Source organism: Phyllobates terribilis, unplaced genomic scaffold, assembly GCF_046119375.1.
Source record: "Phyllobates terribilis strain yellow unplaced genomic scaffold, ASM4611937v1 Scaffold_9__5_contigs__length_417890890, whole genome shotgun sequence".
NCBI lineage: Eukaryota > Metazoa > Chordata > Amphibia > Anura > Dendrobatidae > Phyllobates > Phyllobates terribilis.
The window spans coordinates 174,973,810-175,045,898 of record NW_027362769.1 but is presented as its reverse complement, the minus strand read 5'-3'; the positions used below and the strand labels follow the sequence as shown (position 1 = coordinate 175,045,898).

The 72,089-nt window shown below is 44.4% G+C and overlaps 1 protein-coding gene across 2 annotated transcripts; it reads right to left on the bottom strand.

The window, feature by feature from the left end:
* Positions 1 to 32,484: 32,484 nt before the first annotated feature.
* GPBAR1 (G protein-coupled bile acid receptor 1) lies at positions 32,485 to 71,198 on the bottom strand. 2 transcript variants are annotated; one of them, XM_073645708.1, is made up of 2 exons: positions 70,974 to 71,198; positions 32,485 to 35,792 (listed from the first exon to the last, which is right to left on the bottom strand). In XM_073645708.1, exon 2 carries the CDS (start codon positions 35,682 to 35,684, stop codon positions 34,671 to 34,673), a length of 1,014 nt encoding a protein of 337 aa, XP_073501809.1. In that variant the 5' UTR covers positions 35,685 to 35,792; positions 70,974 to 71,198; the 3' UTR covers positions 32,485 to 34,670. The 2 variants fall into 2 exon arrangements, with proteins under 2 accessions (XP_073501809.1, XP_073501810.1); XM_073645709.1 differs by lacking the exon at positions 70,974 to 71,198 and adding an exon at positions 58,032 to 58,220.
* Positions 71,199 to 72,089: the final 891 nt, after the last annotated feature.

Genomic DNA, 72,089 nt, shown 5'->3' with positions numbered 1-72,089 from the left:
TAGTTATATTCTTGTACATAGGAGGCAGTATTATAGTAGTTATATTCTTGTACATAGGGGGCAGTATTATAGTAGTTATATTCTTGTACATAGGGGCAGTATTATAGTAGTTATATTCTTGTACATAGGAGCAGTGTTATAGTAGTTATATTCTTGTACATAGGGGGCAGTATTATAGTAGTTATATTCTTGTACATAGGGGTCAGTATTATAGTAGTTATATTCTTGTACATAGGGCAGTATTATAGTAGTTATATTCTTGTACATAGGGGGCAGTATTATAGTAGTTATATTCTCGTACATAGGGGGCAGTATTATAGTAGTTATATTCTTGTACATAGGAGCAGTATTAGAGTAGTTATATGCTTGTACATAGGAGGCAGTATTATAGTAGTTATATTCTTGTACATAGGGGGCAGTATTATAGTAGTTATATTCTTGTACATAGGGGCAGTATTATAGTAGTTATATTCTTGTACATAGGGGCAGTATTATAGTAGTTATATTCTTGTACATAGGGGGCAGTATTATAGTAGTTATATTCTTGTACATAGGAGCAGTATTATAGTAGTTATATTCTTATGCATAGGAGCAGTATTATAGTAGTTATATTCTTGTACATAGGAGCAGTATTATAGTAGTTATATTCTTGTACATAGTGGGCAGTATTATAGTAGTTATATTCTTGTACATAGGAGGCAGTATTATAGTAGTTATATTCTTGTACATAGGGGGCAGTATTATAGTAGTTATATTCTTGTACATAGGGGCAGTATTATAGTAGTTATATTCTTGTACATAGGAGCAGTGTTATAGTAGTTATATTCTTGTACATAGGGGGCAGTATTATAGTAGTTATATTCTTGTACATAGGGCAGTATTATAGTAGTTATATTCTTGTACATAGGGGGCAGTATTATAGTAGTTATATTCTCGTACATAGGGGGCAGTATTATAGTAGTTATATTCTTGTACATAGGAGCAGTATTATAGTAGTTATATTCTTGTACATAGGAGGCAGTATTATAGTAGTTATATTCTTGTACATAGGGGGCAGTATTATAGTAGTTATATTCTTGTACATAGGAGCAGTATTATAGTAGTTATATTCTTGTACATAGTGGGCAGTATTATAGTAGTTATTTTCTTGTACATAGGAGGCAGTATTATAGTAGTTATATTCTTGTACATAGGGGGCAGTTTTATAATAGTTATATTCTTGTACATAGTGGGCAGTATTATAGTAGTTATATTCTTGTACATAGGAGGCAGTATTATAGTAGTTATATTCTTGTACATAGGGGGCAGTATTATAGTAGTTATATTCTTGTACATAGGAGCAGTATTATAGTAGTTATATTCTTATACATAGGTGCAGTATTATAGTAGTTATATTCTTGTACATATGGGCAGTATTATAGTAGTTATATTCTTGTACATAGGGGCAGTATTATAGTAGTTATATTCTTGTACATAGGGGCAGTATTATAGTAGCTATATTCTTGTACATAAGGAGCAGTATTATAGTAGTTACATTCTTGTACATAGGGGCAGTATTATAGTAGTTATATTCTTGTACATAGGGGCAGTATTATAGTAGCTATATTCTTGTACATAAGGAGCAATATTATAGTAGTTATATTCTTGTACATAGGAGGCAGTATTATAGTAGTTATATTCTTGTACATAGGGGCAGTAATATAGTAGTTATATTCTTGTACATAGGGGCAGTATTATAGTAGCTATATTCTTGTACATAAGGAGCAGTATTATAGTAGTTATATTCTTGTACATAGGAGCAGTATTATAGTAGTTATATTCTTGTACATAGGAGGCAGTATTATAGTAGTTATATTCTTGTACATAGGGGCAGTATTATAGTAGTTATATTCTTGTACATAGGGGCAGTATTATAGTAGCTATATTCTTGTACATAAGGAGCAGTATTATAGTAGTTATATTCTTGTACATAGGAGCAGTATTATAGTAGTTATATTCTTGTACATAGGAGGCAGTATTATAGTAGTTATATTCTTGTACATAGGGGCAGTAATATAGTAGTTATATTCTTGTACATAGGGGCAGTATTATAGTAGTTATATTCTTGTACATAGGGGGCAGTATTATAGTAGTTATATTCTTGTACATATGAGCAGTATTATAGTAGCTATATTCTTATACATAGTATTATTGCAGTTATCTTTGTGTCCACTTGGGGGCAGTATTATAGCAGTCAAAGCTTGATGATATCCAGATCTGTTTACCAGGGAGTACAATTGATCAGAACAGTTGTATATTGTCGGGTTGGGATGTATCTGTACATCAGATTATACTAAGTTGAGTTGCATTAAATTCATGAATTTCCATTTTCCTTACTTTAATTTTATTCTGGACAATTCTCTATGTATGTTGCCCCACTAATCCTCACTCTCCTTTACTATCCCCAAACTCCAGCATCCTCTAACCAAAGCATCATCTCTCCTTCCCTCTTACCTCCCCACCTGACCTCATCTACAGACCTGCTCCTCAACCTCAGATCTATCCTACCAAAACATAACACAAGCCGGACACTCTCCTTCTCCCACCTGCTCCCTCTCTCTGCTTCTCCTCACTGCTGGAGACATATCTCACAATCCTGGAACCCCACCGCTTGCACCTTCCACCAATTCCCTCACCTATCGCTTCAAACCAACTGCAAACTACCACAACCTCTCTTACGCAAAACCGGTCCCCCTGACGCCCTCCCCGCTGCTCCCTGTCTCTTGGGCACTCTGGAATGCCCGCTCTGTCTGCAACAAGCTCCATTTTGTCCACGACCTCTTTACCTCTCGTCATCTCTCCTTCCTGGGCATCACAGAGATATGGCTGACACCCTCCGACACTGCCTCCCCTGCTGCGCTGTGTTACGGTGGCCTCCACTTCACCCACACTCCTCGCCCTGGTAACAGACATGGTGAAGGAATGGGTCTTCTCCTTTCTACCAACTGCACCTTTAGCCCTACTCCTCCTCTTCCCTCCCTTATTCTCCCTTCTTTTGAAGTCCACTCTGTCCGCATCTACTCTTCCTCTAACCTCCAAATGGCTGTCATATACCGACCTCTGGGCCCAGTCACTGCCTTTATTGACCAAATATCCACCTGGCTTTTCCACTCTCTCTCTGCTGACATTCCCACAATCATCATGGGTGATTTCAACAACATCCCCACTGACACTCGCCAGTCAGCAGCATCCAAACTCCTGTCGCTTACTTCATCCTTTGGACTTTCTCAGTGGTCCTCCTCAGCCACCCACACAGACGGACACACACTAGACCTCATTTTCACTGGACTCTGCTCCCTATCTAACCTCACAACCTCCCCCCTACCCCTATCTGACCACCATCTCACTTTCTCCTCCCTGTCCTCCTCACCTGTCACCCATATCCAGCAACTAGCACCCCCCCTGAAGAAACCTTGCACATCTAGACACTCACACACTCTCTGACTCTATTCTACCACTGACATCCATATCTTCACTTCATAACACTGACAGCACCACTGCCTTCTACAATGCCACTCTCGCATCAGCTATTGACTCGGTCGCCCCTCTTATGCATGGCAGAGCATGACGAGTCAATAGGCAACCCTGGCACAACAACCTCACTAAACAGCTTCGACAAGCGTCCAGGGTTGTGGAGCGGCGTGGGAAGAAAACACATACTCAAGATGACTTCACTGCATTCAAACAAGCAACACTCGCATTCAAATCAGCCCTCACCTCTGCTAAACAGGCCTACTTCACAACCCTCATATCCTCCCTATCCTACAACCCCAAACAGCTATTCAACACTTTTAACTCTCTCCTCCACCCTCCACTGCCCCCTCCGACCTCCCTCATCTCCGCCGAGGAGTTTGCCACACACTTCAAAAACAAGATTGACCAAACACAGCAAGTCTTTACTGTCCAACCACCACAACCCCTTTGTTTTTCACACCATTGCCCTTCCCCCATAACCTCCCTTCCCAACATCACGGAAAGAAACCTTACTCGTCTCCTCTCCAAATCACACCTCACAACATGTGCACTCGATCCCATCCCACCTCCTCCCCAACCTCACCCCCACACTTATCCCATCCCTAACTCATCCCTTCAACCTATCACTATCTTCTGGTACCTTCCCCGCTGTCTTCAAACATGACACAATCACGCCCATCCTCAAAAAGCCATCCCTCGACCCAATCGCCTTGTCCAGCTACCGCCCCATATCGCTGCTCCCATTTGCCTCCAAATTCCTTGAGCAACACCTTCACACTGAACTTTCCTTCCACTTCTCATCTCTCTCTTCGACAACCGACAATCCGGCTTCCGCCCCCACCATTCCACCGAAACTGCCCTTACCAAAATCACCAATGACTTACAGCCACAGCTAACAGACAATTCTCTGTACTCCTTCTACTTGACCTGTCCTCTGCTTTCGATACAGTTGACCATTGCCTCCAACTACAGATCCTCTCTTCCTTTGGCGTCAAAGACCTTGCCCTATCCTGGATCTCCTCATACCTTTCTAACCGCACATTTAGCATCTCCCACTCCCACACTACCTCCTCACCCCGCTCCCTCTCTGTTGGAGTCCCTCAAGGCTCTATCCTAGGACCCCTACTCTTCTCAATCTATACCCTTGGCCTGGGACAGCTCATAAAATCCCATGGCTTCCAGTACCATCTGTACGCTGATGACACCCAGATCTACCTCTCTGGCCCAGATGTCACCTCTCTGCTGTCCAGAATCCCAGCATGTCTAGCAGTCATATCCTCCTTCTTCTCCTCCCGCTTCCTCAAGTCAATGTGGACAAAACTGAACTCATCATCTTTCCCCCATCTTGTATATCTTCCCCACCTGATCTTTCTATCACAATAAATGACATCACTCTTTCCCCTTTACCGACAATCCGCTGCCTCGGAGTAACCCTTGACTCTGCCCTGTCCTTCAAACCCCACATCCAAGCTCTCGCCACCTCCTGTCGCCTCCAGCTCAAAAATATTTCCAGAATCCGTCCTTTCCTCAACCCTCAATCTACTAAACTGCTTGTGCATGCCCTCATCATCTCCCGCCTCGACTACTGCAACATCCTCCTCTGTGGCCTTCCTGCTATCACTCTCGCACCCCTCCAGTCCATCCTCAACTCTGCTGCGCGACTGGTCCATCTCTCGCCTCGCTACTCCTCTGCTAAGCCCCTTTGCAAATCCCTTCACTGGCTCCCATTCCCCCAGCGTATCCAGTTCAAGCTACTAACACTGACCTACAAAGCCGTCCATAACCTCTCTCCTCCGTACATCTCTGAACTAATCTCCCGATACATTCCCTCACGTAACCTCCGGTCCTCCCAAGACCTCCTCTCCTCCACACTTATTCGTTCCTCACGCAATCGCCTCCAAGATTTCTCCCGAATATCCCCCATCCTCTGGAATTCTGTGCCTCAACACGTCCGATTATCCACCACACCTGGATCCTTCAGGCGGAACCTGAAAACCCATCTCTTCAAACAAGCTACAGCCTGCCATGACCCCGCTAACTCCTAACCACCACCGGAGCTACTGCAGCCCCCCAACCTACTGTCTCCTTCCCCATCCTGTAGAATGTAAGCCCCCCAAGGGCAGGGTCCTCCTCCCTCTGTACCAGTCTATCATTGTTAGTTTGTTTACTATAAGTGATATCTGTATCTGGTATGTAACCCCTTATGTACAGCGCCATGGAATCAATGGCGCTATATATATAAATAAATAATAATAATGTATTTTATGTTATTTGCTGTCATTATTATATCCTGTATCCCTATTATTGTTGTAATTATTTATTTATTATTAACACATCTTATAATGTTGCAACCCGACATCTGTAAATGACGGAACAATCAGAGTCACGCAATGTTCATGGTTCTGGTAATTCAATAATAACGTCAGTCGTATCCTCGTCTCTCGTACAGAAGGTTCTGGGAAATCAGATAAACATGTTGATTTGTGTCGTCTAAGATCTGTGAGATTCTGCTGGGCTTTGGTCTCCGGTCTCCATCTCCAGCAGATGTCTTCTGCTCACCTCAAGGAATAGGGGTCCATCATCTGCATATTGTGCTCTCCGAAGCTCCACATTTACAGTTTTTTTACATTTTATTTTTCTGAATTCTGCATTTTTATTTTCTTTATTTCTTTCCTGACACTTTGATCTCTTCGGGCTCATTCTATATTGCTATAGACCAACTACAGGGAGGTTGGATGGAGTTTGTGGTCATAGAGCACCTGGTGCAAGTGGGGGTTCAATGGCCGCTCTGGTCCATAGGAGCATAGCCCCTCTCTCACTGTCAGAGTTGGAGGGTCCCGTTGCAAATTTTGCATTGGGGGCCCTGGAGCTTCTGATACTGTAACAATGTAATTATTATTTGATTATAGTTGTTTTATATTATATCATTTTGCTTCTTTGCATAATATTATTCCTAAAAATCTATTTTATTTGCTTTTCTCTATTGCATCTGCAGAGTTCTGGGGGGAAAAAAAATGAGATTTTACTATTAATATATAATATATAGGATAGTTAATATTATGTACAGCGAATATCTGTCAGCATTTTTAGAAATCTCCACCTTTCAGCACTAGGTCCCTTTAGGCACTGATTAATATCTTTATGGCAATCGGACTCCATTTTTCTGACAGAGAGCTCCAAATCCCCTGCAGAGCCTTAGTGATATGTAAAATTCTGCATGTCACCACTAGGGGGAGCTCCCTGTAGACTGGTTTATAATTGAGTTCAATGGTAACAATGGTTCAGGGGTTTTTCACAATATCCGGGAATCCCCCTCCAGCACAAATAGCTAGAGCAACCGTGAATGAAGGATCATCCTCCGCTTTTCACCTTTCCCCTCTGCAGTGTCATGACTTTCACTCATGTCTTCAGTGTCGCGCCCCGGAGCATTGCTAATGTCTTCATTTCACGGAAATTCATGGTTTTACTGCGGGTGCTGGAAACGAGCCAGAGGAATATAAACACTGTCCTGGATATAAGAACATAACAAATAGAGGAAGCACTTAACAAGCTTAAAAAAAGACAAAGAGGCCGGAGGGGGAGCGAGGAGAGGAAAGTGGGGTGACGGCAGAGCTGGGCAGGAATGCAACCATATTGTAGAGAAGAGCAGATCTACGTAATGTGCCGCACACAGAGGACGACACATACACACCATAGTGAAAAGCCGAGAACAGGGAAGAGAAGAGAGATCTCTGACATGTCCAACTCACTGTGTACATCCATTACATTACTGATCCTGAGCTACATCCTGTATTATACTCCAGAGCTGCACTCACTATTCTGCTGGTGCAGTCACTGTGTACATACATTACATTACTGACCCTGTACTGATCCTGAGTTACATCCTGTATTATACTCCAGAGCTGCACTCACTATTCTGCTGGTGCAGTCACTGTGTACATACATTACATTACTGATCCTGAGTTACATCCTGTATTATACTCCAGAGCTGCACTCACTATTCTGCTGGTGCAGTCACTGTGTACATACATTACATTACTGATCCTGAGTTACATCCTGTATTATACTCCAGAGCTGCACTCACTATTCTGCTGGTGCAGTCACTGTGTACATACATTACATTACTGATCCTGAGTTACATCCTGTATTATACTCCAGAGCTGCACTCACTATTCTGCTGGTGCAGTCACTGTGTACATACATTACATTACTGATCCTGAGTTACATCCTGTATTATACTCCAGAGCTGCACTCACTATTCTGCTGGTGCAGTCACTGTGTACATACATTACATTACTGATCCTGAGCTACATCCTGTATTATACTCCAGAGCTGCACTCACTATTCTGCTGGTTCAGTCACTGTGTACATACATTACATTACTGATCCTGAGTTACATCCTGTATTATACTCCGGAGCTGCACTCACTATTCTGCTGGTGCAGTCACTGTGTACATACATTACATTACTGATCCTGTACTGATCCTGTATTATACCCCAGAGCTGCACTCACTATTCTGCTGGTGCAGTCACTGTGCACATACATTACATTACTGATCCTGAGTTACATCCTGTATTATACTCTGGAGCTGCACTCACTATTCTGCTGGTGCAGTCACTGTGTACATACATTACATTACTGATCCTGAGTTACATCCTGTATTATACTCCGGAGCTGCACTCACTATTCTGCTGGTGCAGTCACTGTGTACATACATTACATTACTGATCCTGAGTTACATCCTGTATTATACTCCAGAGCTGCACTCACTATTCTGCTGGTGCAGTCACTGTGTACATACATTACATTACTGATCCTGAGTTACATCCTGTATTATACTCCGGAGCTGCACTCACTATTCTGCTGGTGCAGTCACTGTGTACATACATTACATTACTGATCCTGAGCTACATCCTGTATTATACTCCAGAGCTGCACTCACTATTCTGCTGGTGCAGTCACTGTGTACATACATTACATTACTGATCCTGAGTTACATCCTGTATTATACTCCAGAGCTGCACTCACTATTCTGCTGGTGCAGTCACTGTGTACATACATTACATTACTGATCCTGAGTTACATCCTGTATTATACTCCAGAGCTGCACTCACTATTCTGCTGGTGCAGTCACTGTGTACATACATTACATTACTGATCCTGAGTTACATCCTGTATTATACTCCAGAGCTGCACTCACTATTCTGCTGGTGCAGTCACTGTGTACATACATTACATTACTGATCCTGAGTTACATCCTGTATTATACTCCAGAGCTGCACTCACTATTCTGCTGGTGCAGTCACTGTGTACATACATTACATTACTGATCCTGAGCTACATCCTGTATTATACTCCAGAGCTGCACTCACTATTCTGCTGGTTCAGTCACTGTGTACATACATTACATTACTGATCCTGAGTTACATCCTGTATTATACTCCAGAGCTGCACTCACTATTCTGCTGGTGCAGTCACTGTGTACATACATTACATTACTGATCCTGTACTGATCCTGTATTATACCCCAGAGCTGCACTCACTATTCTGCTGGTGCAGTCACTGTGCACATACATTACATTACTGATCCTGAGCTACATCCTGTATTATACTCCAGAGCTGCACTCACTATTCTGCTGGTGCAGTCACTGTGTACATACATTACATTACTGATCCTGAGTTACATCCTGTATTATACTCCGGAGCTGCACTCACTATTCTGCTGGTGCAGTCACTGTGTACATACATTACATTACTGATCCTGAGCTACATCCTGTATTATACTCCAGAGCTGCACTCACTATTCTGCTGGTGCAGTCACTGTGTACATACATTACATTACTGATCCTGAGCTACATCCTGTATTATACTCCAGAGCTGCACTCACTATTCTGCTGGTGCAGTCACTGTGTACATACATTACTGATCCTGAGTTACATCCTGTATTATTCTCCAGAGCTACACTCACTATTCTGCTGGTGCAGTCACTGTGTACATACATTACATTACTGATCCTGAGTTACATCCTGTATTATACTCCAGAGCTGCACTCACTATTCTGCTGGTGCAGTCACTGTGTACATACATTACATTACTGATCCTGTACTGATCCTGAATTTCATCCTGTATTATACTCCAGAGCTGCACTCGCTATCCCAGCATTCTTGCTGCTTTTAGTGATGACAACTAACAGAATTGGGATTCCAGGGCTGGAGCACAATGTTGACATACCCTTTTTCTCGCCCTTTCACACCTGCATTTCCTTTCTCTGTTTATTAGGCTTCTGGGTGAGGTTCCTCTTAACGCCCTAATGGCACTTGTTGCGGGGGCTCAGCGCGTCCGGACATCTGTACCCAGTAATGGAGGGACGGGTGAGCAGGCTGCTACTTAACGTGACTGTTTACCTGTATGAATAAGTCCTTACAGCAAACACATTAATCCACCGGTGTGACAGGGCGAGATCCGGCGCTGGCAGACGCCATCGCTCGAGTCAAACATCGTAAAGTTCTCATTGTGCACCGGCCGGGACCACGTTTACTGCCAGTCTTGTGTTTCCATGACTCTCCATAATGGAGCCGATTATATGGACCATAACAAAGCCCAGAAAGCGCGGAACCTTCCCGAAAAATGAAATACAGTGAATATCAACGGAAATTTCATGATGCTTCTGTAAAGGGTCATAGTGGCCTCTTACTGCTACAAAACTAAAAGAGGGCGATTCATTAAGGTGCTGGCGCCAATAATCTGACGTAAACACCAAAATAAGTCACATTCTTTAAGATTGGCGTAGTGCACTTAATTAATTGCCCCCAAAACTGTCTGAATTCTCTTTACACATCTGAAGAGAGTTAATAAAATTGTGGCTGCCTTTGGTGAACACTAGGTGGAGCTCACTGCATATAGATTGAACTCAATGGGAGCTATACCTGAATCTCTATGTAGTGAGCTCCTCCTAGTGGTGGCTATATAAATCTGTATGTAGTGAGCTCCCCCTAGTGATGGCTATATAAATCTGTATGTAGTGAGCTCCCCCTAGTGGTGGCTGTATAAATCTGTATGTAGTGAGCTCCCCTTAGTGGTGGCTATATAAATCTATATGTAGTGAACTCCCCCTAGTGGTGGCTATATAAATCTGTATATAGTGAGCTTCTCCTAGTGGTGGCTGTATAAATCTGTATGTAGTGAGCTCCCCTTAGTGGTGGCTATATAAATCTATATGTAGTGAACTCCCCCTAGTGGTGGCTGTATAAATCTATATGTAGTGAGCTCCCTCTAGTGGTGGCTGTATAAATCTGTATGTGGTGAGCTCCCCCTAGTGGTGGCTGTATAAATCTGTATGTAGTGAGCTCTCTCTAGTGGTGGCTGTATAAATCTGTATGTAGTGAGCTCCCCCTAGTGGTGGCTGTATAAATCTGTATGTAGTGAGCTCCCCCTAGTGGTGGCTGTATAAATCTGTATGTAGTGAGCTCTCCCTAGTGATGGCTATATAAATCTTTATGTAGTGAGCTCCCCCAAGAGGTGGCTGTATAAATCTGTATGTAGTGAGCTCCCTCTAGTGGTGACTCTATAAATCTGTATGTAGCGAGCTCCCCTAGTGGTGGCTGTATAAATCTGTATGTAGTGAGCTCCCTCTAGTGGTGGCTGTATAAATCTGTATGTAGTGCGCTCCCCCTAGTGGTGGCTGTATAATCTGTATGTAGTGAGCTCCCTCTAGTGGTGGCTGTATAATCTGTATGTAGTGAGCTCCCTCTAGTGGTGGCTCTATAGACCTGTATGTAGTGAGCTCCTCCTAGTGGTGGCTGTATAATCTGTATGTAGTGAGGTCGTTCTAGTCGTGGCTGTGAAAATCTGTATTTAGTGAGCTCCCTCTAGTGGTGGCTGTATAAATCTGTATGTAGTGAGCTCCCTCTAGTGGTGGCTGTATAGATATGTATGTAGTCAGCTCCCTCTAGTGCTGACTGCATAAATCTGTATGTAGTGAGCTCCCCCTAGCGGTGGCTGTATAAATCTGTCTGTAGTGAGCTCCCTCTAGTGGTGGCTCTATAGACCTGTATGTAGTGAGCTCCTCCTAGTGGTGGCTGTATAATCTGTATGTAGTGAGGTCGTTCTAGTCGTGGCTGTGAAAATCTGTATTTAGTGAGCTCCCTCTAGTGGTGGCTGTATAAATCTGTATGTAGTGAGCTCCCTCTAGTGGTGGCTGTATAGATATGTATGTAGTCAGCTCCCTCTAGTGGTGACTGCATAAATCTGTATGTAGTGAGCTCCCCCTAGCGGTGGCTGTATAAATCTGTATGTAGTGAGCTCCCCCTAGCGGTGGCTGTATAAATCTGTATGTAGTGAGCTCCTCCTGGTGGTGGCTGTATAATCTGTATGTAGTGAGCTCGTTCTAGTCGTGGTTGTGAAAATCTGTATGTAGCGAGCTCCCTCTAGTGGTGGCTATATAGAACTGTATGTAGGGATCTCCCCCTAGTGGTGGCTGTGAAAATCTGCATGCAGTGAGCTCCCCCTAGTGGTGACTCTATAAATCTGTATGTAGTGAGCTCCCTCTAGTGGCTGTATAAATCTGTATGTAGTGAGCTCCCTCTAGTGGCTGTATAGACCTTTATGTAGTGAGCTCCCCCTAGTGGTGGCTGAATAGATCAGTTTGTAGTGAGCTCTCCCTAGGGGTGGCTGTATACATCTGTATGTGGTGAGCTCTCTCTAGTGGTGTCTGTATAAATCTGTATGTAGTGAGCTCCCTCTAGTGGTGGCTGTATAAACCTGTATGTAGTGAGCTCTCTCTAGTGGTGGCTGTATAGACCTGTATGTAGTGAGCTCCTCCTAGTGGTGGCTGTATAGACCTGTATGTAGTGAGCTCCTCCTAGTGGTGGCTGTATAAATCTGTATGTAGTGAGCTCCTCCTAGTGGTGGCTGTATAGATCAGTATGTAGTGAGCTCCCTCTAGTGATGGCTGTATAGATCAGTATGTAGTGCACTCCCCCTAGTGGTGGCTGTATAAATCTGTATGTAGTGAGCTCCTCCTAGTGGTGGCTGTATAGATCAGTATGTAGTGAGCTCCCCTAGTGGTGGCTGTATAGATCAGTATGTGGTGAGCTCTCTCTAGTGGTGGCTGTATACATATGTATGTGGTGAGCTCTCTCTAGTGGTGGCTGTATACATCTGTATGTGGTGAGCTCTCTCTAGTGGTGGCTGTATAGACCTGTATGCAGTGAGCTCCCCCTAGTGGTGACTCTATAAATCTGTATGTAGTGAGCTCCTCCTAGTGGTGGCTATATACATCTGTATGTAGTGAGCTCTCTCTAGTGGTGGCTGTATAATCTGTATGTAGTGAGCTCCCCCTATTGGTGGCTGTATAGACCTGTATGCAGTGAGCTCCCCCTAGTGGTGACTCTATAAATCTGTATGTAGTGAGCTCCGTCTAGTGGTGGCTGTATAGACCTGTATGTAGTGAGCTCCCCCTAGTGGTGGCTGTATAAATCTGTATGTAGTGAGCTCCCCCTAGTGGTGGCTGTATAGATCGGTATGTAGTGAGCTCTCCCTAGTGGTGGGTGTATAAATCTGTATGTAGTGAGCTCTCTCTAGTGGTGGCTGCATAGACCTGTATGCAGTGAGCTCCCCCTAGTGGTGACTCTATAAATCTGTATGTAGTGAGCTCCGTCTAGTGGTGGCTGTATAGACCTGTATGTAGTGAGCTCCCCCTAGTGGTGGCTGTATAGACCTGTATGTAGTGAGCTCCCCCTAGTGGTGGCTGTATAGACCTGTATGCAGTGAGCTCCCCCTAGTGGTGACTCTATAAATCTGTATGTATTGAGCTCCGTCTAGTGGTGGCTGTATAGACCTGTATGTAGTGAGCTCCCCCTAGTGGTGGCTGTATAAATCTGTATGTAGTGAGCTCCCCCTAGTGGTGGCTGTATAGATCGGTATGTAGTGAGCTCCCCCTAGTGGTGGCTGTATAAATCTGTATGTAGTGAGCTCCTCCTAGTGGTGGCTATATACATCTGTATGTAGTAAGCTCTCTCTAGTGGTGGCTGTATAATCTGTATGTAGTGAGCTCCCCCTATTGGTGGCTGTATAGACCTGTATGCAGTGAGCTCCCCCTAGTGGTGACTCTATAAATCTGTATGTAGTGAGCTCCCCCTAGTGGTGGCTGTATAGACCTGTATGTAGTGAGCTCCCCCTAGTGGTGGCTGTATAAATCTGTATGTAGTGAGCTCCCCCTAGTGGTGGCTGTATAGATCGGTATGTCGTGAGCTCCCCCTAGTGGTGGCTGCATAAATCTGTATGTAGTGAGCCGTCCCTAGTGGTGGCTGTATAAATCTGTATGTAGTGAGCTCCGTCTAGTGGTGGCTGTATACATCTGTATGTAGTGAGCTCTCTCTAGTGGTGGCTGTATAGACCTGTATGCAGTGAGCTCCCCCTAGTGGTGACTCTATAAATCTGTATGTAGTAAGCTCCCCCTAGTGGTGGCTGTATAGATCGGTATGTAGTGAGCTCTCCCTAGTGGTGGCTGTATAGACCTGTATGTAGTGAGCTCCCCCTAGTGGTGGCTGTATAGATCGGTATGTAGTGAGCTCTCCCTAGTGGTGGCTATATACATCTGTATGTAGTAAACTTCACCTACTGGTGGCTGGATGCAATTACTATGACCTTGTTAGAAGGAGCATTTACAACCCCCATAGCTGTGCCCTGGTCTTCTTGTATGACTGGCACATCACTGCTCTAAACTGATTCATTAAGAATAATGTTGTGTACACCAGTCTTAATGAAGATCTCGCTGTAGTGCGATAGGTATTGAACTCAGAACATCTTCTCAGTGGCGTGTGCCTCGGTTCACTTCACCACTAATGCTACTCCAGTTGGGGACTGGAGTAGCATTTCTGGCTTAAGATAAGGTGGCACTTTTCCTGAGTTTGAGGGGCGGCATCCAAATATCCTACCAGAGCAATTACCCCAAACCCCTTCACCATTGCAGAAAAATGAAAGTTCCTTTTTTTTCTTCCAAAGACCTCTGCTCCACTTATTGAATTGCATTGACACAAGCGGCCCGGGACAGTGGGACAGAGATGAGCCCTGCTCCTCCCTGGTGCTTCCTGTACGTGGCGTCCGGGCGTTCTGCTCCTGTCTGAGACTTTATTCTGGGCACCAAGAAACTGATGAAGGAGCCAGAAAGTCTTCACTGACGATGATGAAGATGATGACTCCGATGTTCCTGGTTTCACATCAGCAGAACAGTGATCAGATCAGATGCAAAAGTGTCTGTATATGCGGGGATGTAGCAGAGCCGGATGGGTTCATAATGTGGATGATTCTGGCAGTCCCATGTAAAACTGCTAACATCAGAGTGAAAACCTGATAGGATTAGATACACGGCTCAGCAGACAGTATCACACAGGATAGGATTAGATACAGCTCAGCAGACAGTATCACACAGGATAGGATTAGATACATGGCTCAGCAGACAGTATCACACAGGATAGGATTAGATACACGGCTCTGCAGACAGTATCACACGGGAGAGGATTAGATACACAGCTCAGCAGACGGTATCACACAGGATAGGATTAGATACAGGGCTCAGCAGACAGTATCACAGGATAGGATTAGATACACGGCTCAGCAGACAGTATCACACAGGATAGGATTAGATACACGGCTCAGCAGACAGTGTTACACAGGATAGGATTAGATACACGGCTCAGCAGACAGTATCACACAGGAGAGGATTAGATACACGGCTCAGCAGACAGTATCACACAGGATAGGATTAGATACAGCTCAGCAGACAGTATCACACAGGATAGGATTAGATACACGGCTCTGCAGACAGTATCACACGGGAGAGGATTAGATACACGGCTCAGCAGACAGTATCACACGGGAGAGGATTAGATACACGGCTCAGCAGACAGTATCACACGGGAGAGGATTAGATACACGGCTCAGTAGACAGTATCACACAGGATAGGATTAGATACACGGCTCAGCAGACAGTATCACACGGGAGAGGATTAGATACACAGCTCAGCAGACAGTATCACACAGGATAGGATTAGATACACGGCTCAGCAGACAGTATCACACAGTATAGGATTAGATACACGGCTCAGCAGACAGTATCACACAGGATAGGATTAGATACACAGCTCAGCAGACAGTATCACACAGGATAGGATTAGATACACAGCTCAGCAGACAGTATCACACAGGATAGGATTAGATACACGGCTCAGCAGACAGTATCACACAGGATAGGATTAGATACACGGCTCAGCAGACAGTATCACACAGGATAGGATTAGATACACGGCTCAGCAGACAGTGTCACACAGGATAGGATTAGATACACAGCTCAGCAGACAGTATCACACAGGATAGGATTAGATACACAGCTCAGCAGACAGTGTCACACAGGATAGGATTAGATACACAGCTCAGCAGACAGTATCACACATGATAGGATTAGATACACAGCTCAGCAGACAGTATCACACAGGATAGGATTAGATACACAGCTCAGCAGACAGTATCACACAGGATAGGATTAGATACACAGCTCAGCAGACAGTATCACACAGGATAGGATTAGATACACAGCTCAGCAGACTGTATCACACAGGATAGGATTAGATACACAGCTCAGCAGACAGTATCACACAGGATAGGATTAGATACACGGCTCAGCAGACAGTATCACACAGGATAGGATTAGATACACTGCTCAGCAGACAGTATCACACAGGATAGGATTAGATACACTGCTCAGCAGACAGTATCAGACAGGATAGGATTAGATACACGGCTCAGCAGACAGTATCACACAGGATAGGATTAGATACACAGCTCAGCAGACAGTATCACACAGGATAGGATTAGATACACAGCTCAGCAGACAGTATCACACAGGATAGGATTAGATACACAGCTCAGCAGACAGTATCACACAGGATAGGATTAGATACACAGCTCAGCAGACTGTATCACACAGGATAGGATTAGATACACAGCTCAGCAGACAGTATCACACAGGATAGGATTAGATACACGGCTCAGCAGACAGTATCACACAGGATAGGATTAGATACACTGCTCAGCAGACAGTATCACACAGGATAGGATTAGATACACTGCTCAGCAGACAGTATCAGACAGGATAGGATTAGATACACGGCTCAGCAGACAGTATCACACAGGATAGGATTAGATACACAGCTCAGCAGACAGTATCACACAGGAGAGGATTAGATACACGGCTCAGCAGACAGATTCTATCTCCTTTCATCTCTTCCTCCATCATGCTGGATCTCTTCTGATTTATGGATGGTCTCTGGTGGATCCCCCCGTGTTCCATCTTACATTGTCATATCAGAGAGATAAAAATAAAACTTTTTACTTGGACAAAGTTATACAGAGAGAAAAAAACGGTTTCCAGTGAAATTTTACTGAAAACAAAATCTTACAGTAATTCCCTTGTAGGATGCAGGAATAGTGGAGCTCTTCTCTGGGGTCCTCACACTTCTATCTTGGAAGTATGTAATGTATGTAATGTATGGAGCCATTTCAGCCTTTACTGAGTGATCAGTGTCACAGAGTCACCTGCAGCCTCTAACAGCAGCGATCTGAGCTGCTCCTATCACGGCTGTTCATCCCATTAAATGCTGCTGGAAGTTCACTTCATCCAGTAATGCTAATGTCTTACAGTATAGAGTACGAGGTTCAAAAAAAAGGTAGTTAAAAAATGTTTCAATTATCTGCAACATAAGGTATTTAAAAAAGTCTTAGGGGCCCCGGGGGGATACATTGGGGGGCAGGGGTGTAATATAAAGTAGGGGACAACCCCTTTAAAAGAAACAAAAAAAAGCACACCCATACACAGCTCCATCGATGGGAAATGACAGGTCTTGGAAAATGGGGACATGTTTATATATTTTTAAAAAAAAATCAGAATTTTTTTATCCACTAAAATCTATACAGTAGTGTTCAAAATACTAGCAGTCCAATATAAGTAACCAGATCAATCACTGTTTTTGGTATAAATTATATCACCACATGTCAGACAATTTACCAGTCGGTGCAGTAGATTCTAAAAAAAAAAACAGATCTGCAGGTTTCTGAGTCTGTGTATGTGAATAATTAATTGTAAGGGGGGTGTTCAATATAATAGCAGTGTGGAGGTGAATTAGTGCGGTCAATCATTCTGTGAAGAAACAGGTGTGAATCAGGAGGCCCTTATTTAAGGGTGAAGCCAGCACATGTTGTACCTGCATTTCTCCTTGAAAGCCTGAGAAATATAGGTCGGTCCAGACATTGTTCAGAAGAACAGAGTACTTTGATTAAACAGTTGATTGGAGAGGGTAAAACTTATAAAGAAGTGCAGACAATGATCGACTGTTCAGATAAAATGATCTCCAATGCTTTATAATGGAAAGCAAAACCAGAGAGACGTGGAAGAAAACAGAAGACTACCATTCGAATGGATGGAAGAATAGCCAGAATGGCAACGCTCAGGCAATGATCAGCTCCAGGATGATCACAGACAGTCTCCAGTTACCTGTGAGGACTGTGACAGTGAGAAGACGCCTGTGTGAAGCTAATCTCTGAGCAAGAAGTCCCCGCAAAGTCCCACTGTTAAAAAAAAGACATGTACTGAAGCGGATACAATTTGTCAAAGAACACATCAACTGGCCTAAAGAGAAATGGATAAACATTTTGTGGACTGATGGAAGTAAAATTGTTCTTTCTGGGTCCAAGGGCCGCAGACAGTTCATCAGACGACCCCAAAACTCTGCATTCAGCCACAGTACACCCTGCAGACAGTGAAGCATGGTGGAAGCATCATGATATGAGCATGTTTCTCTTACTATGGTGCCGAACCTATTTACCGCACACCAAGGATCATGGACCAGTTTGCAGATATTAAAATACTTGAAGAGGTCATGTTGCCTTACGTTGAAGAGGATATGCCCTTGACATTGGTGTTTCAACAAGACAATGACCCTAAACACACCAGTAAACGAGCAAAATCTTTGTTCCAGTCCAACAAAATTGAGGTTGTAGAGCGGCCAGCCCGATACTCGGACTTTAATCTGATAGGACACTTGTGGGGTGACATCAAAAATTTTGTTTCTGAAGCAAAGCCAACAAATGCCAAATGACAGAGGCCAGGGGCTGATTGACTCTATGCAACTTATAGAGATGTAGACAGGGGAAAAAAAAGAAGAGGAGAAAAAAAAAATGAAAATGCAAAATTGAAAATTGTCTGCGGCAGGAGGTCTAAGGGAGGGACTACTCCTCCTGGCAGAGGCCGCTATCTGGCATAGGGACACATACTGTAGGTCAGGCAAAAAATACAATGTGCAAATGAGTTCTCCCACAGGAGGAAGAAAGCCAGCACCTGTATCTGCAGCAACCGCTACAAAAATACATAGGAAATATAGGTCTGGATGTAGAACTGTGCAGGAGGCCATGGATGGGGCAGGAGCGCAGGGGCCATGCATCTCTAGGTATCTTGGGTGGCTCTGTGACAATATAGCTACAACCCAGAACCGGTCCAAAGAGGAAGAAGAGGTCAGATAAGTCTTGAGCACAGTAAATCTGAAGCTCACTGCCCGTCACTACGATGACTCACAGAGGACTGAATGGGACATGAATCAAAGCTTATGACAAATGCACATATGGAAGAGAACGATCGGAGCACACAACCATATGTTCCCAGCAGCCAGGGAGCCTAATGGCAATCACTGATAACACAGGAGAGATAAGATGTCAATCATTGATAAGATTGCAAAGATAAAAAGGTGAATCTCATATATGAGTCTCATCTCTACGTATCCAGGACCGACCAACCACCTCCACCGCCCCGACCCGCAGCACAGGTCACTGCACAACTCATACCAATGGCTACATATACATCACATGATTCATAGAAAGGAATCATCAACAATAATCATAACTCATAACCTGCAACAAATGACATCCATCTTCATATCTGGGTGTGGACTGACAAGAAACATTTTTTCAGCAGATTTCTAGTACTTTCGCAGAGGGAGCAGTATTATAGTAGTTATATTCTTGTACATAGGAGCAGTATTATAGTAGTTATATTCTTGTACATAGGGAGCAGTATTATAGTAGGTATATTCTTGTACATAGGGGGCAGTATTATAGTAGTTATATTCTTGTACATAGGGGCAGTATTATAGTAGTTATATTCTTGTACATAGGGGCATTATTATAGTAGTTATATTCTTGTACATAGGAGTAGTATTATAGTAGTTATATTCTTGTACATAGGGGCAGTATTATAGTAGTTATATTCTTGTACATAGGGGCAGTATTATAGTAGTTATATTCTTGAACATATGAGTAGTATTATAGTAGTTATAGTCTTGTATATAGGAGCAGTATTATAGTAGTTATATTCTTGTACATAGGGGGCAGTATTATAGTAGTTATATTCTTGTACATAGGGAGCAGTATTATAGAAGTTATATTCTTGTACATAGGAGCAGTATTATAGTAGTTATATTCTTGTACATAGGAGTAGTATTATAGTAGTTATATTCTTGTACATAGGGGCAGTATTATAGTAGTTATATTCTTGTACATAGGGGGCAGTATTATAGTAGTTATATTCTTATACATAGGGGCAGTATTATAGTAGTTATATTCTTGTACATAGGGGCAGTATTATAGTAGTTATATTCTTGTACATAGGAGCAGTATTATAGTAGTTATATTCTTGTACATAGGGGCAGTATTATAGTAGTTATATTTTTGTACATAGGGAGCAGTATTATAGTAGTTATATTCTTGTACATAGGGGCATTATTATAGTAGTTATATTCTTGTACATAGGGGGCAGTATTATAGTAGTTATATTCTTATACATAGGGGCAGTATTATAGTAGTTATATTCTTGTACATAGGGGCATTATTATAGTAGTTATATTCTTGTACATAGGAGTAGTATTATAGTAGTTATATTCTTGTACATAGGGGCAGTATTATAGTAGTTATATTCTTGTACATAGGGAGCAGTATTATAGTAGTTATATTCTTGTACATAGGGGCATTATTATAGTAGTTATATTCTTGTACATAGGGGGCAGTATTATAGTAGTTATATTCTTATACATAGGGGCAGTATTATAGTAGTTATATTCTTGTACATAGGGGCATTATTATAGTAGTTATATTCTTGTACATAGGAGCAGTATTATAGTAGTTATATTCTTGTACATAGGAGCAGTATTATAGTAGTTATATTCTTGTACATAGGAGCAGTATTATAGTAGTTATATTCTTGTACATAGGGGCAGTATTATAGTAGTTATATTCTTGAACATAGGGGGCAGTATTATAGTAGTTATATTCTTGTACATAGGGAGCAGTATTATAGAAGTTATATTCTTGTACATAGGAGCAGTATTATAGTAGTTATATTCTTGTACATAGGAGTAGTATTATAGTAGTTATATTCTTGTACATAGGGGCAGTATTATAGTAGTTATATTCTTGTACATAGGGGCAGTATTATAGTAGTTATATTCTTATACATAGGGGCAGTATTATAGTAGTTATATTCTTGTACATAGGAGCAGTATTATAGTAGTTATATTCTTCTACATAGGGGGCAGTATTATAGTAGTTATATTCTTATACATAGGGGCAGTATTATAGTAGTTATATTCTTGTACATAGGGAGCAGTATTATAGTAGTTATATTCTTGTACATAGGGTGCAGTATTATGGTAGTTATATTCTTGTACATAGGGGACAGTATTATAGTAGTTATATTCTTGTACATAGGAGCAGTATTATAGTAGTTATATTCTTGTACATAGGGGGCAGTATTATAGTAGATATATTCTTGTACATAGGAGTAGTATTATAGTAGTTATATTCTTGTACATAGGGGAAAGTATTATAGTAGTTATATTCTTGTACATAGGAGCAGTATTATAGTAGTTATATTCTTCTACATAGAAGCAGTATTATAGTAGTTATATTCTTGTACATAGGAGCAGTATTATAGTAGTTATATTCTTGTACATAGGAGCAGTATTATAGAAGATATATTCTTGTACATAGGAGCAGTATTATAGTAGTTATATTCTTGTACATAGCAGCAGTATTATAGTAGTTATATTCTTGTACATAGGAGCAGTATTATAGTAGTTATATTCTTGTACATAGGAGCAGTATTATAGAAGATATATTCTTGTACATAGGAGCAGTATTATAGTAGTTATATTCTTGTACATAGCAGCAGTATTATAGTAGTTATATTCTTGTACATAGGAGCAGTATTATAGTAGTTATATTCTTGTACATAGGAGCAGTATTATAGTAGTTATATTCTTGTACACAGGGTGCAGTATTATAGTAGTTATATTCTTGTACATAGGGGACAGTATTATAGTAGTTATATTCTTGTACATAGGAGCAGTATTATAGTAGTTATATTCTTGTACATAGGGGGCAGTATTATAGTAGATATATTCTTGTACATAGGAGTAGTATTATAGTAGTTATATTCTTGTACATAGGGGAAAGTATTATAGTAGTTATATTCTTGTACATAGGAGCAGTATTATAGTAGTTATATTCTTCTACATAGAAGCAGTATTATAGTAGTTATATTCTTGTACATAGGAGCAGTATTATAGTAGTTATATTCTTGTACATAGGAGCAGTATTATAGAAGATATATTCTTGTACATAGGAGCAGTATTATAGTAGTTATATTCTTGTACATAGCAGCAGTATTATAGTAGTTATATTCTTGTACATAGGAGCAGTATTATAGTAGTTATATTCTTGTACATAGGAGCAGTATTATAGAAGATATATTCTTGTACATAGGAGCAGTATTATAGTAGTTATATTCTTGTACATAGCAGCAGTATTATAGTAGTTATATTCTTGTACATAGGAGTAGTATTATAGTAGTTATATTCTTGTACATAGGAGCAGTATTATAGAAGATATATTCTTGTACATAGGAGCAGTATTATAGTAGTTATATTCTTGTACATAGTAGTAGTATTATAGTAGTTATATTCTTGTACATAGAAGCAGTATTATAGTAGTTATATTCTTGCACATAGGAGCAGTATTATAGTAGTTATATTCTTGTACATAGGAGCAGTATTATAGTAGTTATATTCTTGTACATAGGGGGCAGTATTATAGCAGATATATTCTTGTACATAGGGGGCAGTATTATAGTAGTTATAGTCTTGTACATAGAGGGCAGTATCATAGTAGTTATATTCTTGTACATAGGGGGCAGTATTATAGTAGTTATATTCTTGTACATAGGAGCAGTATTATAGTAATTATATTCTTGTACATAGGAGCAGTATTATAGTAGTTATATTCCTGTACATAGGGGCAGTATTATAGTAGTTATATTCTTGTACATAGGAGCAGTATTATAGTAGTTATATTCTTGTATATAGGAGCAGTATTATAGTAGTTATATTCTTGTACATAGGGGCAGTATTATAGTAGTTACTAGATGGTGGCCCGATTCTAACGCATCGGGTATTCTAGAATATCTATGTGGCCGACCGGGCACAATCAGCAGAACGTTGTTTAAATTTGGCGCCAAAATCGCTGATTGGTCGCGGCCGGCAACCGCGACTAATCAGCAAAATGGTGTTTAAATTTGGCGGCAATATCGGTGATTGGTCACGGGTGGCGGCCGCGACCAATCAGCGAACTGTGTTAGTGAGGACCGGAGAGCTTGTTTAAATTTGGCGGCAATCTCGCTGATTGGTCTCGACCGGCCGGCGGCCGGGACCAATGAGCAGAGCGGTGTTTAAATTTGGCGCCAAAATCGCTGATTGGTAGCGGTCGCCGGCGGCCGCGACCAATCAGCAGAGCATTGTTTAAGTTTGGCGCCAGTCTCGGTGATTGGTCACGGCTGGCGGCCGTGACCAATCAGCACAGCGGTGTTTATATTTTGCGCCAATCTTGCTGATTGGTCGCGGTCGGCCACCGTGACCAATGAGCAGAGCGGCGTTTAAATTTGCCGCCGATATCGCTGATTGGTCGCGGTGGCCGGCCGAGACCAATCAGCAGAGCGGCGTTTAAATTTGCCGCCCATCTCGCTGATTGGTCGCGGTGGCCGGCCGCGATTAACCAGCAGAGCGGCGTTTAAATTTGCTGGACATCTCGCTGATTAGTCGCGGTGGCCGGCCGCGACCAATCAGCCGAGCGGCGTTTAAATTTGCCGCCCATCTCGCTGATTGGTCGCGGCCGGCCACCGCGACCAATCAGCACAGCGGCGTTTAAATTTGCCGCCTATCTCGCTGATTGGTAGCGGTGGCCGGCAGCGATTAGTCAGCAGAGCGGCGTTTAAATTTGCCGGCCATCTCGCTGATTGGTCGCGGTGGCCGGCTGCGACCTATCAGCACAGCGGCGTTTAAATTTGCTGCCCATCTCGCTGATTGGTCGCGGCCGGCCACCGCGACCAATCAGCAGAGCGGCTTTTAAATTTGCCGCCCATCTCGCTCATTGGTCGCGGTGGCTGGCCGCGACCAATCAGCACAGCGGCGTTTAAATTTGCCGCCCATCTTGCTCATTGGTCGCGGTGGCTGGCCGCGATTAATCAGCAGAGCGGCGTTTAAATTTGCCGCCCATCTCGCTGATTGGTCGCGGCCGGCCACCGCGACCAATCAGCAGAGCGGCTTTTAAATTTGCCGCCCATCTCGCTCATTGGTCGCGGTGGCTGGCCGCGACCAATCAGCACAGCGGCGTTTAAATTTGCCGCCCATCTTGCTCATTGGTCGCGGTGGCTGGCCGCGATTAATCAGCAGAGCGGCGTTTAAATTTGCCGCCCATCTCGCTGATTGGTCGCGGCCGGCCACCGCGACCAATCAGCTGAGCGGCGTTTAAATTTGCCGCCCATCTCGCTGATTGGTCGCGGTGGCCGGCCGCGATTAATCAGCAGAGCGGCGTTTAAATTTACCGCACATCTCGCTCATTGGTCGCGGTGGCCGGCCGCGATTAATCAGCAGAGCGGCGTTTAAATTTGCCGGCCATCTCGCTGATTGGTCGCGGCCGGCCACCGCGACCAATCAGCACAGCGGCGTTTAAATTTGCCGCCCATCTCGCTCATTGGTCGCGGTGGCCGGCCACGATTAACCAGCAGAGCGGCGTTTAAATTTGCCGGCCATCTCGCTCATTGGTCGCGGTGGCCGGCTGCGACCAATCAGCAGAGCGGCGTTTAAATTTGCCGCCCATCTCGCTGATTGGTCGCGGTGGCCGGCCGCGATTAATCAGCAGAGCGGCGTTTAAATTTGCCGCACATCTCGCTCATTGGTCGCGGTGGCCGGCCGCGATTAATCAGCAGAGCGGCGTTTAAATTTGCCGGCCATCTCGCTGATTGGTCGCGGCCGGCCACCGCGACCAATCAGCACAGCGGCGTTTAATTTGCCGCCCATCTCGCTGATTGGTCGCGGTGGCCGGCCGCGATTAATCAGCAGAGCGGCGTTTAAATTTGCAGGCTATCTCGCTCATTGGTCGCGGTGACCGGCTGCGACCAATCAGCAGAGCGGCGTTTAAATTTGCCGCCCATCTCGCTGATTGGTCGCGGCCGGCCACCGCGACCAATCAGCAGAGCGGCGTTTAAATTTGCCGCCCATCTCGCTGATTGGTCGCGGCCGGCTACCGCGACCAATCAGCACAGCGGCGTTTAAATTTGCCGCCAATCTCGCTGATTGGTCGCGGTGGCCGGCCACTATTAACCAGCAGAGCGGCGTTTAAATTTGCCGCCCATCTCGCTCATTGGTCGCGGTGGCCGGCCACTATTAACCAGCAGAGCGGCGTTTAAATTTGCCTGCCATCTCGCTCATTTTGTCGCGGTGGCCGGCTGCGACCAATCAGCAGAGCGGCGTTTAAATTTGCCGCCCATCTCGCTGATTGGTCGCGGCTGGCCACCACGACCAATCAGCAGAGCGGCGTTTAAATTTGCCGCCCATCTCGCTCATTGGTCACGGTGGCCGGCCGCGATTAATCAGCAGAGCGGGGTTTAAATTTGCCGGTTATCTCGCTGATTGGTCGCGGTGGCCGGCCGCGATTAATTAGCAGAGGGGCGTTTAAATTTTCCACCCATCTCGCTGATTGGTCGCGGCCGGCCACCGCGACCAATCAGCAGAGCGGCGTTTAAATTTGCCGCCCATCTCGCTCATTGGTCCCGGTGGCCAGCCGCGATTAATCAGCAGAGCGGCGTTTAAATTTGCCGCCCATCTCGCTGATTGGTCGCGGCCGGCCACCGCGACCAATCAGTGTCGTATTAGTGTGGGCCCGGGAGCGGGGCTGCTTGTGCGGCTCCGTATTAGCGAGGACCGGGGAGCGGCGCTGCCTGTGCGGCTCCTTCTGCTGCGAGAAGCCGGGAGATGAGCGGCTGCTCGCAGCAGAAGCATCCCGACCAGCGGCGCCGCTCCCCGGTCCTCCGTTCACACTTGCTGTCAGGAGATCAGCGGGCCAAGCCGCTGATCTTCCGACGTTAGCCGCATGGAGGTCAGCGGCGCCGGTCGGGGTAGTTGTGCTGCTAGCGCCGCTCATCTCCCCGCTGCATCGCCGCTGACCTCCGTCCGCCAGATGAGCCGCTAACGGCCGCCATCTTTTTTCAGAAATCCCGCGGCGCTAATTGGCCGCTGCCGGACCAATGAGGGATGCGGGATTTCCAGGACAGACAGACAGACAGACAGACAGACGGGATAAGACAATTATATAGTAGATATTCTTGTACATAGGAGCAGTATTATAGTAGTTATATTCTTGTACATAGAGGGCAGTATTATAGTAGTTATATTCTTGTATATAGGAGCAGTATTATAGTAGTTATATTCTTGTACATAGGGGGCAGTATTATAGTAGTTATATTCTTGTACATAGGGGGCAGTATTATAGTAGTTATATTCTTGTACATAGGGGGCAGTATTATAGTAGTTATATTCTTGTACATAGGAGCAGTATTATAGTAGTTATATTCTTGTACATAGGGGCAGTATTATAGAAGATATATTCTTGTAAATAGGGGGCAGTATTATAGAAGATATATTCTTGTACATAGGAGCAGTATTATAGTAGTTATATTCTTGTACATAGGAGCAGTATTATAGTAGTTATATTCTTGTACATAGGAGCAGTATTAAAGTAGTTATATTCTTGTACATAGAGGGCAGTATTATAGTAGTTATATTCTTGTACATAGGAGCAGTATTATAGTAGTTATATTCTTGTACATAGGGGTCAGTATTATAGTAGTTATATTCTTGTACATAGGAGCAGTATTATAGTAGTTATATTCTTGTACATAGAGGGCAGTATTATAGTAGTTATATTCTTGTATATAGGAGCAGTATTATAGTAGTTATATTCTTGTACATAGGGGGCAGTATTATAGTAGTTATATTCTTGTACATAGGGGGCAGTATTATAGTAGTTATATTCTTGTACATAGGGGGCAGTATTATAGTAGTTATATTCTTGTACATAGGAGCAGTATTATAGTAGTTATATTCTTGTACATAGGGGCAGTATTATAGAAGATATATTCTTGTAAATAGGGGGCAGTATTATAGAAGATATATTCTTGTACATAGGAGCAGTATTATAGTAGTTATATTCTTGTACATAGGAGCAGTATTATAGTAGTTATATTCTTGTACATAGGAGCAGTATTATAGTAGTTATATTCTTGTACATAGAGGGCAGTATTATAGTAGTTATATTCTTGTACATAGGAGCAGTATTATAGTAGTTATATTCTTGTACATAGGGGTCAGTATTATAGTAGTTATATTCTTGTACATAGGAGCAGTATTATAGTAGTTATATACTTGTATATAGGGGCAGTATTATAGTAGTTATATTCTTGTACATAGGGGGCAGTATTATAGTAGTTATATTCTTGTACATAGGAGGCAGTATTATAGTAGTTATATTCTTGTACATAGGAACAGTATTATAGTAGTTACAATATATTCTTGTACATAGGGGGCAGTATTATAGTAGTTATATTCTTGTACATAGGAACAGTATTATAGTAGTTATATTCTTGTATATAGGGGGCAGTATTATAGTAGATATATTCTTGTACATAGGAGCAGTATTATAGTAGTTATATTCTTGTACATAGGAGCAGTATTATAGTAGTTATATTCTTGTACATTGGAGCAGTATTATAGTAGTTATATTCCTGTACATAGGGGCAGTATTATAGAAGTTATATTCTTGTACATAGGAGCAGTATTATAGTAGTTATATTCTTTTACATAGGGGGCAGTATTATAGTAGTTATATTCTTGCACATAGGAGGCAGTATTATAGTAGTTATATTCTTGTACATAGGAACAGTATTATAGTAGTTACAGTATATTCTTGTACATAGGGGGCAGTATTATAGTAGTTATATTCTTGTACATAGGAACAGCATTATAGTAGTTATATTCTTGTATATAGGGGGCAGTATTATAGTAGTTATATTCTTGTACATAGGAGCAGTATTATAGTAATTATATTCTTGTACATAGAGGGCAGTATTATAGTAGTTATATTCTTGTACAAAGGGGGCAGTATTATAGTAGTTATATTCCTGTACATAGGAGCAGTATTATAGTAGTTATATTCTTGTACATAGGAGCAGTATTATAGTAGTTATATTCTTGTACATAGGAGCAGTATTATAGTAGTTATATTCTTGTACATAGGAGCAGTATTATAGTAATTATATTCTTGTACATAGAGGGCAGTATTATAGTAGTTATATTCTTGTACATAGGAGCAGTATTATAGTAGTTATATTCCTGTACATAGGAGCAGTATTATAGTAGTTATATTCTTGTACATAGGAGCAGTATTATAGTAGTTATATTCTTGTACATAGGAGCAGTATTATAGTAGTTATATTCTTGTACATAGGGGCAGTATTACAGTAGGTATATTCTTGTATATAGGAGCAGTATTATAGTAGTTATATTCTTGTACATAGGGGTCAGTATTATAGTAGTTATATTCTTGTACATAGGAGCAGTATTATAGTAGTTATATTCTTGTACATAGCAGCAGTATTATAGTAGTTATATTCTTGTACATAGGAGCAGTATTATAGTAGTTATATTCTTGTACATAGGGGGCAGTATTATAGTAGTTATATTCTTGTACATAGGAGCAGTATTATAGTAGTTATATTCTTGTACATAGGAGCAGTATTATAGTAGTTATATTCTTGTACATTGGAGCAGTGTTATAGTAGTTATATTCCTGTACATAGGGGCAGTATTATAGAAGTTATATTCTTGTACATAGGAGCAGTATTATAGTAGTTATATTCTTTTACATAGGGGGCAGTATTATAGTAGTTATATTCTTGTACATAGGAGGCAGTATTATAGTAGTTTTATTCTTGTACATAGGGGGCAGTATTATAGTAGTTACAGTATATTCTTGTACATAGGGGGAAGTATTATAGTAGTTATATTCTTGTACATAGGAACAGTATTATAGTAGTTATATTCTTGTATATAGGGGCAGTATTATAGTAGTTATATTCTTGTACATAGGAGCAGTATTATAGTAATTATATTCTTGTACATAGAGGGCAGTATTATAGTAGTTATATTCTTGTACATAGGAGCAGTATTATAGTAGTTATATTCTTGTACATAGGGGTCAGTATTATAGTAGTTATATTCTTGTACATAGGAGCAGTATTATAGTAGTTATATTCTTGCACATAGGGGGCAGTATTATAGTAGTTATATTCTTGTACATAGGGGGCAGTATTATAGTAGTTATATTTTTGTACATAGGAGCAGTATTATAGTAGTTATATTCTTGTATATAGGGGCAGTATTATAGTAGTTATATTCTTGTACATAGGGGGCAGTATTATAGTAGTTATATTCTTGTACATAGGAACAGTATTATAGTAGTTATATTCTTGTATATAGGGGGCAGTATTATAGTAGTTATATTCTTGAACATCGGAGCAGTATTATAGTAATTATATTCTTGTACATAGAGGGCAGTATTATAGTAGTTATATTCTTGTACATAGGAGCAGTATTATAGTAGTTATATTCTTGTACATAGGGGTCAGTATTATAGTAGTTATATTCTTGTACATAGGAGCAGTATTATAGTAGTTATATTCTTGTACATAGGAGCAGTATTATAGTAGTTATATTCTTGTACATAGGGGGCAGTATTATAGTAGTTATATTCTTGTACATAGGGGCAGTATTATAGTAGTTATATTCTTGTACATAGGAGCAGTATTATAGTAGTTATATTCTTGTACATTGGAGCAGTATTATAGTAGTTATATTCCTGTACATAGGGGCAGTATTATAGTAGTTATATTCTTTTACATAGGGGGCAGTATTATAGTAGTTATATTCTTGTACATTGGAGCAGTATTATAGTAGTAATATTCTTGTACATAGGAGCAGTATTATAGTAGTTATATTCTTGTACATAGGAGAAGTATTATAGTAGTTATATTCTTGTACATAGGAGCAGTATTATAGTAGTTATATTCTTGTACATAGGAGCAGCATTATAGTAGTTATATTCTTGTACATAGGAGCAGTATTATAGTAGTTATATTCTTGTATATAGGAGCAGTATTATAGTAGTTATATTCTTGTACATAGGAGCAGTATTATAGTAGTTATATTCTTGTATATAGGAGCAGTATTATAGTAGTTATATTCTTGTACATAGGAGCAGTATTATAGTAGTTATATTCTTGTACATAGAGGCTGTATTATAGTAGTTATATTCTTGTACATAGGAGCAGTATTATAGTAATTATATTCTTGTACATATGGGCAGTATTATAGTAGTTATATTCTTGTACATAGGAGCAGTATTATAGTAGTTATATTCTTGTACATAGGGGCAGTATTATAGTAGCTATATTCTTGTATATAGGAGCAGTATTATAGTAGTTATATTCTTGTACTTAGGGGGCATTATTATAGTCGTTATATTCTTGTACATAGAGGTAGCATTATAGTAGTTATATTCTTGTACATAGAGGCAGTATTATAGTAGTTATATTCTTGTACATAGGAGCAGTATTATAGTAGTTATATTCTTGTACATAGGGGGCAGTATTATAGTAGTTATATTCTTGTACATAGGAGCAGTATTATAGTAGTTATATTCTTGTACATAGGAGCAGTATTATAGTAGTTATATTCTTGTACATAGGGGCAGTATTATAGTAGCTATATTCTTGTATATAGGAGCAGTATTATAGTAGTTATATTCTTGTATATAGGAGCAGTATTATAGTAGTTATATTCTTGTACTTAGGGGGCATTATTATAGTCGTTATATTCTTGTACATAGAGGCAGCATTATAGTAGTTATATTCTTGTACATAGAGGCAGTATTATATTAGTTATATTCTTGTACATAGGAGCAGTATTATAGTAGTTATATTCTTGTACATAGGGGGCAGTATTATAGTAGTTATATTCTTGTACATAGGAGCAGTATTATAGTAGTTATAGTCTTGTACATAGGAGAAGTATTATAGTAGTTATATTCGTGTACATAGGAGCAGTATTATAGTAGTTATATTCTTGTACATAGGAGCAGTATTATAGTAGTTATATTCTTGTACATAGGGGCAGTATTATAGTAGCTATATTCTTGTATATAGGAGCAGTATTATAGTAGTTATATTCTTGTATATAAGGGCAGTATTATAGTAGTTATATTCTTGTACTTAGGGGGCATTATTATAGTCGTTATATTCTTGCACCTAGGGGCAGTATTATAGTAGTTATATTCTTGTACATAGGGGTCAGTATTATAGTAGTTATATTCCTGTACCTAGGGGCAGTATTATAGTAGTTATATTCTTATACATAGGGGGCAGTTACATTGTTATCACTACGGTTGTGTTTTCAATAGCTAACTTTGCAATGCTAAAGCACAGCTGATAGGTAAATATTTGGCAGTTGTTCACACAGGACGATGTGCCGCCGAGAAAGATGATTTTATGGGTAAAAGAAATTGATCAAATTACAGATATTTGCTCCTTAGTTAGGTGATTTTTATCCTGTTTAGACTACTTCGTTATTTTCAAAACAAGCATTTCTAGAAATAGTCATTGTTGATAAATATGCAGTGAAATTTGTTGCACACCTGTCCCCGACTCTGCTTTCTTCACCTCAGTCTGCTGCCCTCTGCTGTGCTCCACTTCGGGTTTTGCCGGTTGCTCATCATGGCTCCGGGACGCCATCTCCAGAATCTGAGGGCCATTAGGACCCACGTCCTGCTTGCTGAACCAACAACCGGGATTCATCTGCCCACCAGGACCGAAGACTTAGAGTATCCACCTCATCAGATGAGTCTAAACAGAATCCTAAGACCATGGATTCTCTAAGTCCCAGGTCTGGGTGGGCACACAGACCCCAGGCGTTGGTGCAGCAAGCAGGAAGACACTTGGGAAGTGAGGATTTGGCACACTCAGGAATCTTGGGAGCAACAGGACGGATGACGTGAAACCCAGCAGGGATTAAAGGACTTTAAAACACAATGTGCACAGAAAGTGGAGCACACAAAAGTCTTGAATTTCAATCTTAAAACACAGGTGTGCGTCCTAATGGGTCTTAAATAGGATTATGATGATTACATCACTGAGCCACGCCGGGGAACCTGCAAAAACCAACGTGGAGCACAACAGTGGGCAGCGGACCCAGGTGAAGGAAGGAGAGCCCAGGATACTTGGGACAGGTATGTAACAAAAATTGCACCTCTACTTTTAGGCCAATCTCCTGTCTGTTCATACAGGGTGACAATAAGTAGAGGAGAAAGTTCCTCCCAGGTAAAGAACATTATTACAGCCAAGATCTAACCTAAATGTTCACCTGCCTACATAGACAGGACACTGATTAAAAAGAAAAAAAAACAAAAACATTATTAAAGCTGCAATCCTTCATTTATTAGAAATTAGGATTTGTCCTACAATCAGATTCTAAGAAGATTTTTAGAACAATTATAATCTCACAAAGAAAAAAAAATCAATAATTCTAAACAATGTAACAAACGAGAAAGTTTAGAGACATTTGAATGGTTCTTATTTGAGTAAAGAAACAACACTTGCAGGACCCTGGTCTAGTGGCCACATTGGTGGTCCGCAGCTGCCGAAGCGAAGCCCTGAGGAGCTCTTCCTACCCAGCATAACAGAATGTGTGCGACGTACTGCAACGATGACATCGTTCCGAGCGAGAAGAGGCGCCGGGGATGACGGATGAGGAAGGTGGAGGAGGAAGTTGGAGGTGCGCAAGGCTCTAGTCCAGCGGCCACAGATTACTGATGCAACCGCTGGACCCGGATCTTACAAATCTTTTTCCTCAACTTTGGTTCTAATTAAATCCAAAAAAGAAAATGGGGAACAATGACATCAAAGTCGAATCTAGGGTAGTGGTCCGAAACCTCAGACTTTCTGATTGTTGTGAAACTATAACTCTCAACATGCACTAAAACCCATGATGGGAGTTGAAGTTTCTTTGCAGCCAGAGATCCACAGGTTGCAGATCTTTCAGAGAACATCAACAATGTATCTATCACTTTGAGAATGTATCAGTCTATGACATCGAGAATGAGTCTATGACATCACAACTTCCTGAGTGACACAGTACAATGGAGGAGAAAATCTGGGCTTCCAGAAAGTTCTGCTTATCCTTCGCTGTTTGCAGACCTTGTAGACGATAGAATGCGGCTGCACGAATAGCGGATGCTGAACCTCCGCACGTTATATTACAATCTACTGCACTAATCAAGGAAGGAAAACTTCTCAGAAAGCCTTGAGCAAGACAATGCAGCAGGGGGAAGTCATTTACAAGGAGCCGGCATTGTCTGGACCTCATACAGGCACCAGATGTAATGATATGACTAAAGAATAATTCTAGGTGAGCTGTCCCTTTAAATGAGTAGTTTGGTTTTGGAAATCGGGTCCCCTCACCTGATAGGGACTCCACTCCTAATCACAGAGCCTCCTCCAGCATAGACCTCCTCACTGGAGGACTACAGCTTGGGTCGGTGGAAATGTCCTCTGTAGTCACAACAACTCTTTTTTCCCAAGGATCAGCTAATTATGGCGATTCCGGCTACTGATCATTTATTATTACATGCCGGCCATCAATAATTAGTAATGTGAATAAGACGTTCGGGAAGTATAAAAACCACTGTCACACCTGTTATTGATATCATAAGACAACTCCATTTAAAGGCGCCCTATCATTATCATGGACCTATTTTAATAAAGGCATCAGCCTAATGCCCTAACTTAGTTTTATTATTGGGTAAAATGACCCCTCTAAGAAGCCCCCTAAAATAGTCAAACAAGAAAGAAAGAAAACACTTCCTGTTTCTGTGGAGGATCTGGGGCATAGCACAGCGATCACATGATCTCTCTCTACCAATCAGCAGCAGTGAAAAGCCTCATGTGATACATCATGTGACTGCATAGAAACAGGAAGTGATTTTTCTTTAGCCGAGTTTATCAATTTATAGGGCTATTCTCTTGTAGTTCTATAGGGGGGGATCATATTGGGGTTCTAACTTAAAGATCTTGGTCACAATAAGAGTCCCTTTAAATATGCAGGTTGATCTTGTGTTGAAGGTGGATACAGTAAACATTTCCAGTAACAGTTTTAACTTTTAGTTACTTTTTGATAAGTTTTTAAGATCATTTATGTAGGGTTGTAGGACTGACTGTGAAAAGGGATTCCTAATGGTTTCCAGAAGGAGGGGAGCACCTGACCCCGGAACCTGCGGATACCAAAGGCCCCCTCTGTTATACGAGTTATAAGACACCAGCATTATAAATGCCATTGGTTGGTAGGGGATGAGTCCTCACTGATTACACCCTGATAATCCATTTTGTCCCAGTGAACCAATTAATGGTGCTGTGTTCGGTATACGGGGTAAGGTGCCAGTTGAATCATTGGTGCCAGACCCCGAATGAGCTCAGAAACCAGTGAATTACGAATCCTACAATTTGCTTTACAATAACTTAATATTGGGGTTAATGGATATCTCAGAATTGAATAGCTCCCCCAGTGGAGCCTCAGTGTCTGGCACCAGACGGTAGACCCGTCATTATGGTGTCACGTCATCATTTAGCAGCAGTTAATTCATCTTCCAGCGTCTCCTCCCTGCTCTTCATATCATGGTGGTGACTTGTTGGGTTCTCTCTGGGCTTGCAGCAGGACTGGCAGTATTTTTTGCACAGGTTCCTCCACAGTTCAGTGTATTGCCGGTGGCTTAATCCTAAAATAACGGGGATGACGGCGGCGCTGCCACTTCCTACACACGTGAGCGTCAGGACAATCCATAAGCTGATCTCATAATTCTCTATGACCAGCACTGAGACCTGGAGAAGAGCGATGTAAGGAACCCAACAGATGAGGAACGTCAAGGAGAAGATGGCGATACATTTGGCGAATCGCAAGTCCATCTGGCGCTCAATCTCTGTCACCACCTCCCGCTGCACTGATCGGTGCAGCTTCTTGATTTCTCTGAGTTGCCTTCTGGCCACTGAAAGGAGCTTGATGGTGATGAAACTCATGGCCAAGATGGCCGGGATGACCACCCCGTACGTCTCCAGGTATATATAGGCATTTGGGAACACCTGTTTATAGGAACAAGTGTCGTTACTTTTCCAATTATTCCAACCCAATAATGGAAGGCAGGAGAACACCAGGGGAAACGTCCACACCAGGAACAGGGAGAGCGGGACACAACGGTGCACCCAAATTTCCCGATAGTGCAAAGGATAGATGATGCACAAGTACTTCTCGTAGTGCACCATCAACAAGTTAGCCAAGAATGAAAGGAAGAAGAAATTGGGGGATATGTAGGCAAGAAAACAGCCGGCATACCCCAGGTCCTTGCTAAATTTCATCCGAGGGATAATAGGCAGGAGAACGCCGGTGAAGAAGTCGGCAAACAGCAGGCTGAGGAATAAGTAATTGGCCGTGTTGTGCAACTTCTTGTTGAAGACGATTCCAATGATGATGAAAAGATTGGAGAGGATGATGAAGGCCGAGAGGGGGCTGGACAGCAGGATGATGAGCTTCTCCTGGTCTCTATGATGATCTGACAGATTCTGAGATACGTCCAGCTCCATCTCTCGTACAGTCAGCACCAATAACCAGTCCTTAGCCGAGGGTCTGAGAACATTTCTCCTGATGGGGCAAGTAGGAGATGACAGCTATGAAGATTTCCAATGGAGGCGCTGAAAGAAAGGAAACAAATAATTAGTCAACATGCAATGGTGGATACTCGAAGAATAATATCTATGGATACATTGTACTGGGGGAAACTATTGTATTATTAGTAAATACAGTTGAAACCAGAAGTTTCCATACACTATATAAAAAGACACATCTGCATGTTTTTCTCAATATCTGACATGAAATCAGAATAAACCTTTCCCGTTTTAGGTCAATTAGGATTACCATAATTTTTAATATTTGCCAAATGACAGAATAATGAGAGAGAGAGAATGTTTTACTCATTTTTATTACTTATTGCAAAGTCCAAAGTTTCCATACACTAAGATTACTATGCCTTTAAACAATTCTGGACTGCCCATATGATGATGACATGTGTTTGGAAGCTTCTGATGTTTTTTTGGCAACATCTGAGGTAATTAGAGACACACCTGTGGATGTATTTAAATGCACACCTGAAACACACTGCTTCTTTGTGTAGCCTCATGGGAAAATCTAAAGAAATCAGCCAAGATATCAGGAAGAGAATTGTGGACTTGCAAAAGCCTGGCTCATCCTTGGGTACAATTTCAAGATACCTGAAGGCGCCTCGTTCATCTGTATAAACAATTATATGCAAGTACAAACAAGATGGGAATGTCCAGCCATCATACCGCTCAGGAAGGAGATGGGTTCTGTGTCCCAGAGATGAACGCGCTTTGGTCCGACATGTGCATATCAACCCAAGGACAAAAACAAAGATCTTGTGAAGATGATGGTGGAACTGGTAAGATTGTGTCAATATCCACAGTGAAACGAGTACTGTATCAACATGAGCTGAAAGACCACTCTGCCAGGAAGAAACCATTACTCCAAAAGAAACATAAAAAAGATAGATTAATGTTTGCAAACGCACACAGGAACATAGACCTTATTTTTTGGTGGCATGTCCAGTGGTCTGATGAAACTAAAATTGAACTTTTTGGGCATAATGACCATCATTACATTTGGAGGAAAAAGGGAGAAGCTTGGAAGCTTAAGAACACCATCCCAACTGTGAAACACGTGGGTGGCAGCATCATGTTGTGGGATTGTTTTGCTGCAGGAGGGACTGGTGCACTTCACAAAATAGATGGCATCATGAGAAAAGAAGATTATGTGGCAATACTGAAGCAACATCTCAAGACATCAGCCAGAAAGTTAAAGCTTGGGCGGAAATGTGTCCTCCAAATGGACAATGACCCAAAGCGTACTGCCAAAATGGTAACAAAGTGGCTTAAGGATAACAAAGTCAATGTTTTGGAGTGGCCATCACAAAGCCCTGATCTCAATCCTATAGAAAATGTATGTGCAAAGCTGAAAAGGCTGCGAGCAAGGAGACCTACAGACTTGGATCAGTTACACCAGTTTTGTCAGAAGGAATCGGCCAAAATTCCGACCAACTATTGTGAGAAGCTGTGGAAGGAGATCCCAAACGTCTGACCCAAGTCATTCAGTTTAAGGGCAATGGTACCAAATACTAATGAAATGTATGGAAACTTTTGACTTTGCAGCAAGTAATAAAAATGCCTTAAAACATTCTCTCTCTCTCATTATTCTGGCATTTGGCAAATATTAAACATGATGGTATAATCCTAATTGAAATGATCTCGATGGTCAAGATGGATGGAGTGGAGGATGGCTGGTTGATGGACACCCCATGCAAACATGGCTGCGGCGCTAACAAGGAGGAGGTGGAGTAATGTTTTTGGCTGGAATCATGGGGAGAGAGATTGTCGGCCCTTTTAGGATCCCTGAAGGGGTAAAGATGAACTCCATAATGTATGTTGAGTTTCTCAAACAGCACTTCCTGCCATGGTTCAAGAAGAAGAACCGTGCATTTCACAGCAAGATCATTTTCATGCATGATAATGCCCCGTCTCATGCTGCACATAACACATCTGCATCTCTGGCTGCTATGGGCATAAAAGGGGACAAACTTATGGTGTGGCCCCCATGCTCCCCTGACCTCAACCCCATTGAGAACCTCTGGAGCATCATCAAAAGGAGTGTCTATGATGGGGGGAGGCAGTTCACATCTAAGCAACAGCTCTGGGAGGGTATTCTGTCCTCATGCAAAACAATTGAAGCAGAAACCATCCAAAACCTGACAAATTCAATGGACGAGAGAGTTCAGAAGCTCCTTTCGAACAAGGGGTCCTATGTGCAAATGTAACATCACCTAGAATAAAGTTTTGAGTTGTAAACTGTTTGATTTCAGTGTGTAATAACCTGCTAATGCTTATAATTTCACAAATGACCATTTTTTTGTTCTTTATTAAAATGAAAAGGTTGAAAACTCTGCTGTGCATAATAATTTGGAACATGCATTGTGAGTGCAGTTTGAGTTTTGTATTTTTTTAAAAATATCCTGTTATCATAGGCAGTTTGTACAAAAACCTTTCAATTGTCTCTAATAGTTATTTGACTGGAAAATTACAATGATTGCAATTCATATAGGTAATTCGGGAAAATCTGAGAAAATATTATTTGCATAACAATTCGGAACACAGTGTATTTATATGACCTGTGTGTATTGTGTATATACATATGATGACCCCTTGATTTCTCGTTACGCCCCCTCTTTCTAGTCTACAGATCTCTGCAGTAAAAAATCTATCATTTTCCAGCCATTATACGTGTAATGATCGGTGATCGCCACCTGTGGTCATATAGGCTGGGGATAAAAATCAGTTTCTCTTCACTGAGTTTACAAGTTTTCCCCTGGTCACAAATGACTTTCCTAGAAAATTATAGCAACCGCTCACTTTATGGTCAGGGATGAGTTCAGAGCCATAAAAAAATAACCAAATTCTCCCTTCTTTATGGGGGCGTTGGAAACGAAATGCATAAACATCCGTGCAGGGAATGGACTTTTTATAGCTGCTGCTAGTGAAGAAGAGCTCAGGTATAATCAACAAACAGTAAGCGGAAACGGCAATGAAGGAGCGCAGTCAGCCAGGTGTGCACGCAGGTAGAGGCAATGGGGGCGCGCGGTCAGCCAGGTGGGCACGCAGGTAGAGGTAATGGAGGCACGCGGTCAGCCAGGTGTGCACGCAGGTAGAGGCAATGGGGGCGCGCGGTCAGCCAGGTGGGCACGCAGGTAGAGGCAATGGAGGCGCGTGGTCAGCCAGGTGTGCACGCAGGTAGAGGCAATGGAGGAGCACGGTCAGCCAGGTGTGCACGCAGGTAGAGGTAATGGAGGAGTGCGGTCAGCCAGGTGTGAGCAGGTTGAGGCAATGGAGGCGCGTGGTCAGCCAGGTGTGCTCGCAGGTAGAGGCAATGGAGGCGCGCGGTCAGCCAGGTGTGCACACAGGTAGAGGCAATGGGGGCGCGCGGTCAGCCAGGTGTGCACGCAGGTAGAGGCAATGGAGGCGCACGGTAAGCCAGGTGTGCACGCAGGTAGAGGTAATGGAGGAGTGCGGTCAGCCAGGTGTGAGCAGGTTGAGGCAATGGAGGCGCGTGGTCAGCCAGGTGTGCTCGCAGGTAGAGGCAATGGAGGCGCGCGGTCAGCCAGGTGTGCACACAGGTAGAGGCAATGGGGGCGCGCGGTCAGCCAGGTGTGCACGCAGGTAGAGGCAATGGAGGCGCACGGTAAGCCAGGTGTGCACGCAGGTAGAGGTAATGGAGGCGCACAGTCAGCCTGGTGTGTGCAGGTAGAGGCAATGGAGGTGCGTGGTCAGCCAGGTGTGTGCAGGTAGAGGCAATGGGGGCGCACGGTCAGCCAGGTGTGTGCAGGTAGAGGCAATGGAGGCGCGCAGTAAGCCAGGTGTGCACGCAGGTAGAGGTAATGGAGGCGCACAGTCAGCCTGGTGTGTGCAGGTAGAGGCAATGGAGGTGCGTGGTCAGCCAGGTGTGTGCAGGTAGAGGCAATGGAGGTGCGCGGTCAGCCAGGAGTGCATGCAGGTAAAGGCAATGGAGGAGCACGGTAATCCAGGTGTGCATGCAGTTAAAGGCAATGGAGGCACGCGGTCAGTGTCAGTCAGGTATGCGCAGGTAGAGGCAATGGAGGAGTACAGTCAGCCAGGTGTGCACACAGGTAGAGTCAATGGAGGTGTGCAGTCAGCCAGGTGTGCACGCAGGTAGAGGCATTGGAGGAGCACGGTCAGCCAGGTGTGCACGCAGGTAGATGCAATGGAGGAGCATGGTCAGACAGGTGTGTGCAGGTAGAGGCAATAGAGGCACACAGTAAGCCAGGTGTGCATGCAGGTAGAGGCAATGGATGAGCGCAGTCAGCCAGGTGTGCATGCAGGTAGAGGCAATGGGGGCGCGCGGTCAGCCAGGTGGGCACGCAGGTAGAGGTAATGGAGGCACGCGGTCAGCCAGGTGTGCACGCAGGTAGAGGCAATGGAGGCGCGTGGTCAGCCAGGTGTGCACGCAGGTAGAGGCAATGGAGGAGCACGGTCAGCCAGGTGTGCACGCAGGTAGAGGCAATGGAGGCACGCGGTCAGTGTCAGTCAGGTATGTGCAGGTAGAGGCAATGGAGGAGTTCAGTCAGCCAGGTGTGTACACAGGTAGAGTCAATGGAGGTGTGCAGTCAGCCAGGTGTGCACGCAGGTAGAGGCATTGGAGGAGCACGGTCAGCCAGGTGTGCACGCAGGTAGATGCAATGGAGGAGCATGGTCAGCCAGGTGTGCACGCAGGTAGAGGCAATGGAGGAGCGCAGTCAGCCAGGTGTGCACGCAGATAGAGGTAATGGAGGAGCGCAGTGAGCCAGGTGTGAACGCAGGTAGAGGCAATGGAGGAGCGTGGTCAGCCAGGTGTGCATGCAGGCAGAGGCAATGGAGGCACGCGGTCAGCCAGGTCTGTGCAGGTAAAGGCAATGGAGGTGCGCGGTCAGCCAGGTGTGTGCAAGTAGAGGCAATAGAGGCAAGCGGTAAGCCAGGTGTGCACGCGGGTAGAGGCAATGGTGGAGCGCAGTCAGCCAGGTGTGCACGCAGGTAGAGGCAATGGAGGAGCGCGGTCAGCCAGGTGTGCATGCAGGCAGAGGCAATGGAGGAGCGCGGTCAGCCAGGTGTGTGCAAGTAGAGGTAATGGGGGAGCGCGGTCAGCCAGATGTGCATGCAGGTAAAGGCAATGGAGGCGCACGGTTGGCCAGGTGTGCACACAGGTAGAGGCAATGGAGGAGTGCGGTCAGCCAGGTGTGCACACAGGTAGAGGCAATAGAGGCACGGGGTCAGCCAGGTGTGCACGCAGGTGGTGGCAATGGAGGCATGGGGTCAGCCAGGTGTGTCCAGGTAGAAACTATGGAGGTGCGTGGTCAATCAGGTGTGCACAGGTAGAGACTATGGAGGTGTGTGGTCAGATAGGTGTGCGTAAGTAGAGACTATGGAGGAGCGTAGTCAGACTAATGTGCGCAGGTAAAGACTATGGAGGTGCGTGGTCAGTCAGGTGTGCGCAAGTAGAGACTATGGAGGTGTGTGGTCAGACAGGTATGTGCAAGTAGAGACTATGGAGGTGTATGGTCAGACAATTGTGCGCAGGTAGAGACTATGGAAGTGCGTGATCAGTCAGGTGTGCACAGGTAGAGACTATGGAGGTGAGTGATCAGACAGGTGTGCCCAGGTACAGACTATGGAGGAGCGTGGTCAGACAGGTGTGCGCAGGTAGGGACTATGGAGGTGCGTGGTCAGGTGTGTGCAGGTACAGACTATGAAGGTGCGTGGTCAAACAAGTGTGCGCAGGTAGAGACTATGGAGGTACATGGTCAGACAAGTGTGCTCAGGTAGGCTATGGAGGTGCGTGGTCAGACAGGTGTGTGCAGGTAGAAACAATGGAGGTGCATGGTCAGACCAATGTGCGCAGGTAGAGATTATGGAGGTGCGTGATCAGTCAGGTGGGTGCAGGTAGAGACTATGGAGGTGCGTGATCATACAAGTGTGCCCAGGTGCAGACTATGGAGGTGAATGGTCAGACAAGTGTGCACAGGTAGAGACTATGGAGGTGCGTGGTCAGACAAGTGTGCGCAGGGAGAGACTATGGAGGTGCGTGGTCAGAGAAGTGTGCTCAGGTAGGCTATGGAGGTGCAGGGTCAGACAGGTGTGTGCAGGTAGAGACAAAGGAGCAAGGTCAACCAGGTGTGCAGGTAGAGACTATAGAGGGGCATGGCCAGACAGGTGTGCGCAGGTAGAGACTATGGAGGTGCGTGGTAAGACAGGTGTGTTCAGGTAGAGACAAAGGAGCAAGGTCAACCAGGTGTGCAGGTAGAGACTATGGAGGAGCGTGGTCAGGCAGGTGTGCACACAGGTAGAGGCAATGGAGGCACGGGGTCAGCCAGGTGTGCACGCAGGTAGTGGAAATGGAGGCATGGCGTCAGCCAGGTGTGCGCAGGTAGAAACTATGGAGGTGCGTGGTCAGACAAATGTGCGCAGGTAGAGACTATGGAGGTGCGTGGTCAATCAGGTGTGCACAGGTAGAGACTATGGAGGTGTGTGGTCAGATAGGTGTGCGCAAGTAGAGACTATGGAGGTGTGTGGTCAGACAGGTGTGCGTAGGTAGAGACTATGGAGGAGCGTGGTCAGTCAGGTGTGCGCAAGTAGAGACTATAGAGGTGCGTGGTCAGACGTGTGCACAGGTAGAGACTATGGAGGTGAATGATCAGTCAGGTGTGCAAAGGTAGAGACTATGGAGGTGCGTGGTCAGACAGGTGTGTGCAGATAGAGACTATGGCGGAGCGTGGTCAGACAGGTGTGTGCAGGTAGAGACTATGGACGTGCATGGTCAGACAAGTGTGCGCAGGTAGAGACTATGGAGGTGTGTGGTCAGACAGGTATGTGCAAGTAGAGACTATGGAGGTGCATGGTCAGACAATTGTGCGCAGGTAGAGACTATGGAGGTGCGTGATCAGTCAGGTGTGCACAGGTAGAGACTATGGAGGTGAGTGATCAGACAAGTGTGCACAGGTAGAGACTATGGAGGTGAGTGATCAGACAGGTGTGCCCAGGTAGGGACTATGGAGGTGCGTGGTCAGGTGTGTGCTGGTACAGACTATGAAGGTGCATGGTCAAACAAGTGTGCGCAGGTAGAGACTATGGAGGTACATGGTCAGACAAGTGTGCTCAGGTAGGCTATGGAGGTGCGTGGTCAGACAGGTGTGTGCAGGTAGAAACAATGGAGGTGCATGGTCAGACAAATGTGCGCAGGTAGAGATTATGGAGGTGCGTGATCAGTCAGGTGGGTGCAGGTAGAGACTATGGAGGTGCGTGATCATACAAGTCTGCCCAGGTACAGACTATGGAGGTGAAAGGTCAAACAAGTGTGCACAGGTAGAGACTATGGAGGTGCGTGGTCAGACAAGTGTGCGCAGGGAGAGACTATGGAGGTGCGTGGTCAGAGAAGTGTGCTCAGGTAGGCTATGGAGGTGCATGGTCAGACAGGTGTGTGCAGGTAAAGACAAAAGAGCAAGGTCAACCAGGTGTGCAGGTAGAGACTATAGAGGTGCATGGCCAGACAGGTGTGCGCAGGTAGAGACTATGGAGGTGCGTGGTCAGACAGGTGTGTTCAGGTAGAGACAAAGGAGCAAGGTCAACCAGGTGTGCAGGTAGAGACTATGGAGGAGCGTGGTCAGGCAGGTGTGCACAGGTACAGACTATGGAGGAGAGTGGTCAGACTGGTGTGGGTAGGTAGAGACTATGGAGGAGAGTGGTCAGACAGGTGTACGCAGGTAGAAACTATGGAGGTGAGCGGTCAGCCAGGTGTGCGGACAGGTAGAGGCAATGGAGGCACGGGGTCAGCCAGGTGTGCACGCAGGTAGAGGCAATGGAGGCACGGGGTCAGCCAGGTGTGCACACAGGTAGGGGCAATGGAGGATCGCGGTCAGCCAGGTGTGCGCAGGGAGAGACTATGAAGGTGAGTGATCAGTCAGGTGTGCGTAGGTAAAGACTATGGAGGTGCGTGGTCAGTCAGGTGTGCGCAGGTAGAGACTATGGAGGTGCATGGTCAGACAGGTGTATGCAGGTAGAGACTATGGAGGTGCGTGGTCAGACAGGTGTGTGCAGGTAGAGACTATGGAGGTGCATGGTCACACAGGTGTGTGCAGGTAAAGACTATGGAGGTGAGTGGTCAGACAGGTGTGTGCAGGTACTTTGGAGGTGCGTGGTCAGTCAGTTGTGTGCAGGTAGAGACTATGGAGGTGCGTGGTCAGACAATTGTGCGCAGGTAGAGACTATGGAGGTGCGTGATCAGTCAGGTGTGCACAGGTAGAGACTATGGAGGTGAGTGATCAGACAGGTGTGCCCAGGTACAGACTATGGAGGAGCGTGGTCAGACAGGTGTGCGCAGGTAGGGACTATGGAGGTGCGTGGTCAGGTGTGTGCTGGTACAGACTATGAAGGTGCGTGGTCAAACAAGTGTGCGCAGGTAGAGACTATGGAGGTACATGGTCAGACAAGTGTGCTCAGGTAGGCTATGGAGGTGCGTGGTCAGACAGGTGTGTGCAGGTAGAAACAATGGAGGTGCATGGTCAGACAAATGTGCGCAGGTAGAGATTATGGAGGTGCGTGATCAGTCAGGTGGGTGCAGGTAGAGACTATGGAGGTGCGTGATCATACAAGTCTGCCCAGGTACAGACTATGGAGGTGAATGGTCAGACAAGTGTGCGCAGGGAGAGACTATGGAGGTGCGTGGTCAGAGAAGTGTGCTCAGGTAGGCTATGGAGGTGCATGGTCAGACAGGTGTGTGCAGGTAAAGACAAAGGAGCAAGGTCAACCAGGTGTGCAGGTAGAGACTATAGAGGTGCATGGTCAGACAGGTGTGTTCAGGTAGAGACAAAGGAGCAAGGTCAACCAGGTGTGCAGGTAGAGACTATGGAGGAGCGAGGTCAGGCAGGTGTGCACAGGTACAGACTATGGAGGAGAGTAGTCAGACTGGTGTGCGTAGGTAGAGACTATGGAGGAGCGTGGTCAGACAGGTGTACGCAGGTAGAAACTATGGAGGTGAGCGGTCAGCTAGGTGTACGGACAGGTAGAGGCAATGGAGGCACGGGGTCAGCCAGGTGTGCACACAGGTAGGGGCAATGGAGGATCACGGTCAGGCAGGTGTGCGCAGGGAGAGACTATGAAGGTGAGTGATTAGTCAGGTGTGCGTAGGTAGAGACTATGGAGGTGCGTGGTCAGTCAGGTGTGCGCAGGTAGAGACTATGGAGGTGCATGGTCAGACAGGTGTGTGCAGGTAGAGACTATGGAGGTGCGTGGGCAGACAGGTGTGTGCAGGTAGAGACTATGGAAGTGCATGGTCACACAGGTGTGTGCAGGTAAAGACTATGGAGGTGAGTGGTGAGACAGGTGTGTGCAGGTACTTTGGAGGTGCGTGGTCAGTCAGTTGTGTGCAGGTAGAGACTATGGAGGTGCGTGGTCAGACAAGTATGCACAGGTAGAGACTATGGAGGTATGCGGTCAGACAGGTATGTGCAAGTAGAGACTATGGAGGTGCATGGTCAGACGAATGTGCGCAGGTAGAGACTATGGAGATGCGTGATCAGTCTGGTGTGAGTAGGTACAGACAATGGAGGTGCGTAGTCAGACAAGTGTGCACAGGTAGAAACTATGGAGGTGCGTGGTCAGACAAGTGTGCTCAGGGAGGCTATGGAGGTGCGTGGTCAGACAGGTGTGTTCAGGTAGCGGCAAAGGAGCAAGGTCAGCCAGGTGCGCAGGTAGAGACTAGGCAAGTGCATGGTCAGACAGGTGTGCACAGGCACAGACTATAGAGGAGCGTGGTCAGACAGGTGTGCGCAGGTAGAGACTATGGAGGTGCATGGTCAGACAGGTGTGTGCAGGTAGAGACTATGGAAGTGCGTGGTCAGACAGGTGTGTGCAGGTAGAGACTATGGAGGTGCGTGGTCAGACAGGTGTGTGCAAGTAGAGACTATGGAAGTGCGTGGTCAGACAGGTGTGTGCAGGTAGATACTTTGGAGGTGCGTGGTCAAGTCAGTTGTGTGCAGGTAGAGACTATGGAGGTGCGTGGTCAGACAAGTGTGCACAGGTAGAAACTATGGAGTTGTGCGGTCAGACAGGTATGTGCAAGTAGAGACTATGGAGGTGCATGATCATACGAACGTGCGCAGGTAGAGACTATGGAAATGCGTGATCAGTCTGGTGTGAATAGGTAGAGACTATGGAGATGCGTGATCAGTCTGGTGTGAGTAGGTAGAGACTATGGAGGTGCGTGATTAGTCAGGTGTGCACAGGTACAGACTATGGAGCTGCGTAGTCAGACAAGTGTGCACAGGTAGAGGCTATGGAGGTGCGTGGTCAGACAAGTGTGCGCAGGGAGGCTATGGAGGTGCATGGTCAGACACGTGTGTGCAGGTAGAGGCAGAGGAGCAAGGTCAGCCAGGTGTGCAGGTAGAGACTATGGAGGTGCGTGGTCAGACAGGTGTGCACAGGTAGAGACTATAGAGGTGCGTGGTCAGACAGGTGTGTGCAGGTAGATACTTTGGAGGTGCGTGGTCAGTCAGTTGTGTGCAGGTAGAGACTATGGGGTGCATGGTCAGACGAATGTGCGCAGGTTGAGACTATGGAGATGCGTGATCAGTCTGGTGTGATTAGGTAGAGACTATGGAGGTGCGTGGTCAATTAGGTGTGCACAGGTAGAGACTATGGAGGTGCGTAGTCAGACAAGTGTGCGCAGGTAGAGACTATGGAGGTGCGTGGTCAGACAAGTGTGCGCAGGTAGAGACTATGGAGGTGCGTGGTCAGACAGGTGTGCACAGGTACAGACTTTGGAGGAGCGTGGTCAGACAGGTGTGTGCCGGTAGAGACTATGGAGGTGCGAGGTCAGACAGGTGTGTGCAGGTAGAGAATATGGAGGTGCCTGGTCAGACGAATGTGCGCAGGTAGAGATGGTGGAGGTGCATGATCTGTCGGGTGTGCGTAGGTAGAGACTATGGAGGTCCGTGGTCAGACAGGTGTGCGCAGGTAGAGACTATGGAGGTGCATGGTCAGACAGGTGTGTGCAGGTAGAGATTATGGAGGTGCATGGTCAGACAGGTGTGTTCAGGTAGAAGCAAAGGAGTGAGGTCAAACATGTGCACAGGTAGAGACTATGGAGGTGCGTGGTCAGACAAGTGTGCGCAGGTAGAGACTATGGAGGTGTGTGGTCAGACAGGTGTGTGCAGATAGATACTTAGGAGGAGCATGGACAGACAGGTGTGTGCAGGTAGAGACTATGAGGGTGTATGGTCAGACAGGTGTGTGGAGTTGGAGGCAAAGGAGCGAGGTCAGACATGTGCGCAGGTAGAGACTATGGAGGTTCGTTGGTCAGAGAAGTGTACGCAGGTAAAGACTATGGAGGTGCGTGGTCAGACAAGTGTGCTCCGGGAGGCTATGGAGGTGCGTGGTCAGACAGGTGTGTGCAGGTAGAGGCAAAGGACCAAGGTCAGCCAGGTGTGCAGGTAGAGACTATGGAGGTGTGTGGTCAGACAGGTGTGCACAGGTACAGACTATCGAGGAGATTGGTCAGACAGGTGTGCGAGGAAGAGACTATGGAGTTGCTTGGTGGTCAGACAATTGTGCGCAGGTAGAGAGTATGGAGGTGCGTGGTCAGACGAATGTGCGCAGGTAGAGATTGTGGAGGTGCATGATCAGTCAGGTGTGTGCAGGTAGAGGCAAAGGAGCGAGGTCAGACAGATGTAATCAGCTAGAAACAATGGAGGTGCATGGGCAGACAGGTGTGTGCAGGTAGAGACTATGGAGGCGCATGGTCAGTTAGGTGCGTGCAGGTAAAGACTATGGAGGTACATGGTCAGTCAGGTGTGTGCAGGTAGAGACTATGGAGGAGCGTGGTCAGACAGGTGTGCATGTCCCTAAATGCTACCATACAGGATGTTACTCATTGTGGTCCATGAGCCGAGACCCCTTTGATTATATTAGTCCTAATAATATCACGGGAGCATCGTCACCAGTATTCATTAGGGGGTACAGTGCTCCCCGTATGAGCCCATCCCAATAATCTAGCGTTCAGTATAAGATCCTCCGACCCCTCCTGTCACTTACTGACTCCGTTATGCCGCCTGTATCCGGTCCCACATATTACAGCAATCTGCGGCTTGTCAGGAATTCTCGCTCCTCGCGGCTTTTCCTTCTCTATGGGAAACACTTTATAAGAAAGACATTCCCAGGGGCGGAGAGCTACTTGTCGCGGCATCTTGGGCTGCGTGCACACTGCGCTCATACACTCAGACCATAATAAACATTAGGAGCTTTTCTCGGCAGATGATGTAATGTTCCCATAGGACTTCATGTATCAGAGGCCAAGAGGTGTTTTGTGGCCTCCGTGAGGCCAATAAGTATCGATGCATCATTTACCAGTACAGGACAGTCACCACAAAAAATGTATAAGGTTATACGTTCTGTGTGATACTGTCTGCTGAGCAGTGTATCTCATCCTTTGTGCTGTGCCAGTGTATCTAAGCCTCGGCCGCACATCCTAACATTCTCCACCCTCGTTACTGGAAACGTCTGTGATGTCGGGATTTTCCCGGTATTTGGTCGCTGTGATGCTGTTGGGTCAGAGGAGAAATGAGCTGGAACATCTGCGGATTAATGTTTAACTTCTCTATAGAAAGCGTTCCGGGCGCAGCGTCCGGCTGTTTGACGAGATGTCACAATGTCTGGTAAGATGCAGAAAATGGCGCAGATTCACCGAGAGGGTAAATACGGTTTCCAGGCGTCCGAGAGAATTCTGACTCCCAACGAAAATGCTTTACAAACAGATTTGTTACTTGCAGAGGACAAGCGACAGCGTCACAAGGCAGCCCAGACTGAAAACGCAGAAAATAATTGCCTGCCTGCGAAAAGCAGCAAGTTCAGAGGGAGTTAAAGGGGCAGGCCGGGACTTAAAAAAAAGTTGCGCAAAGCAAAAAAAAAGTTAAAATTAAAAAAAAAAAATTTCATTTTGGAAAATCCCACGTTCACAGCTCTGGAGCTGCTGCTCCTGCTCCTCTCAGCCTTGTTCTGCAAGGATGAACTGGCGACCATCTGCAGGTGACCGCTGCTGCCAATCACTGGCCTCAGCAATGATGACATCATGTATAACAGAGACTACCGCAGAAGGTCTGCTATACTTGTATACAATCCTGGCACCTTATAGTCTGGACACTGGACAGATACATATACAGAACCTGCGCTGATACATTGTAACAAACTGTCAGGACAGGAGAAAGATTTGTGCTGCGGATTTGTCCAGATATGATACAATTGTAACAAACCCGTAGTTGTAAAAAATATTATGTCAGGATGTTTTTTTGACCACTGTACTGGACGTATACAGGAAGGTTTCCATTCACTGACAGTAAGTAGAGGTCTTGAAAATGGCAACAAATTAGGACTCAAGATTGCAGGATACAGATGTCTGCTGTTAACCAAAGCTACTACTAATCTCCCTCCTGTTTTATTAGTTCGCTACATTGTATCGATATCAATCTGGAGGTCAGAATGTTAAAATCACAAAGGACCAAACCCTCAGCTGTGATAAGTTTCGGGCTAAGAATGATTTTGAAAGCCTGGAAGCAAAAAGTAATACACATGATGACAGCAAAGAGCGATCCTGTAAATGGTGACTAGTGTTGAGCATTCCGGTACTGAAATATCGGGTATCGGCCGATATTCGCGGTATCGGAATTCCGATACTTAATTCCGATACTTTTGCAATATCGTATACCGGAATCGGAAGTTCCCATAATGCAATGAGCCATTTTCATTTTATTCAGCCAATGAGGATCCTAAGAAGTGTGGGCACATCCTGTTAGGCATGTAGGCATCTTAACTAATGGCATGGCTGTGATTGGCTGCTGAAATGATGTCATGATGCCCTATAAAAGCCGCCGCCGCCATTTTGAGCTCACTCTGCTGTGAATTCAGTTAGGGATAGGACGCTGTTGTTCTAAGGGACAGTTTTAGCTACCTATTTGGTCTATTCTGCTTTACCCAAGCTACTTTATAAATCGCTGTGCCTTGCAGTGCTAGTGCACAGTTCTCTGTGCTGTTCACCGCTTTCTGCAAGGTCTCTGTGTGTGAGTGCAGCTCACCCTGTAGTGTGTGCTTCAACCACGTCTGGTTGTAGTGCACTCAGTGTGTGTCACTGCCTCATACATTGTCCTTTTTTGCCAATTCATAATTTTTCCTGATATCTCCTATTAGTGTGGTGGTTCCATCCGTATTCAGCTAAATTGGTTCCAAACACACTATATAGGAGTAGTTAGAGGAGCCTTTCTGCAGCATTGTGCTCTGCAGCCCCAGCCAGATTAGTATTAGCCTATTTTTTGTAGCCTCATCTATTGCATTGTAGGTTACCTTCCTACATTGTAATAGCTACAAAAAGTTTGTGATACTATCGGTATTACATCTTTGGGCACATCCAGTGTCTTTTTGTGACAAAAAAAAACTAAATAAAGTTCACCAAACACTCCACTTTACAGTTGTGTAGGCCACATTAGCTCATATTAAATACTAGTCCACACTTTATAAAATGAGTGTTTCTTATACCTGTTAGCAGCTGTTCAGAAATAAGCACACTAAGCCCTTAGTACTTTTCTGCCTATCTTTATCAGTCTACCAAGATGAAGAAGGCAGGGAGTAAAGCATGTGGTCGTGGTCGTGGGCGTGGAGTTTCTGCAGGGAGAGGACGTGAGGATTCTGTGCCTGCAGGGAGAGGATGTGGGGATTCTGTGCCTGCTGCGGGCACCAGTGACTCAGCATCCCCCAGTTTTACCAGGGAACAGTCCTTTATGCGCTGCTTTGTAGGAGCTAGCCGTACCCCACTGCTGCGGGAGGACCAAATTGAAGCCGTTGTCGGATGGATGGCAGCTAACGCATCGACTTCAATTAGTTCCAGATCCTCTCAGGTCCTGAGCACTGAAGAGCACCCATCTGTCTCTTCACCACCTGCCAAATTGCCCAAGCAGTCAGAGAGCCCTGGACAGGAGCCATCTCTACTTCTGTTCTCTGAATCTCTTGGCTTGGAAAGAGGGGGCCAGCCAAGCAGAATTCGAGAATTTGAAGAAGAGGTAGTATGCAGTGATGCGCAACCGTTTTGTCTCTCTGAATCTGAAGAGGCGGGTGGGCCAGTGCCTATGGTCAGCAGCACACCTCAGTACGCATCTGATGATGAAACTCAGGTGCCACTTTCTGGTGCGTACTGTGCTGTCGAGACTACCCAGGAGAAGCAGTTGTTTGAAGAGGGTGGTGTAGATGATGAGGTCCTTGACCCATCATGGTGTAAGGGACAGGAAGGTGGTGGGAGCAGCTCTGAGGAAGAGATTCCCCAAACAGCCCAAAAAGGAGGGAGAGGGAGGGGGCAGACTTGGTTGCCTGTAGCCTCCACTTCGGCACCCATTAGGAGCATGGCTCTTCCAAAATCCAAAGCGGGCGCTCCCAAGACTTGCAGTGCCTGGTCCTTTTTTGACACAGTTGCAGATGACATTTGCTTTGTCAAATGCAAGCTGTGTAATCAGAAGGTGAAAAGAGGGAAAAGTGTCAGCAACCTTAATACCACAAATATGTGGAAACATGTGCGGACCAAGCACGTGGTGGAGTTACAAAGACACACTGAAGACCTAGGCCAACCTACAGCGCCACCTACCACCTGTTCAGCTCGTGTTGTAGCCTCTTCCTCCAGCTCACACACAGCTGGTTCGGCTTCCTCACAGGATCGCCATGGAAGAATCTCTGGCACTGTTGTACAGAGACACAGTGTAATTCCACCCATAGCACCACTTTCCCAGTCATCCTCACACTCCCAGGCCAGTCTACAGCCATCGTTAGCACAGGCATGGGAGAAAAGGCGCCCATACTCGGCAAGCCACCCCCGAGCACAGGCTCTGAATGCTGGCATTGCTAAACTACTGGCCCTTGAAATGCTATCATTCAGGCTGGTGGAGACTGACACCTTCCGTAACTTTATGGCATTGGCAGTCCCACAATACAACGTGCCCAGCCGCTTTTATTTCAGCAGGCAAGCCGTCCCTGCCCTGCAACATCATGTGGAGGGAAAAATTAAACATGCGCTACAAAACGCCGTCAGTAGCAAGGTCCACCTGACCACCGATGCGTGGACCAGTAAGCATGGACAGGGACGATACCTTTCCCTCACTGCCCATTGGGTAAATGTTGTGGAGCCGGGTACAGATCTTGAGAGTGGCGCTGTACGTGTTCTGCCAACTCCAAGGATTGCAGGAATCCAGTCTGTACACATTGACTCCTCCTCATACTCCAGTTCCTCTGAATCAGCGCTGCAGGAGCCGTCACGGTCTACCTCCACATCGACCCATGAACGGTTACCTGTTATGATGACCGATATGAGCACAGCCGTGGCCAAACGTCAACAGGCCGTATTAAAATGAATTTCTTTGGGGAATCGAAGCCACACAGCGCAGGAGCTATGGAATGCCACCAAATGCAGAGCGACGTGTGGTATGTGCCAGCGAATCTCCACCCAGGCATGGTAGTGTGTGACAATGGCCGAAATCTGGTGGCAGCTCTGGGCCTAGGCAACCTCACTCACATCCCATGTCTGGCACATGTGCTCAACTTGGTCGTGCAGAGTTTTTTGAGGGACTATCCGGATCTTGATGCACTGCTTCACAAGGTCCGCATAGAGTGCGCTCACTTGCGGCGTTCCAGCAACGCAAGATCACACATTGCAGCTCTGCAGCGCCGATTACGTCTTCCGGAACATCGCATCATATGTGACCTACCCACCAGGTGGAATTCAACGTTACATATGTTGGAGAGGTTGTGTGAGCGGCAGGCAGCAGTAATGGAGTACCAGCTGCAGCAGGCGCAAACAAGTCGCAGTGCGCGCCGTTCACACTTCACCACCACTGAGTGGGCCTCTATGAAGGACATTTGCCACGTTTTGCGTGCCTTCGATTATTCCACGCGGATGGCGAGTGCAGATGATGCACTAGTCAGCATGACTATCCCCCTTATCTGCCTGCTTGAAAAAGCACTGCAAGCACTAAGGGACGAGGTTTTGGAAGAGGTGGAGGATGAGGAGTCACAAATGCCATCTGCTTCTCTACAGCCTGCGCAACGTGGTTCCTCACAAAGGCCTAGGCAGGGGACACTTTGTGAGGAGGATGAGGAGGAGTCAATGGATGAGGAAGACATCTGTCCAGAGGAGGGAGGTACACAATGCTCTAGTAGTCAGTATCTAGAGCGAGGGTGGGGTGATGCAGAGCAGGCAGAGATCACGCCTCAAGCAGGGGACAGCGTTTCTTGGCCAGTTGGCAGTCTGCAGCACATGGTTGATTTCATGCTGCAGTGCCTGAGAAACGACCGCCGCATCGCCCACATTCTCAACACGGCTGATTATTGGGTGTCCACCCTCCTAGATCCTCGCTACCGGGACAACTTACAAAGCCTCATAACACCGTTGAACCGGGAGCGTAAAATGCGGGCGTACCAAGACGCACTGGTGCATTCCATCATGTTCTCCATTCCAACCGAGAGCAGTGCTGCTAGTGCTTTACAAAGCAGCTCAGTGTGTCGAGGCAGTGGAGGAAGCTCTGCACAAAGAGGGAGCAGAAGCAGCGCTTCAGCACAAGGCAAGACCAGTATGGCCGAAATGTGGCAAAGTTTTGTGTCCCTGCCGCCACAAATGTCTACACCATCACTGACGGCTCCAGTCAGCAGGAGGCAACATTTCCGTCAGATGGTGACAGACTACATGTCTTGCCCTCTTAGTGTACTCCCAGACGGCTCTTCTCCCTTCAAGTTTTGGGTCTGTAAGCTGGATACATGGCCAGAGCTTAGCCAGTATGCATTGGAGGTGCTAGCTTGCCCTGCTGCTAGTGTATTATCGGAACGCGTCTTTAGTGCCGCAGGTGGTGTACTAACAGACCGTCGCATGCGACTATCCTCCGATAACGTTGACCGGCTGACTTTTCTCAAAATGAACAAGGCCTGGATCTCTCATGAATTTGCCAGTCCTCTTCCAGAATAAATAATTGGTTGGCAACAGTATCCAGGTCTCCTGTTGTGTTCATGTTTCTACCACCTGAACAGTAATCCCTGAGCTCCAACACCGCCAGTTGGCACTCGGAAGTGCCGTCAACACAGTCAACGCTTGCTGCCGTGTTATTGGGGTTCAGTAACGTCAGCTGTTCCCCTGCTGTGCGGACGGCAATTTCTCCTGCTTTGTCCACATCCACTGTACTACTGATTTAAAACTTGCTCCAATTACACCTCTGGCTCCTCTGTTTTCAGTATTATTCCTGAGCTCCAACACCGCCAGTTGGCGCTCGGAAGTGCCATCTGCACAGTCAACACTTGCTGCCGTGTTATTGGGGTTCAGTAACGTCAGCTGTTCCCCTGCGTGTGTCCGGCAAATTCTCCTGCTTTGTCCACATCCACTGTACTACTGATTTAAAACCTCCTACAAATACACCTCTGGCTCCTCTGTTTTTAGTATTTACCCTGGGCTCCAATACCGCTAGTTGCTGCTCAGAAGTGCCGTCTGCACAATCAACGCTTGCTCCAGTGTTATTGGGGTTCAGTAACGTCAGCTGTTCCCCTGCTGTGTGTCCGGCAAATTCTCCTGCTTTGTCCACATCCACTGTACTACTGATTTAAAACCTCCTCCAAATACACCTCTGGCTCCTCTGTTTTTAGTATTTACCTTGGGCTCCAATACCGCTAGTTGCTGCTCAGAAGTGCCGTCTGCACAGTCAACGCTTGCTCCAGTGTTATTGGGGTTCAGTAACGTCAGCTGTTCCCCTGCTGTGTGTCCGGCAAATTCTCCTGCTCTGTCCACATTCACACTACTACAGATTTTAAAGTTGCTCCAATTACGCCTCTGGCTCCACTCTGTTTTTAGTATTTACCCCGGGTTCCAGCACCGCCAGCTGTTTCCCCGCAGTGTCTTTGGCACGGGTACTCTCTCCTGCCCAGCCTGGTTCCAGCACGCCAGCTGTTTCCGGGTAGTGTCAACGTCACTTTGCCTCCAATGCGTTGTCCTGTCGTGTTGCGATCGGGTTAGCCGACTCTATGGTGCCTGCAGTTTAGGTGACTCCTATGTGGGCTGCGGGATCTGGCAATGAAGGCTGGTTCCATAGTGCCAATAGGACAAGCACCCCCTGTAGGACTGTGGGTTTTGGTAACTGCGGCCGGCTCGCGGCCTTGAAACTTTTTTTTACTTGGGTACCTTCTGCTACCCATCCGGGTTCCAGTACCGTCAGCTGGTTCTCGGCAGTGCCTTTGGATTAGGTGCCTCCTTCTCGGTATCCAAGTTCCACCAACGTCTGCTGGTCCTTGGTAGTGCTTTCTGGCACAGGTACCTCCTGCTTAGTAACCGAGTTCCAGTACCGTCAGCTGGTCTTCGGCAGTTCCATTGGCTCTTGTACCTTCTGCTACCTATCCGGGTTCCAGTACCGTCAGCTGGTCCTCGGTAGTTCCATTTGCTCTAGTACCTTCTACTACCCATCCGGGTTCCAGTACTGTCAGCTGGTTCTCGGCAGTGTCTTTGGCACGGGTACTCCCTCCTGCCCAGCCTGGTTCCAGCACGCCAGCTGTTTCCAGGTAGTGTCAACGTCACTTTGCCTCCAATGCGTTGTCCTGTCGTGTTGCGATCGGGTTAGCCGACTCTATGGTGCCTGCAGTTTAGGTGACTCCTATGTGGGCTGCGGGATCTGGCAATGAAGGCTGGTTCCATAGTGCCAATAGGACAAGCACCCCCTGTAGGACTGTGGGTTTTGGTAACTGCGGCCGGCTCGCGGCCTTGAAACTTTTTTTTACATGGGTACCTTCTGCTACCCATCCGGGTTCCAGTACCATCAGCTGGTCCTTGGTAGTTCCTCAGCCTTCTTGTACCTTCTGCTACATTTCCAAGTTCAAGCTTTTTGAAATGGTTCTTGGTAATCACTCTGGATCTCCATGACGAGGACCCTGAAGACGAGGACCCTGAAGACCAACCCGAAGAAGACGAGGACCCCGAAGACGACGACCCTGAAGAATAGGACCCTGAAGACCACCCTGAAGAAGACGAGGACCCTGAAGACCACCCTGAAGAAGACGAGGACCCTGAAGACCACCCCGAAGAAGACGAGGACCCCGAAGACGAGGACCCAGAAGACCAACCCAAAGAAGACGAGGACCCCGAAGACGAGGACCGCCGAAGACGACGACCCTGAAGACCACCCCGAAGAAGACCAAGAAGATGACCCTGAAGAACTTGACCAAGAGGACAAAGAAGAGAAGACAAGCACCAAGATACAGAAGAACAAGAGACAGAAAACCAAGAAGCAGAAATACAAGAAGCTGCAGAACAAAAAGCGGAAGAACATTAAGCATAAGACTAAAAATCAGAGCAAAAGATAATATCTAAATTAAAAGCAGAAGATGACTAAGCAGTGTATGGGGGTGAGTCCGTTCCTCCTCGTGGTGCCCCTGGAAAAGACCTGCTGCTGCAGGCCAAACTGAACGCGGACAAATCCTGTTGTAAATCTTTTGTGACGGGCAGAACGAAAGGTGTAATGTCCAACCTTTTATAGATAACAACTACAGGAATGCCTGTCACAAATAAGAATATGATGAAGAAGAAGAATATGAAGAAGATGAAGAAGTAGAATATGAAGAAGAATAATAGTTGAATAAGAAGTATATGAAGAATGTATAAAAAAAGAATAATACCAAGAAGGTGAAGAAGAAGGTGAAGAGCATGGAAGTAGTGAAACATAAATATCTGACAAAATATAAAAATACTTAACATAGTCAATATTTCCGTAACTCAGAACGTCTTAAAAAAAAATATTAATTCCTGCTATTCCATTTGATTGGGCTAAACCTCTATGCCTTTATTGCCTCCCCCACCTCCCCCAATACATTCTACATTATTCTTAGTTGTTTTCCTTCATGTAGAATTAACCTACAAGGAAAGAAAGGGTTTATTTTCATTCCGATATTTCTGTCCCATTGACTTGCATTGGTTTCCGGTATCGGAATCGGCGATATCCGATACTTTTTCAGTATCGGTCCGATCCAATCCGATCCGATATTTCCCGATATCGGAAGGTATCGCTCAACACTAATGGTGACGAATTGAAATAAAAAATATAGAAGAAAGTTTCAGGAATTTAACCCTTGCCTGCTCCGTAATTAGATATATACTGAGCCTGCTCCGTACTGGGCAGGTGCCTCCATCCGCTAGCTCTGATCGCTGCTGTTCTCTGACAGCAGAATTAATGTGAGTGATACTGATGGGATATTCAGTCGGACGTCCATCGCTGCCTCCAGGATGCTATCATGTGCTGCTATGGAGCTGGGGTCGGCTAAGAGACTGGGCTTAATCCGAGACTAATTATTAAAAAAAAAATACAAATGATGAAACAATTGCAGCTTCAAAACCCCAAGGGAGAGTCAAGAATAAAGTAAAAAAAGGTTTTAAAAAATATTAAAAAATAAAAAAGTATAAATCCTCCCCATTCAAAAATCAAGAGATTAAAAAAAAGGGAATTTGGTATCACAGCGTAAGAGTCCGGTCTATCAAAATATAACATTATTTAACACATAAGATATTAACGCCATAGAGAAAACAAAAGGATTGCGCTATCTGATCGCTGCACTTCCCACAAAAATACAAAGTGCTCATTGCTTCATGTTGTCTGTTCCCCAATTAGCTGCAATAAACGACAGCTCCCCGCACACAGACACAATCCCTCAAACAATTGTATCCATCAATGGGGAAATAAAAAAAAGTTACAGAAAATGGCGTCACGTCCTAAGTACTTGTTCTGACAAATTTCAGAACTTTTTTAAATCATTAAATTAGTAATAAAACCTGCACAAACCCCCCCCAAAAAAATCAATGGCAAAAGTGCAGAGGTTTTCTTTTCACCATTTCGCTGCACTTGGAGGTTCTTACTTCCAATTTTTCAGTACATTATATGATAAAGTGAATAATATCCTTCAAAACTACAACTTGTCCCGCAAAAAACGGTCCCTCAATGGCGATGGGCAGAAAAATAAATAGTGAAAAAAAAAAAAAGCTCAAATACAAAAATGAAAATTAGCTGCATCCTTAAGGGGTTAATAACCTAAGAACTTTTTATATTGGCAATAACCCAAATAGCAACTCCACAACATAGGTCAGTCCAGAAGGTTTTCTGGATGGCAGAGCCGGTGAGCGCAGCTCTGGAGACTCAGCTCCGTCCGGGAAATGGCAGCTTGTATTCTGCAGAATTCTTATCATCTGATCCAACCAAAAACTGCTGAGAAATCCCAAGCACTTACCGGCTGAGAAATGTCATATTCCTTCATGGTGAATGCGCGATCCATACAGCGTCTCACAGGCGCGGGTATGAGAGGTGCCAGTACGGCTCCACCGTCAGAAGATTTATGATTGTCATCTGCCGGGCGAGCACTCTGGACTTTATCACTTCTCTGCTTCCTAGATTATTATCACCATCATCATCAGATCTCACTTACTGATACCTATTGTGGAATTGCTACTTATGCGATTCCCTGACATCGCAGTAACGTTTGTGACAATCTCAATAACCCCGGGGAAGTAACTATAGGAGGAGTGGAGGCTGTGGCCTCACCCAGATCCCGGAGCCTCAGAGGTCGCTTCACCCATTAGGAGACAAACACTGAACAGCAAAATGTGAAAAACAAAATCTGTGTCAGTCAAACTCTTGGCCACAAGTGTAAACATGACACCGGGCAGGAGAGGGGCCCAGACTGTACATTGGGGTCCAGGGGCTTCTTAAATACCCAGAAAATGGGAGATCCCTCTGGAGATCAGAGGCCTCACTACCAAAAGAGGAACGGATCAGCGGCAGATCTGGGGTGCAAGAACCGACGGGGCATCTCATACCTAACAAAATGTACAGATAGTGATCACTATAGTGTGACATCACTGTGTGTATTATCTCTGTACTGTGACATCACTGTGTGTATTATCTCTGTACTGTGACATCACTGTGTGCATTATCCCTGTACTGTGACATCACTGTGTGTATTATCTCTGTACTGTGACATCACTGTGTGTATTATCCCTGTACTGTGACATCACTGTGTGTATTATCCCTGTACTGTGACATCACTGTGTGTATAATCCCTGTACTGTCACATCACTGTGTGTATTATCCCTGTACTGTGACATCACTGTGTGTATTATCCCTGTACTGTGACATCACTGTGTGTATAATCCCTGTACTGTCACAACACTGTGTGTATTATCTCTGTACTGTGACATCACTGTGTGTATTATCCATGTACTGTGACATCACTGTGTGTATTATCCCTGTACTGTGACATCACTGTGTGTATTATCTCTGTACTGTGACATCACTGTGTGTATTATCCCTGTACTGTGACATCACTGTGTGTATTATCCCTGTACTGTGACATCACTGTGTGTATAATCCCTGTACTGTCACATCACTGTGTGTATTATCCCTGTACTGTGACATCACTGTGTATATTATCCCCGTACTGTGACATCACTGTGTGTATTATCCCTGTACTGTGACATCACTGTGTGTGTTATCTCTGTACTGTGACATCACTGTGTGTATTATCCCTGTACTGTGACATCACTGTGTGTATTATCCCTGTACTGTGACATCACTGTGTGTATTATCCCTGTACTGTGACATCACTGTGTGTATAATCCCTGTACTGTCACATCACTGTGTGTATTATCCCTGTACTGTGACATCACTGTGTGTATTATCCCTGTACTGTGACATCACTGTGTGCATTATCCCTGTACTGTGACATCACTGTGTGTATAATCCCTGTACTGTGACATCACTGTGTGTATTATCCCTGTACTGTGACATCACTGTGTGTATTATCCCTGTACTGTGACATCACTGTGTGCATTATCCCTGTACTGTGACATCACTGTGTATAATCCCTGTACTGTGACATCACTGTGTGCATTATCCCTGTACTGTGACATCACTGTGTGTAGAATCCCTGTACTGTGACATCACTGTGTGTATTATCCCTGTACTGTGACATCACTGGGTGTATTATCCCTGTACTGTGACATCACTGTGTGTATTATCCCTGTACTGTGACATCACTGTGTATAATCCCTGTACTGTGACATCACTGTGTGTATTATCCCTGTACTGTGACATCACTGTGTGTATTATCCCTGTACTGTGACATCACTGTGTGTATTATCCCTGTACTGTGACATCACTGTGTGTGTTATCTCTGTACTGTGACATCACTGTGTGTATTATCCCTGTAGTGTGACATCACTGTGTGTATTATCCCTGTACTGTGACATCACTGTGTATAATCCCTGTACTGTGACATCACTGTGTGTATTATCCCTGTACTGTGACATCACTGTGTATATTATCCCTGTACTGTGACATCACTGTGTGTATTATCCCTGTACTGTGACATCACTGTGTGTGTTATCTCTGTACTGTGACATCACTGTGTGTATTATCCCTGTACTGTGACATCACTGTGTGTATTATCCCTGTACTGTGACATCACTCTGTGTATTATCCCTGTACTGTGACATCACTGTGTGTATAATCCCTGTACTGTCACATCACTGTGTGTATTATCCCTGTACTGTGACATCACTGTGTGTATTATCCCTGTACTGTGACATCACTGTGTGCATTATCCCTGTACTGTGACATCACTGTGTGTATAATCCCTGTACTGTGACATCATTGTGTGTATTATCCCTGTACTGTGACATCACTGTGTGTATTATCCCTGTACTGTGACATCACTGTGTGCATTATCCCTGTACTGTGACATCACTGTGTGTATTATCCCTGTACTGTGACATCACTGTGTGTATTATCCCTGTACTGTGGCATCACTGTGTGTGTTATCTCTGTACTGTGACATCACTGTGTGTATTATCCCTGTAGTGTGACATCACTGTGTGTATTATCCCTGTACTGTGACATCACTGTGTATAATCCCTGTACTGTGACATCACTGTGTGTATTATCCCTGTACTGTGACATCACTGTGTGTATTATCCCTGTACTGTGACATCACTGTATTATCCCTGTACTGTGACATCACTGTGTGTATTATCCCTGTACTGTGACATCACTGTATTATCCCTGTACTGTGACATCACTGTGTGTATTATCTCTGTACTGTGACATCACTGTGTGTATAATCCCTGTACTGTGACATCACTGTGTGTATTATCCCTGTACTGTGACATCACTGTGTGTATTATCCCTGTACTGTAACATCACTGTGTGCATTATCCCTGTACTGTGACATCACTGTGTGTATTATCCCTGTACTGTGACATCACTGTGTGTATTATCCCTGTACTGTGACATCACTGTGTGTATTATCCCTGTACTGTGACATCACTGTATTATCCCTGTACTGTGACATCACTGTGTGTATTATCCCTGTACTGTGACATCACTGTATTATCCCTGTACTGTGACATCACTGTGTGTATTATCTCTGTACTGTGACATCACTGTGTGTATTATCCCTGTACTGTGACATCACTGTGTGTATTATCCCTGTACTGTGACATCACTGTGTGTATTATCCCTGTACTGTGACATCACTTTGTGTATTATCCCTATACTGTGACCTCACTGTGTATTATCTCTGTACTGTGACATCACTGTATTATCCCTGTACTGTGACATCACTGTGTGTATTGTCCCTGTACTGTGACATCACTGTGTGTATTATCCCTGTACTGTGACATCACTGTGTGTATTATCCCTGTACTGTGACATCACTGTGTGCATTATCCCTGTACTGTGACATCACTGTGTATAATCCCTGTACTGTGACATCACTGTGTGTATTATCCCTGTACTGTGACATCACTGTGTGTATTATCCCTGTACTGTGACATCACTGTATTATCCCTGTACTGTGACATCACTGTGTGTATTATCCCTGTACTGTGACATCACTGTATTATCCCTGTACTGTGACATCACTGTGTGTATTATCTCTGTACTGTGACATCACTGTGTGTATTATCCCTGTACTGTGACATCACTGTGTGTATTATCCCTGTACTGTGACATCACTGTGTGTATTATCCCTGTACTGTGACATCACTGTGTGCATTATCCCTGTACTGTGACATCACTGTGTGTATAATCCCTGTACTGTGACATCACTGTGTGTATTATCCCTGTACTGTGACATCACTGTGTGTATTATCCCTGTACTGTGACATCACTGTGTGTATTATCCCTGTACTGTGACATCACTGTATTATCCCTGTACTGTGACATCATTGTGTGTATTATCCCTGTACTGTGACATCACTGTATTATCCCTGTACTGTGACATCACTGTGTGTATTATCCCCGTACTGTGACATCACTGTGTGTATTATCCCTGTACTGTGACATCACTGTGTGTATTATCCCTGTACTGTGACATCACTTTGTGTATTATCCCTATACTGTGACCTCACTGTGTATTATCTCTGTACTGTGACATCACTGTATTATCTCTGTACTGTGACATCACTGTGTGTATTATTCCTGTACTGTGACATCACTGTGTGCATTATCCCTGTACTGTGACATCACTGTGTGTATTGTCCCTGTACTGTGACATCACCGAGTGTATTATCCCTGTACTGTGACATCATTGTGTGCATTATCCCTGAACTGTGACATCACTGTGTGCATTATCCCTGTACTGTGACATCACTGTGTGTATTATCCCTGTACTGTGACAACACTGTGTGTATTATCCCTGTACTGTGACATCACTGTGTGTATTATCCCTGTACTGTGACATCACTGTGTGTATTATCCCTGTACTGTGACATCACTGTGTGTATTATCCCTGTACTGTGACATCACTGTATTATCCCTGTACTGTGACATCACTGTGTGTATTATCCCTGTACTGTGACATCACTGTATTATCCCTGTACTGTGACATCACTGTGTGTATTATCTCTGTACTGTGACATCACTGTGTGTATTATCCCTGTACTGTGACATCACTGTGTGTATTATCCCTGTACTGTGACATCACTGTGTGTATTATCCCTGTACTGTGACATCACTTTGTGTATTATCCCTATACTGTGACCTCACTGTGTATTATCTCTGTACTGTGACATCACTGTATTATCCCTGTACTGTGACATCACTGTGTGTATTGTCCCTGTACTGTGACATCACTGTGTGTATTATCCCTGTACTGTGACATCACTGTGTGTATTATCCCTGTACTGTGACATCACTGTGTGCATTATCCCTGTACTGTGACATCACTGTGTATAATCCCTGTACTGTCACATCACTGTGTGTATTATCCCTGTACTGTGACATCACTGTGTGTATTATCCCTGTACTGTGACATCACTGTATTATCCCTGTACTGTGACATCACTGTGTGTATTATCCCTGTACTGTGACATCACTGTATTATCCCTGTACTGTGACATCACTGTGTGTATTATCTCTGTACTGTGACATCACTGTGTGTATTATCCCTGTACTGTGACATCACTGTGTGTATTATCCCTGTACTGTGACATCACTGTGTGTATTATCCCTGTACTGTGACATCACTGTGTGCATTATCCCTGTACTGTGACATCACTGTGTGTATAATCCCTGTACTGTGACATCACTGTGTGTATTATCCCTGTACTGTGACATCACTGTGTGTATTATCCCTGTACTGTGACATCACTGTGTGTATTATCCCTGTACTGTGACATCACTGTATTATCCCTGTACTGTGACATCATTGTGTGTATTATCCCTGTACTGTGACATCACTGTATTATCCCTGTACTGTGACATCACTGTGTGTATTATCTCTGTACTGTGACATCACTGTGTGTATTATCCCCGTACTGTGACATCACTGTGTGTATTATCCCTGTACTGTGACATCACTGTGTGTATTATCCCTGTACTGTGACATCACTTTGTGTATTATCCCTATACTGTGACCTCACTGTGTATTATCTCTGTACTGTGACATCACTGTATTATCTCTGTACTGTGACATCACTGTGTGTATTATTCCTGTACTGTGACATCACTGTGTGCATTATCCCTGTACTGTGACCACACTGTGTGCATTATCTCTGCAATGTGTCATCACTGTGTGTATTATCTCTGTACTGTGACATCACTGTGTGTATTATCCCTGTACTGTGACATCACTGTGTGTATTGTCCCTGTACTGTGACATCACCGAGTGTATTATCCCTGTACTGTGACATCATTGTGTGCATTATCCCTGAACTGTGACATTACTGTGTGCATTATCCCTGTACTGTGACATCACTGTGTGTATTATCCCTGTACTGTGACAACACTGTGTGTATTATCCCTGTACTGTGACATCACTGTGTGTATTATCCCTGTACTGTGACATCACTGTGTGTATTATCCCTGTACTGTGACATCACTGTATTATACCTGTACTGTGACATCACTGTGTGTATTATCCCTGTACTGTGACATCACTGTATTATCCCTGTACTGTGACATCACTGTGTGTATTATCTCTGTACTGTGACATCACTGTGTGTATTATCCCTGTACTGTGACATCACTGTGTGTATTATCCCTGTACTGTGACATCACTGTGTGTATTATCCCTGTACTGTGACATCACTTTGTGTATTATCCCTATACTGTGACCTCACTGTGTATTATCTCTGTACTGTGACATCACTGTATTATCCCTGTACTGTGACATCACTGTGTGTATTGTCCCTGTACTGTGACATCACTGTGTGTATTATCCCTGTACTGTGACATCACTGTGTGTATTATCCCTGTACTGTGACATCACTGTGTGCATTATCCCTGTACTGTGACATCACTGTGTATAATCCCTGTACTGTGATATCACTGTGTGTATTATCCCTGTACTGTGACATCACTGTGTGTATTATCCCTGTACTGTGACATCACTGTATTATCCCTGTACTGTGACATCACTGTGTGTATTATCCCTGTACTGTGACATCACTGTATTATCCCTGTACTGTGACATCACTGTGTGTATTATCTCTGTACCGTGACATCACTGTGTGTATTATCCCTGTACTGTGACATCACTGTGTGTATTATCCCTGTACTGTGACATCACTGTGTGTATTATCCCTGTACTGTGACATCACTGTGTGCATTATCCCTGTACTGTGACATCACTGTGTGTATAATCCCTGTACTGTGACATCACTGTGTGTATTATCCCTGTACTGTGACATCACTGTGTGTATTATCCCTGTACTGTGACATCACTGTGTGTATTATCCCTGTACTGTGACATCACTGTATTATCCCTGTACTGTGACATCATTATGTGTATTATCCCTGTACTGTGACATCACTGTATTATCCCTGTACTGTGACATCACTGTGTGTATTATCTCTGTACTGTGACATCACTGTGTGTATTATCCCCGTACTGTGACATCACTGTGTGTATTATCCCTGTACTGTGACATCACTGTGTGTATTATCCCTGTACTGGGGCATCACTGTGTGTATTATCCCTGTACTGTGACATCACTGTGTGTATTATCCCCGTACTGTGACATCACTGTGTGTATTATCCCTGTACTGTGACATCACTTTGTGTATTATCCCTATACTGTGACCTCACTGTGTATTATCTCTGTACTGTGACATCACTGTATTATCTCTGTACTGTGACATCACTGTGTGTATTATTCCTGTACTGTGACATCACTGTGTGCATTATCCCTGTACTGTGACCACACTGTGTGCATTATCTCTGCAATGTGTCATCACTGTGTGTATTATCTCTGTACTGTGACATCACTGTGTGTATTATCCCTGTACTGTGACATCACTGTGTGTATTGTCCCTGTACTGTGACATCACCGAGTGTATTATCCCTGTACTGTGACAACACTGTGTGTATTATCTCTGCACTGTGACATCACTCTGTGTATTATCCCTGTACTGTGACATCACTGTGTGCATTATCCCTGTATTGTGACAACACTGTGTGTATTATCCCTGTACTGTGACATCACTGTGTGTATTATCCCTGTACTGTGACATCACTGTGTGCATTATCCCTGTACTGTGACATCACTGTGTGTATTATCCCTATACTGTGACATCACTGTGTGTATTATCCCTGTACTGTGACATCACTGTGTGTATTATCTCTGTGCTGTGACATCACTGTGTGTATTATCTCTGTGCTGTGACATCACTGTGTGTATTATCCTGTACTGTGATATCACTGTGTGCATTATCTCTGTACTGTGACATCACTGTGTGCATTATCCCTGTACTGTGAGATCACTGTGTGCATTATCTCTGTACTGTGACATCACTGTGTGCATTATCCCTGTACTGTGACATCACTGTGTGTATTATCCCTGTACTGTGACAACACTGTGTGTATTATCTCTGCACTGTGACATCACTCTGTGTATTATCCCTGTACTGTGACATCACTGTGTGCATTATCCCTGTATTGTGACAACACTGTGTGTATTATCCCTGTACTGTGACATCACTGTGTGTATTATCCCTGTACTGTGACATCACTGTGTGCATTATCCCTGTACTGTGACATCACTGTGTGTATTATCCCTATACTGTGACATCACTGTGTGTATTTTCCCTGTACTGTGACATCACTGTGTGTATTATCTCTGTGCTGTGACATCACTGTGTGTATTATCTCTGTGCTGTGACATCACTGTGTGTATTATCCTGTACTGTGACATCACTGTGTGCATTATCTCTGTACTGTGACATCACTGTGTGCATTATCCCTGTACTGTGAGATCACTGTGTGCATTATCTCTGTACTGTGACATCACTGTGTGTATTATCCCTGTACTGTGACATCACTGTGTGCATTATCCCTGTTCTGTGACATCACTGTGTGCATTATCTCTGTACTGTGACATCACTGTGTGTATTATCCTGTACTGTGACATCACTGTGTGCATTATTCCTGTACTGTGACATCGCTGTGTGCATTATCTCTGTACTGTGACATCGCTGTGTGCATTATCTCTGTACTGTGACATCACTGTGTGTATTGTCCCTGTACTGTGACATCACTGAGTGTATTATCCCTGTACTGTGACATCACTGTGTGCATTATCCCTGTACTGTGACATCACTGTGTGCATTTTCCCTGTACTGTGACATCACTGTGTGCATTTTCCCTGTACTGTGACATCACTGTGTGTATTATCTCTGTGCTGTGACATCACTGTGTGTATTATCTCTGTGCTGTGACATCACTGTGTGTATTATCCTGTACTGTGATATCACTGTGTGCATTATCTCTGTACTGTGACATCACTGTGTGCATTATCCCTGTACTGTGAGATCACTGTGTGCATTATCTCTGTACTGTGACATCACTGTGTGCATTATCCCTGTACTGTGACATCACTGTGTGTATTATCCCTGTACTGTGACAACACTGTGTGTATTATCTCTGCACTGTGACATCACTCTGTGTATTATCCCTGTACTGTGACATCACTGTGTGCATTATCCCTGTATTGTGACAACACTGTGTGTATTATCCCTGTACTGTGACATCACTGTGTGTATTATCCCTGTACTGTGACATCACTGTGTGCATTATCCCTGTACTGTGACATCACTGTGTGTATTATCCCTATACTGTGACATCACTGTGTGTATTTTCCCTGTACTGTGACATCACTGTGTGTATTATCTCTGTGCTGTGACATCACTGTGTGTATTATCTCTGTGCTGTGACATCACTGTGTGTATTATCCTGTACTGTGACATCACTGTGTGCATTATCTCTGTACTGTGACATCACTGTGTGCATTATCCCTGTACTGTGAGATCACTGTGTGCATTATCTCTGTACTGTGACATCACTGTGTGCATTATCCCTGTACTGTGACATCACTGTGTGCATTATCCCTGTTCTGTGACATCACTGTGTGCATTATCTCTGTACTGTGACATCACTGTGTGTATTATCCTGTACTGTGACATCACTGTGTGCATTATTCCTGTACTGTGACATCGCTGTGTGCATTATCTCTGTACTGTGACATCGCTGTGTGCATTATCTCTGTACTGTGACATCACTGTGTGTATTGTCCCTGTACTGTGACATCACTGAGTGTATTATCCCTGTACTGTGACATCACTGTGTGCATTATCCCTGTACTGTGACATCACTGTGTGCATTTTCCCTGTACTGTGACATCACTGTGTGCATTTTCCCTGTACTGTGACATCGCTGTGTGCATTATCCCTGTACTGTGACATCGCTGTGTGCATTATCCCTGTACTGTGACATCGCTGTTTGTATTATCCCGGTACTGTGACATCACTGTGTGCATTATCCCTGTGCTGTGACATCACTTTGTGTATTATCCCTGTACTGTGACATCACTGTGTGTATTATCCCTGTACTGTGACATCACTGTGTGCATTATCCCTGTACTGTGACATCACTGTGTGCATTATCCCTCTGCGTGTTTCACAGAACAGAAGTGTCATCAATAATGGTCAATGGGAATAGAATCATTCTTGTACAAGATTGGATACAGCTATCATACAGACCTAACACTTTTCACAGCTGAGGGTTTGTTACAATGTTTCCAGGTTAGAAAATTCTCTGAGAACTGAATACATTGGTTTAAAATTTGCCTGTTTTTACGAGCAGCGTAAATAGCAGGTTACCTTTATTTTGGGGTCACTGGTAGAAGCCCTCTGACGAACTGCTTAGATGCCACAGTCAGTAGTGACCACAGCATCAAACGGGTTAAACAGTCAGGACTGGAATTAGATGGCTGTCGGATAATTCAGAACATTTGATAATGCAGCAAATATCAGGTCCTGGATGGGGAAGTTCACTGTGAGGATGAATAGTTACCCCTTCCTCCTTTTATACAAATCATCCCTGAAATGTGAGAAGCGTCTGATACAAAGAACAACATTCATCGAAAACACTTTTACAGACCATTATTCCGCCCATTTATCTTTTTTTGCGCTTTCGTTTTTTCCTTCCCTTCTTTGTTTTTTTTTTTTTTTTTTTGGGGATCTTTGAACGGTAAAAATGAACTGAATTGATTACAAATATGTTGATACCAAACTTGTTTACATTTTTATGTATATTTTAATGGTACAAAAAAAAAATCTGAATTTTGTAAAGTTTTGAGCCATAACTTTATTTTTCCACTTATGGAGAAGATGTGCAAGAATTTTGTTTTTGCGCACTGAGCTAATGTTATAAATGATACCATATTGGTAAACACATGTTTTTTTTTTTGCAATTTTGTGGGGAGGTGCTGCACCAAAAGAAAAAACATTTTGGCATTTTGATGTTTTTCCTCTTGATGATGTTTATTGTCTTAAGAGTTATAGTAGAGACTGAAAATCAAGATCTCCCAAGAATCACAGGTGTACCAAGATGGCGACGATGGGTGGTCCTCAATAGGACCCCAGCTCCAATGGCAGCCTATGGGGCCTCCCACGCTCTTTTCAGCTCACAGAGGATTTTCTAAACTGATACATTGTATTTTATTTCCGTTCACTTAGTGGACGATTTGTTACAAATAGGAATATTCGTTATCAGTCCATGACAACAAGCAGAGATCTTAAAAACGGTGAGAGACGAAAATACAAGGGCCCCAGATTCATCAGTTCTGCCGGAAAACTGCTTGGAATTCACAAAATTTTTGTGCAAGAAGTAGAGAAAGAATTCTCCATCTTTTATTGTTTTATATTCCACTTCCAACAACTTTTCGAGAAGTGATTAAGAGCTACTCCGGGAGGTGCCATGGCTGAAAAATTCATCATAAATTACACCACAAAAGTGGCATAAATGCCAACGGAAATGTCCTCCAGGCCCGGCACATGATTCTTAATAAATTCTAAGCATCTCTTCATCAAGACAGACATACAAAACAGCAGTTGGCCATTTTTGTACACCCAAATGCTGGGAAGAAGTATTGCAAAAAATTAACAAAAAAAAATAAAAGTTTAAAAATAATTAAAAATATATGTCTCTTTCTTGTATCTAACTGTAAACTAATAAAATATATATATATTTTTTTAAAAAATGAACATATTTGGTATCAAAATCTATCAAAACATTACGTATGACCAGTAAACACCATAAAAAAAACAATTGCTATTTTTCGGCCAAGTGACCTCTAAAAAAAAAGACTAAAGAGAGAAAAAAAAAGTATGATCACTAAAATGGTACAAAAAAAAAAAAAGCACAACTCAACCTGAAAAATATTGCAATAAGCATCTGGCTCCATTCAACAAAAATTAGAAAAAAATTTCAGTTTTAAAAAAAAAATCACTTTATCTCCAGGTCTTTTAATTTTTTTTTCAACTTCTGCAGACACATAAATGAGGAGTCGCTGTAATCTTACCGACCCCCAGAATAATGAGAGTGGCTCATATTTACTGCATGGGGAACACTGAGAACTAAATCCAAAAATAACATTAGTGGAATCGCTGCGATTTTTTTCTTGAATTCCTAACTAAGGCTGTGTGCACACGATGCGTTTTTTAAGCGTTTCCGCAGCGGCAATTCCGCTGCAGAAACGCATGGTAGAAGGTCTGCCATGTTCTCCAATGATAATCTGCATGTGCTGTGCACATGCTGCGGAAATTTCCGCTGCGGATTATCATTGCAGAAAAATACGCAGCACAACCAAATATTTTGCGGAATCGCGGCGTTTTCGCCGCCATTGACTTGCATTGAATCGCTTAATATCCACATCACTACATGTGCACAATTTTCTTTTCATTTTCCAATAAATTAAATGGCATCAAAACCTTCATCTCATCCCATCCTCCGAAATACAAGCCCCCCACAGACACAGGAAAAAGAAAAAGTTATGCTTCTTGGTAAAAACAGAAAAAAAGTAAAAGGGAGGAAAAGTTTCCTTACAGTTTAGTTTTTGGGACCAGATGTGAAAATGGAAACTTCTCCCCTGAAGGGAAGCGAAGATCGAGGAAGAGGAGCCGCAGTGTGCCAACACAAAGCAGCTACAGGCAGATGTAGCAGAGCCCTACTGTGCTGTGGGAGCAAGTTTACATAGGACTGCAGGTTCACATAGGACTGCAGGTAAACCTTCTGCACGATCACACAGCACTGGAGATCTCAGGTGGAAGCTCAGCTCTGCTGCATCGGGCTGTGTATGACCCAGGGGTCTGGTTATAGGGTCTCTGCCGCACTCACCGTCCAAGCTGGAGGTCTCTGTGCTCCGGGGATCTCTGTGCTCCGGGGGTCTCTGTGCTCCGGGGGTCTCTGTGCTCCGGGGATCTCTGTGCTCCGGGGGTCTCTGTGCTCCGGGGGTCTCTGTGCTCCGGGGGTCTCTGTGTGGCGGCGTCTGTACACATCCAGGGGCTCCTGAGATCTCTGCGCTCCGCTCCCTCCTCCCTGAGAAAGGAGAAGCCTCATCATCCAGAGAGAGGAAATCCACTCACCAGCTGTATCCAACCCTCATGTGTGATACTGTCTGCTGAGCCGTGTATCTAATCCTATCCTGTGTGATACTGTCTGCTGAGCCGTGTATCTAATCCTATCCTGTGTGATACTATCTGCTGAGCTGTGTATCTAATCCTATCCTGTGTGATACTGTCTGCTGAGCTGTGTATCCAACCCTCATGTGTGATACTGTCTGCTGAGCTGTGTATCCAACCCTCATGTGTGATACTGTCTGCTGAGCCGTGTATCTAATCCTATCCTGTGTGATACTGTCTGCTGAGCCGTGTATCTAATCCTATCCTGTGTGATACTGTCTGCTGAGCTGTGTATCTAATCCTATCCTGTGTGATACTGTCTGCTGAGCCGTGTATCTAATCCTATCCTGTGTGATACTGTCTGCTGAGCTGTGTATCCAACCCTCATGTGTGATACTGTCTGCTGAGCTGTGTATCCAACCCTCATGTGTGATACTGTCTGCTGAGCCGTGTATCTAATCCTATCCTGTGTGATACTGTCTGTTGAGCTGTGTATCTAATCCTCTCCTGTGTGATACTGTCTGCTGAGCCGTGTATCTAATCCTATCCTGTGTGATACTGTCTGCTGAGCCGTGTATCTAATCCTCTCCTGTGTGATACTGTCTGCTGAGCTGTGTATCTAATCCTATCCTGTGTGATACTGTCTGCTGAGCTGTGTATCTAATCCTATCCTGTGTGATAATGTCTGCTGTGCCGTGTATCTAATCCTCTCCTGTGTGATACTGTCTGCTGAGCCGTGTATCTAATCCTATCCTGTGTGATACCGTCTGCTGAGCCGTGTATCTAATCCTCTCCTGTGTGATACTGTCTGCTGAGCCGTGTATCTAATCCT

Excerpts from the sequence above, each read along its gene's own strand:
- GPBAR1 (XM_073645708.1), bottom strand. The coding sequence starts at position 35,684 with ATGGAGCTGGACGTATCTCAGAATCTGTCAGATCATCATAGAGACCAG.